Raw genomic sequence first — 68227 nt, forward strand, 5'->3', positions numbered from 1 at the left:
GAGTGGGTGTGTAGCCTAGTGCTTTGGGCCGCTGGTTAAGGCACCTGGCCCGCACCTGGGCTCCACAGCCACTCCAGCTCCAACTGCAGCTCAGGCAAGCAGCAGCGCCCACAACCCACAGGTGCGACCTGGGTTCAGGACCCCGCTCCCAGCACACGTGAGGAGTGGACCTGGGATGGGCATCTCTCTGTAACTCTTTCAAATACATCTTTTTTTTTTTTTTTCATACATAGATTTACCAAATCGGGCAAACTAAGAAGAAACTAGTTCAAAGGGTGTAGCAAAAACCTACGTGTCTGTTCACAGGCAGATAAGCCAAAACCAATTTCATAAATAATTTTAAGAAAGCCAAGCAGAGCGGTATTGTAGCAGAATGCAACTCTCTGGTTCATTTCCACTAAAGATGCGGGCGAGCTCGGACGCGCAGAGCCGGCAGCGCACGCGGGGAGGCACCCGCCCAGCTCCCCCAGTGCGCACGAAGGAAGTTGCAGGGACCCTGGGTGGGTGGGGGGGCGGTGGGAAAGGCGACTTGGCGCCCCCCCCCCCCGACGCAGGCTCCTTCTAGAAGGTTCGGCGCCGATCCTCCGGGCCGAGTGCCAGCGCGGGTCTCTGGGCCCTCGGGACCACCCCCCCGCATCCCGGCCATCGCCCCCTCGGCGCTCCCAGAAACCACACACGCGACACAGAGGTGCGGGCGGCCGGCGTGATGCGCGCTAGGCGGGCAGGAGCCCGCGCGCGCGCAGCTCGAGCAGCGGGGACAACGTGTAGCGCAGGCGGCGGAAGGCGGCGTCCGAGCCGAGGCGCGGGAGCCCCCGGCGGAGGGCGTCGGGGTTCAGCAGCGCCACGTAGAGCAGCGGCAGCGCCAGAAAGCCGAGCGGGAGCAGCAGGAGGGTCTGCAGCGCGCCCAGAGCCCACAGCCTACCGACGCCGGGCAGACGCGCGGTTGGCGGCGGAGGGCGCCCAGGGGGTGAACCGGGGCCACGCGCGCCCGCCGCCCGGCTCACCTGATCCCACCTGCGCCCGCGCCGCCGAACAGCCGCTTCTCCTGCGGGGATTCGAGAGCGGGGCGTCCAGCTCCACGCTGCGCCGAGCCAGAGCTCCCGCGGGACGCGCAGGGAGGCACGGGCTGCGGCGCCACGTGGGGGCGAGGGGGGCGGCTCCCCCGTGGGAGGCGGGCCCCGGCTGCAGCCCGCCCCAGCCCGCCCCAGCCCGCGCTCACACAGTCCGCCTTGGCCACCTCCTCCATGAGCGAGCCCGCGCAGTCCTGCACCCGGCGAGGCTGCGAGTCCCACCTGCGGCGAGGGGTGGGTGGGTGGACTGCCCCGTGCCCCCAACCGTCGCCCCGCCGCACTCAACAGCCCGAACTCCCTCTTACGGTTCTCGGCCTCCTCGAGAGGCGTCCAGCGCAGCTGCCGCCTCCATCACCTTTCCCTGCAGCTCCTGGAAGGGGTGCGAGTCAGGCCGTCCAGCGGCCTGACTGGGGAGAAGGGGGCTGGGGAGGAGGGGGCTGGAGGCCGTAGACCGTTCTGGCGGGGGAGGCCACCTGCAGGACTCCGCTCTGCTCCTGGAAGCTGGCCCAGGCCTCCTCCGTCCGCTGCGCGCCCTGGGGTGCGGGGAGCTCCAATTAGACTCGAGAGGACTCACCCCTCCCCCTCCCTACCCTCCTGCACCTGCCCAGGCTCCACCCACATGCAAAGCCCACCCTCTCCCCTCTCCCCGCCAGGACCCCAGCTCCGCACGCGCACCTGCCGCAGGCCCTGCGCCTGCATGGCGAACTTGGCCTCCAGCAGCTCCAGCTGTTTCTTGGGGGAGGGGGAGGATCGCAGGATGGTCAGGAACTTGGGGTACCGCGTTGGGCGTGGCCCCGGGCTTCAGAGGTCCCGCCCACGCCACGCCCCGGCCCTCAAGGCCCCGCCCAAGCACCTGCAGCGCCACCAGTTGGGTCCCGAGTTGCTGCTCCGCGCGCTGCTGACTCAGCTGTTCCCCTCCGTAGTAGAAGAGCTAGGAGGGGAGCCCGTGAGGAAGGGGGGCGCTGTCCAGGGGGCTGGGGACGGGGGCGGGGCCCAGGGCCATTCCTGCACGTACCTGACTGGACAGCTCCTCCCACTGCTCCTGCAGCTGCTGGTTGTGCTGCTCCTGAGGAGAGGGTCCAGAGGGCGGTCCCGGCACGCCAGAGGCCCCGCCCCCGGGGTCCCGCCCCCGGGGTCCCCCCGACACACACCAGGTCCCGTTTGTGCCGCTCCGCCGCCTCCAGCAGCCCACGCGCCCGCTCCGCACGCTCCCGCGCCGCCTCGCGCGCCTCGCCTCTTAGGGCCCGCGCCGCCTGGCTTCGCCTCCGCTGCAGGCTGCGGAGGAAACGGAGTCCAGTGCTGCGGAGGGTGCGGAGGGGAATCGGGATCTCCCAAACCCTCCCTCCCCAGGAGAGGCCAGACGCGGGCTGGGGGACGGTGGGCCCGGGGGTTGCGCCCTCTGCCTCCCAGGTCACCTGGAGGTATCGCCCCGGTCCCAACCGCCTAGAAGAGTGTGTGTGTGCGCGCGCGTGTGTGCAGGGCCCCGGGAGTCGGCCTGTCGCTCCGGGAGGTGCGCGCGCGCGCGCACCTGCGCTCGCGCTCGCGCAGGTCCTGCAGGCGCCCGGTGAGGCTCTCGCTCTCCGCCTCCAGCCCGCGCACCAGCTCCTCCAGCTCCTGCTTCCGCAGGCGGCCGTCGCGGTTGTCTTTCCGCAGCTGCAGCAGCTGCTCCTGCGGCTCGGCCATGGCTCCGGGGGCTCTGCCCGGCCCCCCAGCTCGCCCGAGACAGCCGGCCACCCCACCCCGCCCTGGCCGGCGTCACAATGCACGGCAGGAGGCGCCCGAGCGCAGAGCCGCCCCTCCGCGCCCTCCTGCCCCGCCCCCCGAGTGCGTCTGGCCAGAGCCAGCTTAGTTCATCATTTATAAAAATGTAAGCAAACGCCACGATCGGATCGATGAAAGACCAACAAGAGGCTAACGCCTGGGGCGGGCGCTTGGGGCCGCGGTGAAGACGGGGTGGGAGGCCGCGGTGGCGGGGCCCACGCGTGGTTTGCCCTGGCGTCCCACACGGGTTGACAGGGAGCGGGGGCGAGGGGCGGCCGCTGGCGGGGGGGGGGCGCCCCCAATGCGTCCTGCCCTGTGGACTCCCGCAATAGCCTGGCGCGTGGAGCCACCGTTCCCCACCCACTCCGCACACACACAGACACGACAACCGGAAATGTGTGCGCTCGGGACGCGTTTCAACACAGGAAAGCTGGCTTTTAACGCAAGCCCCCCCAGAGCCAAGCTCCACTGCCCACCTGCCGCCTCCACCTCTCGAGCCGCCCAAGCTTGGAGCCGGCTCGCCTGCTGTCTGTGCTGCTGAGCGCGCTTCTGATTCCTCCCTGGGTAGCCCTGCGGGCGGGTCCCAGCGGGAGGGGGGCAGGCTGAGAGAGACTCAGTAAAAGTCTGTGGGACAGGACGCGATTGTCAAAATAAAATACACGCCTGTATGGAAACCTCAGAGGACTTTGTCTTTGAAACTTTTTTTTTTCCCAACTGAAAGAAGATGGAAGTTTGAAATATCAAGATAATGGAAGAACTTGTACTCATGCGAGTGTTTAAGAGAATTGGGTGGCTCAAGGAATAACAAAATGCAAGCCTTTAAAGAATTAAATCCTCGGCCGGCGCCATGGCTCACTAGGCTAATCCTCCGTCTGCGGCGCCGGCACCATGGGTTCTAGTCCTGGTTGGGGTGCCGGTTCTGTCCCGGTTGCTCCTCTTCCAGTCCAGCTCTCTGCTGTGGCCCGGGAAGGTGTGGAGGATGGCCCAGGTCCTTGGGCCCTGCACCTGCATGGGAGACCAGGAGAAGCACCTGGCTCCTGGCTTCGGATCAGCGCAGCACCGGCTGTGGCAGCCATTTGGGGGGTAAACCAATGGAAAAAGGAAGACCTTTCTCTGTCTCTCTCTGTCTAACTCTGCCTGTCAAAAAAATAAATAAGTAAATCCTCAAGGTCTCTCGCACGAACATACAAAAGTCTTCAACAGATGGTACATGCCCCAAATGGCTGCAATGGCCAGAGCCGTGCCAATCAGGAGCCTGGAGCTTCTTCCTAGTCTCCCACGTGGGTATAAGGGGCCCAAGCACATGGGCCCCCTTTCCCAGGTGCATTAGCAGGGAGCTGGATCAGAAGTGGAGCAGCTGGGACTCGAACCAGTGCTCAGATAAGACGCTGGCATCACAAGCAGCAGCTTAACCCACTACATCACAACACCAGCCCCTCATAGCTTTCCTAGTAAGAGAACTATTTGTAATTGAAAAAAGAGATGCGTTCCAATGCCTAAGAAAAGTGGCAGTCACCCCACATGATAGCAATGCAGGCGTCACCATCTGACCTGTGCCACCAGGTCCCTCCCCCGGTGTGTGCGGGGTCCTGCTCCTGACCTGACCCTTTTGTAAACCCTGACCCTTTTGCAGTCCTCGGAGGATCTCAGGTGCAGCACGCTGAGACAGCAGCGGTCACGGTCAGTGGCACAGAGGGTGCTCCCTGCATAGACTTAACCTCTCCCTGCTGCCCTCTCGCCACCCCTAGCTTCATGGCTCTGGGCTGGACCATTCCACCACCTCCTAGAGTCTGCCTGCTCCACCCCCTCCCTACAGCAGCCAGGGAGGTGCCCCACAAGCCCTCCCCCACACTGGTGGCACCCCCAACTCATGGAACACGGGTCCAAATCCTCTCACAACTCCAAAGGTCCGACATCACCCAGAAGCCTACTCCTGGGGAAGGAACACAGGGCGAGGGAACTGGCCTCCTGCTGTCTGCCCCAGGGCCCTAGCACCTGCTTCTCCTTTGCCTGTCCCCTCCCTCAGTGCCTTCCCTTGACACCCCATCCAAATGACAGCTCCCTCCCCACTCACTCCCTCCCCACGCTAGGGCATCACGCATCCATCGTGCGTTTTTAGGGTCTTTATGCCTCCCCCTCCACCCTTGGCAGAGGAGCTAAACCAAGATGCTGCCCCATTGGTCCCCTCTCCCAGGGCTGAGCAACCTTCCCAGGAGTGCCTCCCCCCTCTAAGGAGTGGAGCTGCTCAGCGGCCACCTCTCACACCACCTGCTCTGTGACTGCTGGGCCTGTGTGAGTCACACCGGGGAAACACGGGCAGAGATGGGAGCGTGGGATTGCAGGTGCACACCTGCCCAAAGGTGTGGCTGCTGCGGGGGACCCGCCCAGTCTCTCTCCACCCCCACGATGGCAACAACTTTCTTGTCCCCCTTGCCGTGGCTACTAGAGATATGGTCTGTAAAGAGGTCATCAGGGCTGGCGTTGTGTTGCAGAGGGTCGAGCCTTGCTTGTAACACCGGCATCCCATATCGGAGTGCTGGGTTCGAGTCCTGGCTGCTCCACTTCCCATCCAGCTCCCTGCTAACACGTCTGGGAAGGCAGCAGAGGATGGCCCAAGTGCTTGGGTCCCTGCCCACCCACGTGGGAGACCAGGATGGAGTTCTAGACTCCTGGCTTTGGATCAGCCCAACTCTGGCTGTTGCAGCCATTTGGGGAGTGAACCAGTAGATGGAAGTTCTCACTCTCTTTCTCTCTCTTGCTTTGCCTTTCAAATAAATAAATACATCTATAAAACGTAGATAAACAAGATGCCCACGTCCCGTATCTGAGGACCTAAGTTCCAACCCTGGCTCCACTTCTAGCTCCAGCTTCCACATCCCAGGAGGCAGCAGTGATGGGTCCCTGCCACCCACGTGGGAGACTCAAACTGAGTTCCCAGCTCCAGGCTTTGGTCAGGAGCCATCAAGGGTCTTTGGGTAGTCAACCAGCAGATGGCGACTCTCAGCCTCTCTTCTCTCAATTAAATACATAAAAATAGGGAGGGGGAGGAACCCTCCTGACCCATACCTTCAAGCCCCCAGGGCGGTGAGAACGTACAGGTGCTTTATAAGCTGTGCAGCCTGAACCATCCACCCCCCCCCAGCACCCCCCCCCCCAGCACCACCCGCCGCAGCGCCGGGCCTCACAGCCTCAAGGTCAAGCCTCTGCTCCCTGATTTGCCTTTTCAAGGCCATTCAGGAGCCAACTGGTGCCAGGCCCCAAGCCCCTCACGCCTTTGGCCCACCTCCGGCCCCAGGCGAGTTTCTTACGGCAGCCACACCCTCTCTCCTCGCCCTACCCCTGAGCAGAGTCCTCTAACCCCGCCCCCCGGACACGCCCCTCGCCCCCTGCCCCGGGGGCCCCCCAGTGTGGGAGCCGCTGCCCGGGTCCCCTTCCCCCAGGCCGCGCTCTCTGACACGACCCGGGAGTTTAGGGAGCTTCAGGCGGTCTCGGCGGGTGCCCTTTCCTCCCAGGCCTCGGGCCGCGTGCTTGCGGGCTCCCGGTCAGCAAGCTGGGACCACTTTGCCAAGAGCCCGGCTCACCTGCGGCTGCGGCTGCGGGAGCATCTAGGGCAGGAGTGGCCGCGATCGCTCCCGCTGCTGCTCCTCCCACCTGCGACAGGAAGAGGGGCTGAGCCACAACATAGGCTGGTCCCTAAATCATTCGGGGCCAATGGCTTGATTTTTTGGATTCCGGCCAGGAGTCCGAGGCGCGGCCGAGGCCAGCCAGGCTCAGAGCGTGGAGCCGGAGAGGACTGCCTGCGCCTACCCAGCAGGGCCCAAGGGCTGACCAGGGAGCCTGATGCTGCTGCCTGCCCCGTGTGCCTCAGGGGCTCTGCCAGTCCTGACATGGATAGCAGAGGTGGGGGCGGGGACCCGCCAGAGCGGGATAGCCGCCTCCCATGGGTCCGCTGCCTTGCCCAAGAGCCAGACCCTCCCCCCCAACCCTGTCTGGCATCTCCAGCTCAGAACTAGCTCTTGCTGGGTAGACCAGCAGCCACACCCTGCAAGGAAGACTCACCCAGCCCCTGATCCCCAGGGACGGCCAGGCCAACAGGTCTCCCGCCCCGGAGAGCCTGCATCCTGCCTGCCCCTCAGCCCTGGGCCTGTCTCTGGCCCAGCTCCTCCGCGCAGGTGCCTGGTTTGTGGGAGCTCCCTGATCGCGCCTACCTTTCCTGGTGCCAAACAGTGAGAAAGCCCACACTGGCCAGGGCTGGGCAGGTCCACAGCGCAGCATCCAGTGCCCAAGCCCGTGGCCCAGGTCCCACACATGCCCCCATTCCCTGATTGCCTGTGAAGGTAGGGGCAGTGCGAGGCAGCCCACCCCTAAGACCTTTAAAGGTTGGGCTTGGGGCCAGGTCACATGGCAGGAGCCATTCAAAAGCTTCCTTCCAGGTTTGCAACTGTGTGTGCCTCCTGTATCTGTCAGCCTTTTGCTACTGTAACACCCAGGTGGCTTAACTTTGTAGAAGAAAGAGGTCCCGCTGCTCTCAGCCTGTGGTGAAGGTGAACCTGCTGGCAGAGCCCCAGGCGGCACCAGGGCACCACGTACTGAGAGGTAGGGCAGGGTCTACCTCCAGGTAGTCTTTCTCCCTTTTCTTGAAGAGCTGTCATGAGTCAATCATGGGCCCTCCCGTCCACCCGTCCACCCCCAACCAACTTCATCCAATCCAATCCCTTCTCTAAGCACCTGCTTTGCTTTTCTTTCTTTCTTTCTTTCTTTTTTTTTTTTTTTTTTTTTTTTTGATAGGCAGAGTAGACAGTGAGAGAGAGAGACAGAGAGAAAGATCTTCCTTTGCCGTTGGTTCACCCCCCAATTACCGCTGCAGCCGGCGTGCTGTGGCCAGCCCACTGCGCTGATCCGAAGCCAGGAGCTTCTCCTGGTCTCCTATGCGGGTGCAGGGCCCAAGCACTTGGGCCATCCTCCACTGTACTCCCTGGCCACAGCAGAGAGCTGGCCTGGAAGAGGGGCAACCGGGATAGAATCCGGTGCCCCGACCGGGACTAGAACCCGGGGTGCTGGCGCCGCAAGGCGGAGGATTAGCCTGTTGAGCCGTGGTGCCGGCCAGCACCTGCTTTTAAATACTGTGATTGAGGCCGGCGCCAAAAAAAAAAAAAAATATTGTGATTGAATTAATGTTCCAGGCCTCTTAGTATCATTAATCTAAGGCTTTGGGGACTAAACTCCTGAGTTCTCCTTTGGTGGGGGCACCAAGGCCGGCTGGACCACACAGCTGTCTTCCCCTGGCCCTGCTCTCTGTATGTCCCGTGCTCTTGCCACAGGGAGACCCTATACCAGCTTGGAAAGAGGCATTTATCTAGAAATTATCTAGGGTCCCAGCACCGTGTCCTAGTAGGTTAAGCCTCCACCTGCAGTGCCAGCATCCCATATGGGCGCCGGTTTGAGTCCTGGCTGTTCCACTGCTGATCCAGCTTTCTGCTATGGCCTGGGAAAGCAGTAGAAGATGGTCTGACTGCTTGGGCCTTTGCGTCTGGGTGGGAAATCTGGAGGAAGCTCCTGGCTCCTGGCTTCAGATCAGCTGGCTCTGGCTGTTGCAGCCATTTGGAGAGTGAACCAGCAGATGGAAGACCTTTCTCTCTGTCTCTCCCTTTCTCTGTCTGTAACTCTGCCCCTCAAATAGATAAAATAAACCTTAAAAAATTATCTATTGAGCTGGTTCCGTGGCTCAACAGGCTAATCCTCCACCTTGCGGTGCCGGCACACTGGGTTCTAGTCCCGGTCGGGGCGCCGGATTCTGTCCCGGTTGCTCCTCTTCCAGGCCAGCTCTCTGCTATGGCCCGGGAGGGCAGTGGAGGATGGCCCAAGTGCTTGGGCCCTGCACCCCATGGGAGACCAGGAGAAGCACCTGGCTCCTGCCATCGGATCAGCGCAGTGCGCCGGCTGCAGCGCGCCGGCCGCGGTGGCCATTGGAGGGTGAACCAACGGCAAAGGAAGACCTTTCTCTGTGTTTCTCTCTTTCACTGTCCACTCTGCCTGTAAAAAAAAATAAAAATAAAAAACAGAAAAAAAATTATTGATTTTCAATTAGTCTGAAAAGCAGAGAGAGAGAGAGGATCTTCTGTTTTCTGATTCTCTTCAAATGTCTACAATAGTCAGGGTTATACCAAGTTGAAACCAGGAGCCAGTAATTCAATCCAGATCTCCCATGTTGGGGACAAGGAATCGAGTACTTTGACCCATCATGGCTGATGCCTCCCAGGGTGTGCATTGGCAGGAAGCTGGGAGCAGAGTAGACACACTGTTATGGGCATTCCCAGCAACATATTTTTTTTAATTCAAGATTTATTTATTTATTTGAAAGTCAGAGTTACACAGAGAGAGGAGAGGCAGAGAGAGAGAAAAAATGGTCTTCCACCTGCTGGTTCACTCCCCAACTGGCCGCAATGGCTGGAGCTGAGCCAATCTGAAAGTAGGAGCCAGGAGCTTCCTCCAGGTCTCCCACACAGGTTCAGGGGCCCAAGCACTTGGGCCATCTTTCACTGCTTTCCCAGGTCACAGCAGAGAGCTGGATTGGAAGTGGAGCAGCTGGGACTTGAACCAGCGCCCATATGGGATTCCGGCACTGCAAGCGGCAGCTTTACCTGCTACACCACAGTGCTGGCCCCTCCAACTCATAGTTTTATACCCAGCTGGACTGCTCTCAGTTCTGCGCAACTGAAAAGCATTCAGTTCCAAAACACCTGCTTCCCATGTGCTGTTTCTCGGGATCGTATTGGAGGAGGAATTGAGCTACCCGAGCAAGCGTCTCATCTCCCGCGCTGCAGTAGAAAGGGCTTTTCGTTCAGGACAGAAGCTGGGAGAGTCCCGCCTCCTTCTGTGTAACACTGGCTGGCTCCAGGAAGGACGACTCTCAACAAATAAGTAAGTACCAGAACAGACGGGGGGGGGGGGGGGGGGGGGAGGAGAAAGAAAAAACTGTACTGGAAGCCTTTTGTGGGGATCAAAGGATAAAGGCAGACAAAGACTCACAGGCAGCCGGCCAAATGAACAAGTCAATTATTAACCTCAAGGAAAGACATTGCACCGAGGAGATAAAAGACCCAGTACAGCACCTGGCTCAGCCGTAAGTTGACAGATCCACCCGGTGTTAAGAATGCCTATGGACTGGCCAGTCACACGCTGCACCTGCTTTAATTGGCAGGTAATTAGCAAGTAATCCTTGTACATTTTTTTATGGGAGAGAGTGCGGTACTTCAAACACGTGATCCATGGAAACTGTTCGGTCTGCTAAGTAGTGTTTCTGTTTCCTTGGTCTTATGGGACCAAGAGTTGGGACCTCCCAACTCTTCATATGCTATACAACGCATTACTGGGAACTGCAGCTGCCACTCCGTGCTGTGTCACACTGTTTGCTATTTCTACCTGTGCTTTGGTGTCCACTGCCCAACCTCCATCTACCCTTCCCTTCCCCTATTCCAGCCTCTAGTAATCACTTCTGAGTTCAGATTGACTTCTTTTATATAGATATAAAGGCAGAGTGACAGACAGGGAGGGACAGAGATCTTCCACCTGCTGCCTCACTCCCCCAGATAGCCACGAAGAGCTGGGGCTGCCTGGATCAGGCTGAAGACTGGGGCTCAGCACTCCATCCAGGTCTCCCATGTGGGTGGCATGGGCCCAAGGGCTTTGGCCACCTTCCACTACTTTCCCAGATGCCATTAACAGGGAGTTGGACTGGAAGTGGAACAGCAGGGACTCGAACTGGGGCTCATATGGGATGCCAACATCATGGGTGGAAGCAATTGTAATTCAGTGAATTCAGGTCCTTATCAGTAAGTCCAGACTCTGAAAAGGTTGAATCAAAAGACAGCACTCTGGCCGGCACCGTGGCTCAACAGGCTAATCCTCCGCCTTGCGGTGCCGGCACACTGGGTTCTAGTCCCGGTCAGGGCGCCGGATTCTGTCCCGGTTGCCCCTCTTCCAGGCCAGCTCTCTGCTGTGGCCAGGGAGTGCAGTGGAAGATGGCCCAAGTGCTTGGGCCCTGCAACCCATGGGAGACCAGGAGAAGCACCTGGCTCCTGGCTTCGGATCAGCGCGGTGCGCCAGCCGCAGCGCGCCTACCGCGGCGGCCATTGGAGGGTGAACCAACGGCAAAAGGAAGACCTTTCTCTCTCTCTCTCTCTCTCTCTCTCTCTCTCTCTCTCTCTCTCTCTCTCTCTCCTTTCTCTCTCTCACTGTCCACTCTGCCTGTCAAAAAAAAAAAAAAAAAAAGAGAGAGAGAGAGACAGCCCTCTATTCAGGGCGAGTGCTGTGGCGCAGCAGGTTGAGCTGCGGCATCCCACGTCAGAGCGCTGGTTCAACTCCCAGCTGCTCTGCTTCCAATCAAGCTTCTTGCTAAAGTGCCTGGAAAGACAGCAGGTGATGGCCCAAGTACTGGGAGTCCTGCCACTCAGGTGGGAGGCCCGGATGGCGTTCCAGGCTCTTAGCTCCAGCCTGCTCCAGGCCTGTCTGTTGCAAGCTTTTGGGGAAGTGAACCAGTGATGGAAGCTCTCCTTCTCTGCCTTTCAAAGGAGTTTTTTGTTTTTTGTTGTTGTTGTTGTGTTTTTTTTTTAACAGTTTTTTTTTTAATTTTTTTTTTTTTTATTTTGACAGGCAGTGGACAGTGAGAGAGAGACAGAGAGAAAGGTCCTCCTTTTGCTGTTGGTTCACCCTCCAATGGCCGCCGTGGCAGGCGCGCTGCAGCCAGCGCACCGCGCTGTTCCGAAGCCAGGAGCCAGGTGCTTCTCCTGGTCTCCCATGGGGTGCAGGGCCCAAGGACCTGGGCCATCCTCCACTGCACTCCCTGGCCATAGCAGAGAGCTGGCCTGGAAGAGGGGCAACCGGGACAGGGTCGGTGCCCCGACCGGGACTAGAACCCGGTGTGCCGGCGCCGCAAGGCGGAGGATTAGCCTAGTGAGCCGCGGCGCCGGCTTGTTGTTGTTTTTTTTTAATCCATTATTTACCTATGTGGCGAGCCATGCACAGGACAAGCGCTTTAGAAATTAAAAGTGCTGGTGTATGAGAATTGGGTGGGTAAGTAATGGTCCTGCTAAAGACGTTTCAAGAGCTACTTATGGGCTGGTGCCATGGCTCACTTGGTTAATCCTCTGCCTGCAGCACCGGCATTCCATATGGGCACCGGGTTCTAGTCCCTGTTGCTCCTCTTCCAGGCCAGCTCTCTGCTGTGGCCCGGGAAGGCAGTGGAGGATGGCCCAAGTGCTTGGGCCCTGAACCGCATGGGAGACCAGGAGGAAGCACCTGGCTCCTGGCTTCGGATCGGCGCAGCATGGGCCGTTGCAGCCACTTGGGGAGTGAACCAACGGAAGGAAGACCTTTCTCTGTCTCTGTCAAAACTATTTACGCTATACTCAGGGATTACTTTGGTAACACGAAAAATTTGAAAACGGATCACACCTGACAAGATTTAGAGCAGGGAACAACTGTGTCCTTTGGGGGTGGGGGTGTTCCAAGACTCTTGAGGCTCATCTGCCACTGTCCTGGAGCTACGGGGCCAGGATCCCAATTCTGGCTCCTCCTCCTGGGTCATCATATACTCTGGGGACCAAGAAATTATTTTTCCTTACTCCCCCCTTTTCACCCTCAGGACCAAGCAGGAGGGAGCCATGGGCGGGAGACCACCCACCGCCCTTGCCCCTTCACCAGCCCCAAAGGGGGGTCCTGGACACCGATTTCTGCACCCACCCTTTCACAGCCGTGACTTCCCGGGCTCAGGCCCCAACCCAATGCAGAAAGTGGCAGGCAGACCCCAGTGCCCACCCTCCTAGATCCTAAGTTGCTTTCCCCAGGGATGACAGCCAGAGCAGACCAGAGGCCACACGCCATGAGGGTTTTCAGTCAAGCTTTTAATGAAAAGATCATAAAATAACAGTTTCTCATCGCTGTACATTAAGACTGCACGCTTCTGCACGGAGAGATCAGTTGTTGGTGATTTCGCTCTTCTGGGACATTGGAGGGCTGCGCACCTGCAGCTCTGACCTGACTTTATCCAAAAACGCTCAAGGGACGCTGAGGTCAGTGTGGTAAGTGACCGTGGTGTGGCCAGTACAGGAGTGCGATCCCGGGGGCCCTGCCCTTGGATGTGGCAGGACAAGATCCCTCTTCCAGTTGCAATGAAACTTAACAGGTCTAAACATACCCCTCCCCTCCCCTCCCCCTCGAGGTATTTGCGAATGGGCCAGAGCCCAACCTGGGCCCCCCAGGAGCAGGGGGGAGCAAGTGATGGGTGGGTGGGGGCAGAGAGACTCCCCTCAGCACCTGGCCCCGCGGGGCCCGCCAAGTGGAGGGTGGGAGCCCTGGAGACCCTCCCTGCCCCACTGAGGTCTGTTATGCAGCATTTTTGAGGTCAATAAATTACAGCAATAAATAGCAAGGTGAGGTAGGGGGAGGGGGGTTCCTGTAGAACATTATAAAGTGGGGGGCATCCTGGGAGGGGGGCCCTGGGCAGCCTGAAGTCCTACAGCTCACACCCACCCCAGGTTTGGAATGTCAGACTGAGGCTCCGCCCCCACTGCTGGCATCCGATTCACAGGTTCAGTAACACGGGCCCCAGGGTGAGTCTGGGGATGGCAGGACCTTGGTCCCTTCCGCGAAGGGGATGGGGGGGACGTGGCAGGGTCGAGGGTGCCCTCGGCTCTGGTTCCCCAAGCCTGGGGGCGGGACGGATGCCGCCGCCACCTGCTCCCTGAGCCCTGTCCCCAGCCCCCCACCCCTGCTCCCCCTGCAAGGCTGCCCAGGCCCTTTCCGACCCAGGACGGTGGCGGGCGGGCAGGGGTCTGCCTGCCCAGCCGCCCGGATCGCACTCCTGCACGAGGCAGGGCCTGAGGTTCAGTGAATACTGACGGGGTGGGGATTGGGGGGCCCGACCCGGCGCCCCCCAGCGGCGAGGACGGGAAACACACACGATGGCGCGGACGGGGCAGTCAGTCTGGGTCCGGATTGTTCGGTTCACAGGCTGAGGTGTATGGCTATGCTGCGAGTCTCTGAGATTCTTATTTGCTTAAAGGTTCGTCTTTTTTTTTTTTTTTTTCCTTTTTAAAAAAAAAAATTTTTTTTTTTGCAATCCTGGAAGGAGCCCTTGCTTGTGGCTCTGCTCCAGCGGGAGCCGGCGGTGGCGCAGCCGGCCTGCTGCTCACACGCTCGCGCCCAGTCTGAGAAATAAATACATTCATCACTGCACAAACATATTGATACAAAAACAACACTGGTCAGAGTGTTTGCACCGTCTGTGTAGGTAAGGACCAGCCCCGGGGCAGCCCCTTCCCGCTGCCTGGGCTGGGTGCCACTGAGGTCCCCCCTTCCCGGGAGGGAGGGAGTCGACTGAGCTGGCTGCGAGGTCCACACTGTTTGGCCCGAGACCCTCGCATCAGCCCACCCCAAGGGACACAGGCAGGGCAGCCAACCTCACCCCGAGGCCCCAGCCCAGCCCCGGGTCCTGTGGCCAGAGCCTACCGGCAGCCCCTCGGGGTGCTGGCTGGGACCACCGCAGTCCCGCCCGCAGACCTCAGGGGCCGGGTCAGCTCGGGTCCGAGCTCTTTGGTGCCAGCTGGGCTCTGGGGAGGCCCCAGGAACGGGGGGGAGGGGATGAGGGCAGTGATTCCGGGGGGGCTCCCAGCCCCCTGCCCTGCCCCCAGGGCTTGCCTTTGCCCACCTGAGCCGGGAAAGAGGGCCGTCCTTGGGACTGGTCTTACAGCTGCTGAGGTCTGAGACTACACAAGTTTATGTAAACAATGAGATAAATATATTAGTATCTTTTTTTTTTCTGAGCCCACTGAGGTTCCATACTCATTCAAAATGTGCTTTGGTTTAAAAAATAGGTTTTGTGAATTTGGGTATGAGCTTTTTTTTTTTTTCCTTTTTTCTTTTGTTTTCCTTTTTTTTTTTTTTTTTTTTGTTTTTGTTTTTTGCTTTTCCTCTCTTCCTACGTGACATCTGCTATTTTTTCTGGTTCCTGTTTCTCCGAGAAACGTTCAGGAACTAAGTGGCTAAAGCAGAGAAGTGGCCACCGCCGTGGCCTCCGACGGCACCGATGTCCTGCTGAGGCCCTTCAGCATCACACACTCCCGCAAGCACGCACTCGACACGGAAGGGGGGGGCAAGGGAGGGAGAAAAACCAAGTGTTGTTACCCCCTCCCCACCCCCACAAACCCTTAAAATCTTAAATAGGAAACTAGTGTTTTCGCTTTCTCGTTAAAACACAGAAAAGGCTCCATACAATACTAGGCTGGGCACAATACTGGGTCGCGTGGCTGTCGCCGCGGGTGAGGGCTTTGGGCTCCCCAGTCCCTGAATCGCCTACTTCTTCCAGGAGTCACCTGCAGAGCTGCGGCAGCCACGGCTGGAGGCCGCCAAGCGCATGGCCCGGCCTGAATGATCCCTGTGCGGTACAGACTTTGCGTCGTGTGGCTTAAGTGCTGCCGGGGTGGGGAGAGCAGGGGCCCTGCTCCCTCGTGGGGTTGGGGTGTGTGGGGGTGGGGGCGCTCTGCTCAGGTCCCCAGGCCCACTTGCTGGAACTCCAGCCCCAGGTCCTCCATCCCCCACCCGGAAGAGGAGCCTGCTGTGGCTGGGCTGCCCTCACACCCCCAAACACCCAGTTCACCACCTGGGTCCCCGGTCTGAGGCTCTGTCTTCAGCAGGAGGTCCCTGGAGGGGTAGGAAACAACGCAGGTTTTTTGGTCTAAACTTAAAAACAAAAAAACCCAAGAGAAAAGTGTGAAGCCAAATGAAGATTAAGAGCCTGCTGGCCAGCCCAGCCCTGCAGCTCTGGGAGGTGCTGAGGGCTGTGAGCCAAGAGCAGTGCCCTTGGCCTGCCCTTGGCTAGGGGCCCACGGAGGTGGCTGAGAAAGCCCAAGGTGAGGGTGCCAGTGGGGAGCAGATGCCCACGTGGGGGGTGCCCATCCCCTCGCCTCCAGGGAGTCCACATTTTTGGTCAGCTCCTCCCACAGCTCACTCGCTCGCGCTCACTCACTCGCTAGCCTGGCAGGGGCTACTGCCCTCCCAAGCTCCACGTCTCACAGGCATTGGAGGGGGAGGTGGGGGGCTCACTTCCGCCTCACCCTGGCCCTGACAGAGCTGCTTCCTCCTCGCGGCTTCCCTTCCACTCAGGTGCGTGGTGCTCCCAGGCTTGGGATGCCAGAACCCCGCACGTGAGCAGCAGCTGCACCAGGAGGAGAGCGGCCCCAGCACCCAGCATCACTGCGTCATCAATGGATCCAAGAGGTAGCAAAAAGGTCAGAGGTCTCTCCACCTTGTTCAGTGGGGAAGGAAAGCGAAACTTCTGCCCACGTGCACGGCACACAGCACACACCACACCCACACCGGAAATGCAAACACAAAACACCAACGGCCCTGGCCTCACTTCCAGCCGCTGGGAACCCCAGGCCTTCCAGTTCCAACAGTCTCATAATGTTACACTGGTTTTTCCTCTTAATTAATTAAAAAAAATAAAAACAAAAACAAAACCCACAAGTACCTCTAAACAAAGAATATTCCTTGGAAACTAGGAAAAAGCACTCTCTCCTGAGGCGAGGCTCTTGGGGACCAGGGAGCCTTTGGGGAAGACAGGCTCCCGGGGGGCCTAGAGGAGGGGGCTCCCCAGTGCAGCCCCGCAGCCAGCCGCCCCGATTACATTCAGTCTGCAGACCCAGGCTCGGCCCCAAAGTGGGCCGGGAAGAAAACAAACTCTTGTTGGTTTTGGTTTTAAAAAACACAATTAAAAAAAAAAAAAAAAAAGGAACAGATCAGTAGGAAATCAACAGCAACACAGGCCCCGAGGGCTCTTAAGTTGGAGAGGTAGGCGGGTGAGTTCACCCTGACTGTCCCAGCATCAGCGAGCGGGGTCTGTCCTGGCTCATGGAGGGAGGCTCTACCCTGCACCCCACCCCACCCCCACCTCCCCAGCACCTGCTCCCTGCAGAGCCAGGGCCACCCGCACGCCCCGCACAGAAACACAAGCACACGTGCACGCACACAGACACGGCCCCTGCCGGGCACACAGCACCCCTGGCCTCTGCTAGCACAGAGCAGGACTCACGCACCTGGCCGGCAGCAAAGGGACCAGGTTCCCCCAGGCAACACCCACGTGAGCCACTCCCCGGAGGGGCAGCTGGCAGCCCGGGCTGGGGGGGGAGGTAGACTGGACACCAGCACCATGCCCGGCTAGGGCCGCCGGCGGCTTTTCTCTTCTCGGCTTCCCTTGGTACAGACTGTCGATTAAAGCTCTCTCTGGGTGTGTGGAGGCGGGCCGGGGCGGGCCGGGGCCGCCGGGAGCCCCCTCCCGCTCCGCCGCCGCCTGCTCGCTTCTCCAGCCACAGAGGGCGCCCGCGGGTCTTTGGCTTCTAGGACGGGGAGGTGTGCATGCGCAGGTGGCTGATGAGGTTGCGCTGCTGCGTGAACTTGCCCCCGCACAGCTGGCACTCGTAGGGCTTCTCGCCGGAGTGCACGCGCATGTGCTCCGTGAGGCGGTACTGGCGCGTGAAGCGCATGCCGCACTCGTCGCAGGCGAAGGGCTTCAGGCCCAGGTGGCTCCGCATGTGGCGCGTCATGGTGCCGCGCTGCGTGAACATCTTGCCGCAGATGTTGCAGGGGAAGGGCCGCGTGAGCCAGTGGGTCTTCTCGTGCTGCCGCAGGGTGGCCGGGTCCTTGTAGGTCTTCTCGCAGACCGAGCACTTGAAGGGCCGGGGCTCGGCCGCGTAGGACGCGCTGGGCGCCGACAGGTCCTCAGCCTCCTCTTCGGCGCCCCCGCTGCCCGTCTCGTAGGCCCCCTCCTCCTTGATGAACAGCTCCTCCTCCGTGTGCGTCTCCACGTGCGCGTTGAGCTGCTCCGAGCTGGGGAAGCCCTTGGCGCAGGGGATGCACACGTACAGGTTGTCCCCGTAGGGCACGCTGTCGTAGCCCTCCGGCCGGTACACATAATGCGCGCCGCTGGCGTGGGCCCCGCCCCCCTCGCTCCCGCTCTGCCCGCTGTCATCACTCCCATCCTTGCCGTTCTCCTCCTCCTCCTTGCAGGGGTACGGGGGCTCCCCATAAGGCCCACCCTGGCTGCCCCCGCCAACGCCGCTGGCCAGGACGCCATTGGGAACCCTGTCCCCGAGCCCCTCGCTCTCCTCCCCGGGGCCGGGGCCCTTGGGCCCTGCCTCTCTCCGCTCGAAAGGGGAGCCGGCCACGGGCTCCTTCTTGCTCCACTCCTTCTTGCGGGCCGAGTGCCGGAGGCTCTTGCGGGGCTGCCCGCTGGGCCCCTCCAGCAGGCCCAGGTGGTTGTCCTCGGTCCCCTCCAGATCCATGGGCTCATCAGGGGTGCCGCCCAGCTCGGAGTAAGAGGCACTGTTGGCAACGGGTGGGGCGGAGGCAGAGGGGGGCGAGCCATGCTGGCTGTCACTCAGCTGCGCAGGGTCATCGGGGGTGAGGTGGGGGCCGGGCGTGGCAGGGGGCAGGGGCGGGCTCTTCTTGGACAGGTCCAGGCCCAGCTCCTGCTCGCAGCCCCCGCTGCTCCCATTGGTGCTGCCGCCACAGCCACCCAGGCCAACCTCGCCGCTCACTGGACAGACGGCGCCGCCCAGGCCGTGGACGCCCTCCTGGGCTGAGCCGGCCAGGAAGAGCTCCTCTTCGTCTGAGCCTTTGGCCTGGGGCAGCTCCTGGGGGATGTGGGGCCCCTTGCGCCCGTCCACGAGCCCCGGATACCGGGCCTGGATGACTGAGGCTGTGGACAGCCGCTGGCTGCGGGGGGGCCGGCCCACGCCCGCGGCCCCCACCCGGCCCGCGCCGAAGGGCTTGCCGGCTCGCTTGAGCTTGCGGCGACAAAGGGCTGCCAACTCGGGCAGCTGGAGGTAGCTGGCGGCGGTGAGGAGGGTGTTGAAGTTGGGCTCGGCTGGCTGGTCGCTGGGCAGCAGCTTGCCCGTGTAGATGAAGTCCAGGATCTGCTGGAACACCGTGGAGCTGACCATGTCGGTGTCCAGGTTGATGAGGTTGTCGTGCAGGACCAGGGACTTGAAGTAGATGCTGCTGGCGGCCAGCACGTTCTTGTGGGCCCGGAAGATGGAGTTCTCCACCATGATGATCACATCACACAGGAAGCCCTTGGTCCTCTGCTGGTTCAGCTGCAGCAGGAGTTGCTTCGAGTGGCTGGGCAGCTCCATGTCCGGCCCCATGTCCCCACGCCCGGCCCACGCGCACCACCTGCGGGCAAGCACATAGCCGTTAGCTCACAGGGACACACTCCAGCCAGGGCCCCGGGGCAGGATTTGGGGTGGGGGTGGCTCTGCACTGACCCCGGCAGGACGCTCACTACGCCCAGCCCACGGAGGCCTCCGTCCCATTCACATGAATGACAAAATGGAGGCCGAGGGCCACGAGAGGGTCAGGCAGCTTTGAATCTGGCTTCACAACCCAAGCTCCTGTCTCCTCACTAAAGGCAGCTGGTTGGGGCCCCGCATTGAAGTAGCAGAGGTTTCAGCTGCAGGCCGGCATCCCCTGTTGGAGCTCCAGTTCAAGTCCCAGCTGCTCTGCTTCTGATCCAGCTTCCTACTAACGCGCCTGGGAAGCACCTGCCCCCGCCCCACCCGGCCCCAGCCACCCACACAGGAGACTGATGGAATTCCAGGCTCTCCCGACTTCCGCCTGGCCCAGCCCCGGCCACCGCGGCCATTTGGGGAGTGAACCAGCAGATGGCAGATCTGTCTCTATCTGCCTTTCAAAATAAATGAATCTTTAAAAAAATAAAAAGGTGGTCACAGACCCACAGGTGGACGGATGGACGGAGACAAGCACAGGACCCAAAAACGACAAGCAGGTGGCTATGGAATGCAGGAAGCAGAGGCCGGTGGGAGGGAGCGGCAGCGCTCAGTGAGCTGGCCATTCCTGCCTGGGAACACAGAGCCTCAGGGCTGCTCTTCCCAGCTTTCTAAACCAACTGGGAATCCGGATTTCCACGTGCCCCATCTCCCAGTGCCAAACACAAGTTGTTTTGGAAACCGGGCGGGTCCAAATGGCCTCAGCTTCTCAGGCCGCCCACAAGGGCGCCCGAGCTGAAGGTTTGTGGGGAGTTCACTCCCTGCCTCCCAGACCCCGCACCCTCTCTCCACCTGTGCATGAGAGCCTTGTGGGGCAGGCTCTGAGCACCGCCCCAGCACCAGGCACCTCGAGTCCTGTGTCCTTTCTAGGAAATGCCTCGGCCCGGCTTGGGCGTTGGATGGGCTGGCCTCTGCCAGGCGGGCTGGCACAGACACTAACTGAGGTCACACACCTCTGGTTTCCACAGTGAACACACAAGCCTGCTGGCACAGGGTGCTCCCAGCCAGGCTCCCCCACGCCACTGAGCGGCCCTTCCGCCAAGGACCGGGCCCCCCCCCCCCCCCCCGTGGTAGGGAGAGCAGGGGCGGAGCACAGGGGTGCGCAGCACAGCTGCCAGGGACTGGCCAGCAGATGGCACAAAGCCCAGGAATGGGAAGGTGTGAGTGTGGGTGTGTCCAGCCCAGGCCCTGCTTCTGCAGGTGGAGGTGGGACCCTTCGGACTCCCACAGGCAGCTCCGTGCTCCACCACCCTCCCGGCCTTGAGCCTCCCCCTTGGCCTACCGGAGTGCCAGGGGCCCAGAAACCATGTGAGCAGCAGCCAGCGGGGGGCGGCCTCCTCGAGTGCGTGGGCTTCCTGGGGGTGCATCAATGCCCGCCTCGGCACCTGGGGATGGGAAACAAGCAGTCACCCGGACAGTCGGTGTGGGGGGCGCCGACCAGAACAGGGAATGGCAGGGAAGACAGAGGAAGGTGTTCACACGCAGGTCTGGGAAGCGGGGTGGGTACCATACCCCAGCAACACACAGATACACAGGAGATCTACGATCCCCAGAGGCCATCCTGTCCTTGGGAGTGCTGGTGGCCCGCACACAGTTCCTGGCAGGCGGGTGGGCGTGGCGGCAGGAGGCCTGGGCAAGGCCCTCCTTGGGCTGGCCACATTTACATAACAAAAGGTCAAATTTGGAGCCACTTGTGCAAGGGCTATTTATAAGAACCAGTCTCAACCGCTTCAGGCTCCCCTGCCTCCTTCCCGTCCAGATCTCCTCCCTGCCCAGAGGGCCCAGCCCCCTCCTGCCCAGCCCTGCCCAGCCCAGCCCAGCCCAGCCCAGCCCAGGGCAACCACATGGCCTCTGCTCTCCCGAGGTTTCGCTGCTAAAGGCTAGCCCAGCTGCAGGGTGGGCCTTTCAATACCAGCCCGCCAAAGCCCCCCCCTGGGCAGCTGCGGCCACATGAGGGTGGGCTCCGTCTCCCCTACAGCTCAACTTTGGCTCCTGCAGGAGGGGACCCTGAGATTCTGGGTCCTTGCCTCTCTCACACACACACACAGGCCAGCCTGGGCTCCCTTGGAATGAAGCCAGGGATGGGGGAGGGAGCCCATTCCTTCCTGCCCTTCCCCCACCCCACCCCCAGGGCCAGGGAGGCTCAGCAGGTCCCTCAGGAATGTGACCAGACCCGGGGTGCCCGCCTGCGGCTGGGAGGCCTCTAGGCTGCAAGCTGCCAGCTGTCTCTCCAGCCCCTGGTGCAGCTCCCCCCTCCCGAAGGGGGAGGGGCATCCGGTTAGCCCCAGACCTCACCAAAGGCCCAGAGGGCAGCAGGCGAGGGCCGAGGACAGGCGAGGGCCAGGGTGGCTGCGCACAGGACAGAGCAAAGCCCATGCAAACACTCGGGCAAGCAGTGGGGGGCTGCACCGGAAGTCAAGCGCTGCATCAGGACCCACCAGATGCCCACAAGGCAGCCCCCCTAGCGCAGCATCCCCCCATCTGCTCCACGACCCATGCCTCAGTGCCTGCCACATGCTACCCCTAGGGACTCAGCTGGCCTTGGCAGAAGTCAGGCAGAGCATCAGAACATACCGGACACCCACCACGCACCCCCGAATCCTGGCAGCCCGCCCAGGCGGAGCAGCCCCCCCACATCTGCTCGGTGACCCACGCCTCAGTGCCTGCCAGAAGTCAGGTGAGCTATGAGATGCTGCGCAGAGAACGGGGGCAGAACGGGCTCCGGTATGCTGGGACAGCGCCCAGGCCAGGCAGAGTTAACTACCAAGTCTCCTAGCCAGGGAGGGACGGGACCCCAGGCGGGGTCAGTCACGAGCAATCAGGGCTGGGAACAGCCTGGGCCAGGGGGCAGCAGCGGAGACGGCTGGCCAGAGTTCACGGCAGCACAGCGCAGTCCGAGCCACCACCCACGCCCAGGCTTACCCACCCGTTCCTGCAGGCGACCATGCGCACGCACACCCCAGAGAGGGGGCCATACAGCGCCCTGCTGCAGGGCCCCTTCCCCCAGCAGGCACAGGAGTAGCTGGCACCTACCCCCCGGGGAGGCCACATCCTGGGGTAACTAGAGACATGGCTGCGGGCCAGCCCTGGAACCTGGGATGGGGGCTGGTGTCGGCCCGCCCCCGCCCACAGGCTGGGATGAGGACACTGCCTGGCACCCAGCCCCTGGCAGCGGCCCTGGCGCCTTTGTGAACTCAGGAGGCAGGGCAGAGATCCAAGCTCTGATAACGGAATGGCCACCCCCCCACACCTCTGCCACAGGAAAGCCAGAGGCTGGCACAGGCCAGCCTAGTGCCCAGCCAGGGCTGGAGCACACAGAGCAGTCCCAGCCAGTCTGGCTGACGAGCCTCAACCCCAGGACGCACCCTGTCACCTCCCCACAGGCAGGAAGTCCACATGGCCGCAGGGGCGCCGAGGGAGGCAGGGCCAGGCCACCCAAGGCCTCTCTTCCTAGCAGCCCCTGAGGCCAGGACGGTGTGCTTCTGCCAGGCATCTTCCAATGAGTGGAGAGAAGGAGGTGTAAAGATGAAACCGGAGTGGGGGGGCGGGGGGAGGGTGTACGTGTGGCACAACAGGTAAAGCCGCTGCCTGCAGTGCCAGCATCCCAAATGGGCACTGATTCGAGTCCTGGCTGCTCCACTTCCAATCCAGCTCTCTGCTGTGGCCTGAGAAAGCAGCAGAAGATGGCCCAAGTCAGTCCCTGGGCCCCTGCACCCACGTGGGAGACCCGGAAGAAGCTAACGGCTCCTGGTTTTAGCCTGGCTATTGTGGCCATCTCGGAAGTGAACCAATGGATGGCAGCTCTCTCCCTGTCTCCCCTTCTCTCTGTAACTCTTGCCAAAAGCAAACAATCCTTGCGCAGGCAGAAAGCTGAGGAGGGCAACTCCACACCCCGTGCCCCAGCTGGCCCCAGAACACCAGCTGCCCAAAGCGAGGGCGTCCAGGACTGCTGTGGTTATTGTAAGAGCCTCCACGGAGCTCCCTCGGAAAGATGGCAGCCCCCGCACACCCACCTCCAGTGGGCAACTACTCTAGGTGTGGTCTCAGGCCACAGGAGACCCAGGCCTGTCCCCAACCCCTCCCGGCTCACGCCCGGAAGGCGGCCTGGAGGGGAGGGTGGTGACCAGGGAAAGGGGCGGTCCCTGGCGAGCCTCTGGGAAACCTCCTCACCCGGAGGGAGTCAGGGCGAGCTCCCACCCAGGCAGCCGCTCCTTTCACCTCAACCACCTCGGGGCCAAAGCGGAAATGGTGAACCAGCACCCGCAGCCGCAGCCAGGGGAGAGGAGTGGGCAGGGCACAGCCACCAGGCACCTTCCACACCCCTGGAGCTTTAAGTACATCTGACCACAATCGGGGGTCCCAGACATGCTGGCGATGCCCCCAACCAGGATCATCTTATCCTCTGGGAGTGGGTGGTCCCGTGTGAGCGCTGGCCTCTGCCAAGGGGAAAGCCTGCCCGGAGGGGAGAAGCTGCAGCCCCCCAAGCTTAGCAGCAGACCCACCAACCAGCCCCATGCAGCCATAAGCCACCAGGCAGGCCTGGAGTTCTCCTGGGAAGCCTTGCTCCAGCACGGCCTCTTCCAGCTCCCATCGCCCCAGGGGAAGATGGAGCGATCTGGTCTCATGATCGTCCACCCCCAGTTTCCTCGAGAGGAGGAAGCTTCCAGGGGCTCAGCACCGTGTTGGAGGTCTCAGACCAGGCAGGTAGCAGAGCCAGGACTTCCGGGCTGCAGCCCACGCTCCCTGCCCCAACGCCCAGGCGCGCAGGGATGCCACTCACCAACGGGCCTGAGTCCCCTCCTGCAGCCGCTGGGCCAGACCCAGCCCAGGACCTCACAGCTGACCACAGCAGGGTCTCTCACCTGCGCTACATTTCCTTGGTCCACCAGAGGCAACCAAGGCAGGGGCCCAGCGCTGTCACCAGCCTCTGGGAACACCCCGGCCTCGAGACCTCCTGCCCTGTCCCTCCAGGCACGGGCTGGCAGTGGAGGTGGATGGGGCTCACTGCTCCGGGCAGGCCCAGCCATGTAATCAGGCGCAGACCTGGACGCCGGCCAGCAGCTCCTGGCTCCTCTCCCAGCTCATCCTCTTGGAAAGCAGCAGGCTCTGGGTGTGCCAGGAGCCCAGCCTGCCCTCTGACCGTGAGGCTCCTCGCAGCGTTGGTGGCCTGGTGACGGCGACCTGGGCTGTCCTCCTGCCTTCTCCACCTCACCGGCCAGCCCTGTTGCCCACCATGAGGGAGGCGGCCTCCACCTTGGCCCCCCACAGCTCCTCCACGGCAGTTCTGACACCCAAGCGTTGCCTGAAGCTGGTCCCCCAACAACCCACCTTGACAGGCCACTCCCTCCTGATGCGTGAGGAAGCTCGTGGCTATGTCGCCTCCAGAAAAGGCACCAGAGTGAGCACCCCGGACCCCAGAGCTGGCTTCTCCAGAAGGCAGAGCCTTGGGGCCCCTCTGCCTTCCCTCACTGCTGTCTTTGGAGCCAGTGGGAGGCAAGGCCAGGGCAATCCTGGGAACCTGCAGGTGGGATCCTGCTGGGGCAGGTGGGGCCAAGACGCCGTGACAAGTGGCAAGTGTGCCCTGGTGGTGGGGGCGCGGGGACAGGCAGGAGAGCACAGCTCATGGAAGTGGAACAGTTAACCGGCTGTTTCTGCACAGAGCTGTGGGCAGCAGGCAGAGCAGGCTGCTCGGTGAGCAGGGGAGGGCGGGAGTTAGGGAAAGGCACAGTGGTAAACAGCAGGACATTCCTAGGAGTTTTTACAAAGGGCACTGGGCTGCCTGGGCCAGCAGCTGAGGAACTATCAGGATCATCTGCTTGCCCCAGGACACCCTTCCATGAGATAGCGGAGCCCCAAAGGGAGGGGCCTGGCACAGCTGAGTCAGAGCTGCAACTGCCCGGCCCGGCTCCGGGAGAGCAAGCTCCAGCTTCGTCCACTCCAGGCAACCCCTGGCGGCTTACAATTTCCCCTGCTTAGTACAGAGGTGACACAGAAACCCTGCCACCTCTATCATCATCATCACTCCAGAAAAGAGAACACGCTGATGGCTGAAAAGCAGTAGAGGCACCGCTCCACGCACCTTCACCTGCCCTGGCTGGGACAGGAATGAGGGAAAACAGGAAAAAACAAAAGCACAAAAACTCAATGCCAGGGACCGGCACTGTGGCTTAGCAGGTAAAGCCACCACCTGCAGTGCCGGCATCCCATATGGGCACCGGTTCTAGTCCTGGCTGATCCACTTCTGATGCAGCTCTCTGCTGTGGCCTGGGAAAGCAGTGGAGCATGGCCCAAGTCCTTGGGCCCCTGCACCCACGTGGGAGACCCGGAAGAAGCTCCTGGCTTCAGATCAGCCCAGCTCCAGCCACTGCAGTCATTTGGGGAGTGAACCAGCAGATGGAAGACCTCTCTCTCTCTCTCTCTCTGCCTCTGCCTCTCTGCAACTGCCTTTCAAATAAATAAATAAATCTCAAAAAAAAAAAAAACCTCCATGCCAGACAGTAATTAGCCAAAGGAAACCTAAAAACAAATCTCCCAGGGATGAATGAGAGAGGAAGAAAGGGGATATTTAAAGACCAGGACAGTTCCAGAAAGACAGAAGGACAGGAACTTAAAATCCACCACGAAAAGCACAGATGAAACCAAACGTTGGCCAGACAGTGGCCAGAGGAAGGCCGCACACTCTAGACAACCCCTGGATGGCACTTTTTTTTTTTTTAAAGATTTATTTATTGGGGTCGGTGCTGTGGCATAGCAGGTAAAGCCACTGCCTGCAGTGTTGGCATCCCATATGGGTGCCAGTTCGAGTCCTGGCTGCTCCACTTCTTATTCAGCTCCCTGCTGATGCACCTAGGAGAGCAATTAAGGATGGCCCAAGTGCTTGGGCCCCTGCACCCACATGGGAGACTGGGAAGAAATTCCTGGCTCTGGCCTGGCCCAGCCCTAGCCATTTTTGCCATTTAGGGAGTGAACCAGCAGATGGAAGATGTCTATCTGTCTCTCTCAATCTCTTTCTCTAACTCTGCCTTTCAAATAAAATGAATAAATATTTAAAATAAAAATAGTTATTTTATTTAAAAGGCAGAATGAGAGTGGAAAAGACAGAGAAGGAGGGAGGGAGGGAGGGAGATCTTCCATCAGCTGGTCCACTCCCCAAATGGCTGCATCAGCCAGGGCAGGACCAGGCCAAAGGCAGCAGGCAGAAGCTTCACTTGGATCTCCCACATTGGTGCAGGGGCCCAGCACTTGGGCCATCTCCTGTTGCTTTCCCAGGTGCAGCAGCAGGGAGCTGGATAGAAATGGAGCAGCTGGGACTTGAACCAGAGCCCATATGGGATGCCACTAGCGATTTAATCTGCTGTACCACATCACAAGCCCAGGATAGGATCATTTAAAGCTGAAAACATGCAATCCTGAGCCCCAAGAACTCCAAGGCATGCACCAACAGGAGCCATCTGTGGTCGCTGCTCAATGCCAGAAACTACTCCCATGCCCCCCTACGGTCCCCTGAAGTTACAAGGGAGCTTCATTTGGGGCGAACCATAGGAATTTGCTGTTTACGGGCCGAGCCGCTTTGCCTTAAGACACAACACAGATCAACCTCTCAACCACACCACTAAGCAGAGAAGCCAGACCCAAACAGACAATGCAGTTTGGTCTCATTTCCAATTCCAGACATTCAAAAGCCGGTAACTTTAATCCAGCACGAGAAAGGGGTGTGTGTGGGTGTGTGGGTGTGTGTGCATGCGTGCACCTGCGGGCTTCCGGGGCTGCTTCTTGCTCTGGATGTCAGTTCAAAAAGCAGGCTCCCAGAGTGGGTGTTTGACTTAGCGGGGAAGACAGTCGTGTCCAGTCCCAGAATGCCTGGGCTCGGTCCCCAGCTGACTGTAGAAGGCAGTGGTGAGCACTCAAGTAACCAGGCTCCTGCCACCCACATCGGGGGCCTGGGTTGAGTCCCCAGCTCCTGGCTGTCCTGGGCATTTGGGGAGAGAACCAGAAGATGGGAACTCTTTCTGCTCTCTCACAATTTTTTTTTTTTTTTTTGACAGGCAGAGTGGACAGTGAGAGAGAGAGAGAGAGAAAAGTCTTCCTTTTTGCCGTTGGTTCACCCTCCAGTGGCCGACACAGCTGTCGCGCTGCGGCCTGCACACCGCGCTGATCCAAAGCCAGGAGCCAGGTGCTTCTCCTGGTCTCCCATGCGGGTGCAGGGCCCAAGCACTTGGGCCATCCTCCACTGCACTCCCTGGCCACAGCAGAGAGCTGGCCTGGAAGTGGGGCAACCGGGACAGGATCAGTGCCCCGACCGGGACTAGAACCCGGTGTGCCGGCGCCGCAAGGCGGAGGATTAGCCTATTGAGCCACGGCGCTGGCCAACAATTTTTTTTTTAAAAAAGATTTACTTATTTATTTGAAAAGCATAGTTATAGAGAGAGATTTTCCATCAGCTGGTTCACTTCCCAGATGGTGGCAACTGCCAGGGCTGGGCTAGGCTGGAGCCATGTCTCCCATATGGGTGGCAGGGGCCTAAGCACTTGGGCCATCCTCCGCTGCTTTCCCAGGTCATTAGCAGGAAGCTGGATAGGAAGTGGAGCAGCCGGGACGTGAACTGGCGCCCCTATGGGATGGCGGTGTCGCCACAAGGTCACGCCCCAGTGACAGATTCTGTGCACACTCTTCCAGACACTGAATAGAAACCTTCAAGAGGCGGAGACGCTGGACTGGGATCTGATCAGCTGGTAGACCTGGTCCAGCCAGGGACCTCCCCTGACACCCCGCAGCCAACAGGAACACCACCACACAGGACTGCTGGCCAAGTGACCAATCAGGACAGCATGTATGTCTTGGAAGAGGCGGCTGAGCCAATGGGCCGGTTGGGAACCCACAGGAAACCTAGTGACGACTTGAAAATCTCAGTATTAGGAGCAGCCTCCTGTCTGCCAGCTGCAGATACAAACACCCTGATAAGGCCTAAGGTCTGACAGCTTCCAAAGACGGCATAGGGGGTTTCTTCAAATCCTACATGGCAAGCCCCATGGAGAAAACAGGAAACTCAGAGCAGAACCCCGCGCTTCAAACAGGACACCGAAGAGCTCCCGGAGAGGGCCCTGAGCCGGTCCTGGTGGCAGCCGGCTGGGTCTATCAAAAGGAGGAAGCCAACAAGGACGTGGGTGAGGCCTTCAGGGACCCGGGCCGAAGGAAGCCACCGGAAAAGAGGGGAAACAGCCTACGTGCTCCTGCGGGGGCAGCCCCAAGCCGGAACTCTCAGTGTCTCCGGCAAACCAGCTCAGGAGCTGCGGACGAGCAGGTGCAGGGGACAAAATCCAGTCAGAGGTGGCAGCGTGGGCACGCACTGGGAGTTTCAGGATTTTTAAGGACAAAAAAAAAATTGGGCAACTGCTACAGAAAAGACTAGTCTGTGAGCCGGGCCAGAGAACCTCCAGGTGTGGCACTTCACAGAAGAGGGCTCACCTGTCCAGCAGGTAACTTGAAAGAGTGAGAGGGGAGGGGCCGAGCGCTCAGAAGGGATCTAGACAAGGATTCACTGGGCGGGGGGCGCCCGCACAACATTTCGCAAAGCTTCACTGTGCTTTTAAAATTTGAGCGTTGGTGGTGCTGGAAGGGCTCTCAGCATCACAGCGTAGAGATGAAATAAATGGCACTTCTCAGGCCAGGCGTGGAAACACGGACCACACGAAGCCCCTGAACCCGCCCAGCGCTCACTGCCTGTGTGGGGGCCGGCACCGCAGGGCCATGCAGAAGACAGCAAGCCGGGCCCAACAAGCTGCCGGCCCTCTAGGGGGTCTAGCCAAGAGTGGACAGAAAAGCCAGGGCATGGTTAACCCACACGACAGCAGAGTGGTGACTTCCACAGAAGGAGGGGGCTCCAGTGGGTGTTGAGGGGGCGTGCTGTACCTAGCGACGGGGAAGCCGAGGTGTCCAGCTCGTGGGATGCCTGCTACTGAGCAACGAGCTGGCCTTCCACTCCTCCTCCTCCTCCTCCAGATGTGTGTACGTGTGTGCACGCATGTGCCTTACACCCTCTGGCTAATACCTTTACAGCTCGATCTAAGTCTACTAAGGAAGCCGAGCCTGCTCCGTGCAGAAGTCCCAGAGAAAGGGGGGCGGGGCCTGGGGCCTGATCCCGATCCCGATCCGCAGAGGAGCCAAGAGGCTACAGGCCCAACCACAGCAACCACGCAGGAACCAAGACTGGCGGGCTCGGTTCCCACAGGTGACAACCCACACACCACCACCCTGTCCTCACACCCAAGCCAGGGCCCCAGAACCTGGGGGGCAGCCATGTAGCTCCCCTGGAGGGGCAGAGTTAGAGCCACTGTTGAGTGAAAACACGACCCACCTGTGCCGGCTTCCAGCCCCCTCCAATCAACCCGAGTTACTTTCTCAATTACTCATCTCACCAAGCCACTCCCTGCCTAAGGCCTGCCAGGGATTCTGATCACCTGGGAGGGAGGCCATGGCATGGCCTGGCCCGCTGCGTGCTTCCGAGAGGGGCGCCAAGTCCACCTCCCCACTTCCACAGCTGTGCCTCTCAGCACCCCAGGGAGGCTGTGCTGTCTGCAGGGAGGACCTGACCCACGTGGCCTCCCCTCCCCTCCTCGAAGCCGCCCCACCATTCTCCCTACCGCCTCCCTCCCCTCCCCTCCCCTCCTCGAAGCCAACCCCACCATTCTCCCTACCGCCTCTCAGCCGCTGCCTGGCGCCCTGCCCCGCCCCAACCCCCCCCCCCAAAGTCAGGGACCCCGCTGGCGCCCCAAGCGGCCGCAGACGCTAGCACCAGGCGTGCAGCGGGCACTCGCAGGCGTCTGTCAGCTGGGCAAGTGCCAGGAAGCCAGAAGCAATTCTGGGAGATAAGGAGAAATACTACACGCAAGATGATAAGGTGGCACGGTGCCCTGCCCCATCCCGGCTCCAAAAGCACGCGACTTAGATTCTTAAAATTAGTCAGGACTCCCAGAGAGCTCTGGCTCCTGCGCCTTCCACGCTGTCAGCATCAGGCCGGCGCTGTTCCGCTCCCCGTGCTGGAAAGACGCACCATTTTTTTATAAACCAGTTCAAAATCAGTAATAAATCTGCCCCATGGACATGTGAATACATTTTGATGGGGAAAACAAACACTTGCAAAGAAAAGAAAGAAAAACTTAGCAGTTAGAAGGGCGGCACCGCTCGCCTCTCAGTCCACCTCTTCAGCACCTGGCTCTTCAGAAGGGGCTGGAACCCCCCCACTGCTTCTGTCCTCAGCGTGGAGGACACCCGGTGTTGCCTGGCTCTACGATCCTGGCCTCCTTCCATAGCCCCACCCTGCCTCCGCTCCCTGCACCGGGCTCTAGGCCACGTGGAGTGACTAGTTCCCATCCGGGTGCCCCAGAGTCCCGTGGTCTACCTTGCACTGGGATTCAGAGAGGATTCTGTTAGCATCAAGCACTGGTCACTTGGAAAACGTTTCATTGTACAACACCGACCCATCCCAACAGCTAGCCTCACGGCTGATGTTGTCCAAGAAGACTTACGGGCCGGGGAAACCGCCCAGCTCATCGCCCTGGATGCAAGCTTTCCAACATCTTAACTTTCCCTGCAAATGCTTAGAATGGGCAGCATTGGCAACACAGTTTCCCCCCTCCACAGGCTCCCTTTGTTCGTTTTCAAGGATGTCTGCCGAACACCTCCACATCTGAACATGCACACTTTCCTCTGTTGAGCGTTTCTTTCAAGTGAAAAATACTGCTCCATGACAAAGAGCAGGCAGCTCTCATCCCAGCCGGGGTGAGGACACGCAGTCCCACAGGGGACCACCCGGATGGGAGCTCACTGGTCTACATTTACCCCTCAGCCACCTGGACGGGTCCAGGACGAGCAGGTCCCACCAGGGCTCTGCATACCACTGGCACAAGTGCTGACGTGGGGCAAAGGTGGCGATGTTGAAGTGTTGGGGAGAAGAGGCCTCGGGTGGCTGACATGCGAGGCCTCAAATGTTCACAACCCCTGGGGCCGGCACTACGGCATAGCAGGTGAAGCTGTAGCCTGCAGTGCCGGCATCCCATATGGGCACCAATTCAAGTCCCAGCTGCTCCAATTCCGATCCAGTTCTCTGCTATGGCCTGGGAAAGCAGGGGAGGATTGCCCAAGTGCCTGGGCCCCTGCACCCACACGGGAGACCTGGAAGAAGCTCCTGGCTCCGGATTGGCTCATCTCCGACCACTGTGGCCATCTAGAGAGTGAACCAGCGGATGGAAGACCTCTTTCTCTCTGCCTCTCAAATAAATAAATCTTAAAAAAAAAAAAAAATATTACAGGCAAGGAAAATGAAGCCCACAGAGGTGGAGGGGTGGGGACCATCCAAGCCAACCTCAGTCAGGACTCAAAATCCAATAAGTAAACCTACAGCAGGCTAAAGGACAAACCATGAATAAAAGGAAAGCACCATTTCAAACCGTATCCGTGTGCACTGGCGCAGGCCTCAGGGAGACCTCGGGCCTCAGGGCTAACTCACAGAGCCCGCCCTGGTGCTGCAGGCCATGCGCACCTGGAGGCAGAGGGGGCAGTGGGGGAGGGGCGCTACCAGGAAGCGGGAGGTGCAAGCTGCCTGCTGGGGGCATGAAGTCAAAGTCCCCCTCCTGCCAGAGCGGCCCAGCCAGCCCTGCTGCCCTTATCAGCTTCCCCACAGGCCCGGAATGTGGGACTTTGGAAAGAACGCTGTCCCCTCTGTCCCCTCGGCCTGCACAGGGCGCTCAGCGTCACCTGCCACAGCCGGGGATGACCCAAGGCCAGCGCCTCCCCACCTGGTGGACCCTCAGCAGGCTGCATGGCCTGGTGTCTCCCTTTCCTTACGAGGATGGCCAGACCCCACGAACCCATGTGTGCCCCCCCTACAGGCCTCTCTGGAGCTGGGTGGCGAAGGCACACATCTGCACGGGCCAGAAGAGGCCATTAGCCGGAAGGGAAGGAAGGGGCTGGGGATGGGAGGCGGAGGACGGCGCAGAGTCCACCTGTCCCCTGGGCCGTGGAGGGTCTGCTGGGGGGGGGGGGGGGCTCCTGAGGACCTGGGGGAGGGCTGCAGTGGAGACACAGCAGCAAGACAAGGGCCTCTTCCCTAAGACCAGGAGGAGGGCTGTGTCGCCAACTCCAAACAATCGCTGTTCTGCCTGGGACACCCGCCGCGGCCACCGCACACCCAGGGCCTCGCCAGTCCCCCCCGCCTCTCCACACACACACACAGTCAACCCCAGGAGAGCCCACAGCACTGCCCCAGCACAGGGAGCCCAGCCGAGTCTTCCCTGAAGCTCTGGCTCCCTGCCTCCAGGTGAGTGGCCTCACGCTGACCACACAACACAGCCAAGCAAACCAACCTCCGCAGGGAAGCTGAAGTCAAGGAGAACAAGAGGCGGCTGTGGTCCTGTCACACCTGTTTCAGCCACAGGAACCAAGCGTCACTGTCAGGCCCAGCCCAGCTACCCAGAAGCCAGGCCAGGGCAGACTCTGGAACCCCAGGCTATGAGGCCAGGAACCCCTAGGAGAGGCCCCTCTGTGACCACGACTCAGCCAGTCGATCTCAGCCTCAGATGGTGGGGCTCCCCCCACCCCCAGCTGCTGCTGCCACCACCCCCGGGCCTTGGAGGGTGGCGGTTCTGAGCGACCCAGGCAACAGCACTAAAGAACTCAGCCTCATTGCCTGCTGGATTCTGGTTACCGGCACCTGCTAGAGCAGCGGAAATGGCAGCCGCCTAAGTCCACCCAGACATGGGCCCAACCAAGGGGCGGGGCGCCAGCACAGACCACACGGGTCCTGGGCCCCACTCTCCCTCCCCACGTTGTGTGTGAACAATAGTCACGGAGGTGCAGAGGGAGCTGCAGGGCCCATGGGGCAGTCACCAACAGGGCCCAAGTGCAGCCACGGGGCGGGGGGGGGGGGGGCAGCCACGCCCTCACTGTGGCCAACAGCCCCTCCACCTCCATCCACAACCGGGCCAGCTCCCACCTGGAGGCACCCACCCCACCAGGCCCACTCCCACCTTTCCTTAGCCACCATGGAATTCCCATGGGATAAGTGAGGCGGCCGGGCCACCTGCGTTTCCCCACATCCTGCCTCCCGTGTGCTCCGACAGGAAATAAGCACAAGGACCTCTAAGCTCCAAGCCCAAGGCCACCCTCCTTCTCTCCCCTAACTCACCACACAGAAACTGAGCAGTCGGAAGGAGACTACCGGCCCCCCAAGCACCCCGCCCCCCAAGCCTGGCAGCCTCCCTGAGGGTCGCTCTCCCACTTAGTGCAGCCACACCCTCCCGTCCTGGACTGTGGCAGGGGCTGGGCCCTTCCTTATCACGCTCACTGGGGGCCCAAGGCAACCCCCATCCCCACCTGCTTTTCTTGCCTTGCCACTCCCAGCTAAAACTGGGCTCAAGGCGAGCCTGCAGCCCCTCCTCCCCCCACCGGCCCTCCCCCCCAGCCGGGTCCCTAACCCGAGGGCAAGGCCCCTCCCAGCAGGAAGCAAATGCTGGCTGTGCCAGGGAGAGTCAAACTGGAAGGGCTTGTTTGGAAGCCCCTAATCAGGAGCCGGGCCCTGTCCTGGGGAGGGGGGTCCCTGCCCCACCCCTCCCTGGGACGAGAGCTAGGGCTTACAGGGCCGGATCTCCCGCCGTCCTGAGCTCAGGCTGGGGAAGCGGGGAGCGCCTGCCCCACCGCAGGAGCCCCCACGGGCTCTGGCGTCCAAGGAAGGCACTTGGCCTGCGGGCCCAGCAGTGCAGAACTGGAAGGATTCCGAGAAAACCCGCTATCGCCCTGCCTGGAGGGCTGGTCGGTGAGCGCCGGAGGGCAGGGCCAGCCAGTGCGATTTCACCCATCTCACCTCGCCACGGGCTAGCTAGTCTGTGCCTGCACGGTGGCTGGCTGAAATGCAAAGCTCTCAAAAAGAGCCTCCCACATGCCCGTAGGCAGCGGTGCTCCCGAGCTGGCTTCGAGCTGGCTTCTCCTTTCCCGGTGTCTGCCTTCCCACACCCACCGCCCACCCCCCCCACCCCGGTTAAAACGGTCACCTACAGCCACAGCCAACCGGCTAGCCACCCAGGGCTCCCCTCCAGGCCCACGGCCGGCCCCCTCCCTCCCACACCACGGCCAGTGCCAGCCCTTTATCACCCTATCTCACAATCATTTGTTTGCCTGTCTTCCTCAGGATGAGCTCCAGAGGCCGGGCGATATGGGCACCCAGGTTTTCATTCCCATTTTACAAACGGGGACACTGTCCAGCAGGGACAGTCAAGAGTCCCCGGCAGAGCCAGCGAGGCACCCCAGACTTCCTGACAGCCTGCGCAAGCGCCCTGCTCAGTACCCCAAGGGGGTGGGGGTCTCTCAAGGAGCCAGGAGGGCAGGAACCCAACTTCTGGCTTTCCCAGGCAAAAGCTCCCGGCTGGGGCAGGGGTGGGGGAGGGGGCGCCCCAGTGGGCAAGAGGAGCTATGGGGTGGGGCTGACTGCCGGAGGCCAACTGGCCAAGCAAAGAAAGGGCAGAACCACAGGTCCCCTGGGTAAACTGAACTTTATTCCTTCCTCACTCCTGACTGCAGAACTGCCCAGCCAGCCCTTCCCTGGGGGCTAGCTGCTGATTACAAGGCACTGCCCCCCACCCCGTGGTCTGACCCTGGCAGACAATAAGGACTCTAGGAAGGCAGCGCGCCTGGCAGCTCAATAATGCAAAGCCCTGTTGCTCAGAGTCCACAACAGCTGACTTCAAGTGGATCGGAGGCTGCGCTTATTAGCAAAATGAGAAATCCGATCTGTGGAAAGAAAACACTACGTGAGGATTAATCCAGGGCTGCCGCTTGCGGACAGAGCCCGGGCTGCCGGCCAAGGCCAGGGAGCAGGAGGAGACCGTGCCTACCTGTCCCTAGGAGCAGGTACCGCACAGAGCAGGCCAGGCCACCGCTGCCCACGCTGCGGCGCCTCCCTCCAGCAAGTGCGGCAATCATTTCTGTTTCTGCTTTAATTAAAGGTCGGGCTCCCTCGGGCTGCTGCTTCCTCTGTGCAGAGCCAGCAACCAGAGGGAGATTTCTCTTTTCAGGAATAGCTCGTAAAAGCCCAGTGACTAATCTGCAAGTCCCAACAACTGGCCGGGACAAATTTTGGGCACACAGCAGCGCTTGGCCAAGCTGCGCTCCTGCCCACACCGGCCTGCGGGAAGCTGGGGAGACGCCCGAGGAAAAGCAGGCCCACCTGGGAGCTCTGCCCCCCTCCACTCCCCCAGAAAGGGAGGCAGGCGGGGAGCTTCCGCCCAACCTGCCCAGGGGGACCCAGGGGCTTCCCTAAGTCAGCCGCACAGGTTGGAAGGTTCACTCGAAGGCAGACCGACTCACTCCAGGAAGCAGTGCTGGTGGCCAACGGATTCCGCTCCGTCCCCAAGGATTGGCCTTCCAGCCAACCTCCTGGGTGTTAAGAGCCCAGTAAACCCACAATGTCACCAACACAGCTTTGTCTCCAGAGGCTGGCCTCGGCCTGGCCCATCTGCTGTCCCCTTCAGGCCACTAGGGCAGCCCTGCCCCACCAGGCACATTCTCTCTCTGGGAGCCAGGGCTCTAGACCGGCCACATGGCCTCCTCTCCTTGAAGGCCCAGGGAACCCAGGCACCGGCAGATGGGAATGGAGGGGCCTGGAGTCCAACCAGGAAGCAATAACGTGAGACAGAGAAAGGTTTTGAGTACCCCAGCTCCATCCCTCCTTCCCGGGGCAGGGGTGGGGGGGTCCTTGGAATACAGCCCCAACTTCAGCCTAGAAGCTGAGTCTCTCCCCTTACTACCTACCTGCCAGCTCTCGCCTTCCCCCAGGCCAAGAGGCACAGCAATCCCCCATATCAGTCAACAATCCACCGCCTTGCCTTGCCTCGGGATTCCTATGGGCAAGGCACTGCCCCTCCCCCCCACCACATATGTCAGAGAGGTGGCCTCCCTGGGCTACACCCCTCCTGCTGCTGGGGGCTGGGGGGCCGGGAGCATAGCTTTCCAGCCGTGCTTGGCAACTCCTACCAGGAAAGACACTGCGGGTGGAGGGGGAGGAGAAGGCATGGCCAAAGAACTTAAAGCGCACTCCAGCCTCCCGGGATCCGCAACGGGCTCCTTCCCCCAGCAGTCCCGGGCTGTTCTGGGTGGGGCCGCTGGGAGCATTATCTGGCTTCATCCCCCCCCACCCCCAGGGAGAAGCATTTCTGCCCCCCACCCACCACCACTCACGCACACACCCAAGCCTGCGTGAATACGAACCATCTTGGAAGATAAACAGAGTGACAAGCTGGGGCCCCCAGGCCCCCTCCCTGGGCCAGCTGACCCCCTCCCCCAAGCCCATCTCTCTTCCTGCCAAGCGGCTGCCTAGGGGAGCGGTCTGGGGGCAGGGCAGCTAGCCCACCAGGCGCAGGGCTGGCGCTCCGAGAGCGGCCCCTCCAGGCCCGACCCTGCCCCCTTTGCCCTGGCCGGTCCTCCTGCTGGGAAGGGGGGACCGCGCAGGGCGCGCAGGGCCGCAGCTCTGGAGATCACAAAATCCTCCAGCGAGGGGCGACGGCGGGCGCGGGGCCGTCTGCATAATGGGAGGCCGCCCGCCTGTCAGGCAGCGCAGCTCGCCCGACGCCGTTCGGATTAGATCGCTAATGAAAAGGCACAAAGAACCAGCGCCCGCTCGCCTGCCGTCCCCCGCTCTGCAGACCCGCGCCCCGGGCCCGGCGCGGCCCCGGGGGCTTTGTGCCCGGGGTCCACCCGGCCGCCCGCGCCCCCGCCGGGCACCGCGGAAGCCACAAAGCCCCGCCGGGGCCGGCCGGGGGTGGGGGTCCCGCCTGCGCCCCCCCGGCCAGGCCCGGCGGACGAGCACGCGCGCAGCCCCCACGTCGCCCGGGCGCGCGCGCGCCCACGCCCCTCTCCCCGGAGGCGCGCCCCGGCCCCCGCCCGCGCCCCCTCACCGCCCCCCGGCCACCCTCTCACCTCGTGTGCGGCGGCGGCGGCGCTCCGCCCGCCGGCCGGCCGGCCTCGCTCGCGACCCCTCGTCTTCGGCGCCCGGCCCGCGCCGCCCGCGCCCGCCCCGTCCGCCCGCCGCCGGCCCGGCTCGGCTCCCCGCCCAGCGCGCCCCGAGCGCCGCTCACAGCCGCCCGCCCGGCGCCATCTTGGAAGCTTGTGACGTCGGCGCCGCCCGCTCACCCCTAACCCACATCTGAATGGGCGAGCGGAGGGGCGGGGCCAGGGGCGGCGAGTGGGCGGGGCCGCGCCGGGGGCGGGGCGGAGGGGCGGGGCCGGCGAGCGGTCCGAGCGCTGGGCGGAGTGAGCGGCCGCGGCTACGCGCCGTGGGGGAGGGGCGCGCCGGAGGAGCCGGGGACCCCCGCCCGGGACCCCCAGAAGCCCGGCGGGACGCCAACCCGAGGCGCCAGGGCGAGACACCAGTTTCGCTCTTGCGGCATCAGGACCGCACGCTCCCCGGAACAGGCACCCTAGCCCACCCCCCAGTAGGCGGACTCCCTGCCCCCCGACTCAAGGCTGACCCCTTTGGAGCCTAACTTTGGCCCTTTGCAGCCCCCCCCCGCCATTGGGGCCCACCCAGTAGCCTGCGCCTCGCCTCCCGGACGCCTTCGCTCCCCGCTCCGCGTAGCCCCCGGCCGTGGTCCCAAAGCCGCAGCCCCTAGGGACTACTGCTCAGAGGGTCTGCGCTCCGCAGGACGCCCCCCGCGCCGTCGGGATCCCGAGCCCTGGGGAGCCCTGTGACCCTTGACCCCAGCGCCCCGCAAGAGCCCCGCTCCGAGCGCCGCGGGCCGGCCCTACCTGCTCCGAGGGCGCGGAGGTCCCGGGCGCGCTGCGCTCAGCCAGCCCCTTCCGGTGGCCGCGGCCCCTCCAGGCCGCGGGGGTCGTGGCCGGCGCTCGGTGGCTCGGAGGGGCCGGGACTGGCCGCGGGCCGGGGGAGGGGGCGCACGTGTCCGGGAGTTAGGGGAGTTCACGAGGCCGGTGCGCCCCGTTCACGCCCTACCCCGTGTGTAGGTTTGTTAGAGTCCTCTGCACAAAATTCTACACTTCAGCCGGAGGCATACACAGCCAAAACACAGCTGTCACTGCCCTCAACCTGGGGAGCGAAAACAAAAATAAAATAAACTCGCCAAAAGGTAGTCCAACATCGGGCAGGGCAGGGCAGAACAAGAGATACAAAAACCTAGAAACGGAAAGAACACAATAGATGCAAAAGGAAAAAAAACCAAACATCTGTGAAAAAGAAAAGAACTATTCCACGAACGGCGCCCTGGAGGACATCCTATTAAGGAAAAACGGGAAAAAAAACAACTGTTGGAGGAACCAGAAACGTACAAATAACAGCTACCAAGAGACCTGTTTTTGTTTTTGTTTTTTTAACCAAATTAAAAATCAAACTCAGATGGTAATTCTTCCATCACAGGCAAGAGTCTTGGGTGGGTAATCACCCTAATAGGCGGTTAGAGATGCTTTTTAAAAATGTTTGGCACCAAAATGAGCTGCTCTTTCTATTTTTTTTTTTTTTTCCTGCACACCTTGGCCTTGGGCTGTTGAAAGCACATTCGTTGTCTCAAAATTCCTGACTCTGAATTTGGAAGTAGGAACCGAAAAAAAAAAATCTTTGAAGACGATCATACTCCCTGGAATCAGCATTCTGGAATACCTGGGCTAGGGAAATTAACCTCAGGTGTCGATGCTGGAGGTGATTATCTGCCTCTACCCAGGCTGAAAGCTTGGACCTGGTGGCTAGGAGCACGTCTGACACTGAACAGTCATCCAACAGTCACTTGTTTCATTTGCATTTGGAAATTAATAGTTTCCAGGGATTGTTTAAAATAATGAAAAAAATACAAAGTAAATGTTTAACAATGGGGAATTGGCTAAGTAGCCTGTGTGGTGGAATCTTAGGCACCCATTACAAATGGTGTTTATGAGGAATGTTATGATTTAGTAAAGTGCAAATGATATGAGATTAAAAAAAAGAAAGCAAAATGCAACATTGTGTGAGACACACAGAGAAATAAGAGAATATATCAACCTACTTACGGAGGTTCTTCCTGGAAGTTGAGTCTTTTATTATGTATATTTTAGCATGTTCTTTCCTACAAAAGTAACATGTCTGATTGGAACAACTTAGCCCTACTGAAGTGTATTTTTAAAAGCATCTTTAAAAAATTAGTCATTGTCTTTCCTCTGCTGCCCCCTCTGTGTCTCTGAAATGATATTAAACAACTTGATGTCTGTACCACCTTCTCTGTTGTTGATACATGTCTGCTCACGTGTCTCCAATTTTATTATTTTGAAACTGTAAATTAATACCCTATATAAACTTACATAGTTGCCATAAAACTTAACAGTAATTTAGTATAAAACTTAGAGTACAGTTGCTTTCTGTCCCTAAGAATATATCACAGACATGTTTCTAGATCATTTCCGTAATTCACTTCTTAAAATTTTAATCTTTTTATTGGAAAGGCAGAGAGAGAGAGAGAGAGAGAGTTCCCATCCAATGGCTTGTTCCCAAATGCTATGCTTGCAACAGCCCACCAGCTCAAGAACTCAACCCAGGTCTCCTTCATGGGTAACAGGGACACAATTCCTTGACCCCTGGATGCTGCCTCCCAGAGTCTGCATTAGCAGGAAGTTGGAGACTGGAGACAGAGGTGGAGAGGGTGGAACCTGATACTCTAATACACTATGCTAATAGCCCACCCCAATGTCTCTCTCTTTTTTTTTTTTTTTTTTTTTTGACAGGCAGAGTGGACAGTGAGAGAGAGAGACAGAGAGAAAGGTCTTCCTTTTCCGTTGGTTCACCCCCCAATGGCCGCTGCGGCCAGCGCACTGCGGCACCACGCTGATCCGAAGCCAGGAGCCAGGTGCTTCTCCCGGTCTCCCATGCGGGTGCAGGGTCCAAGCACTTGGGCCATCCTCCACTGCACTCCTGGGCCACAGCAGAGAGCTGGACTGGAAGAGGAGCAAAGGGGACAGAATCCAGCGCCCTGAACGGGGACTAGAACCCAGGGTGCCGGCGCCACAGGCAGAGGATTAGCCTATTGAGCCCCAGCGCCGCCCCCAATGTCTCTTTAATAGCTGCCAAACTTTCTTGGGTATAGGGCTGTATATCTAGTCTGTATTCAACACTTGCCTTATTCGTAGCTCTTCAGGTGCCCCACAGTTTGGGGGGATTAAAAAGCTACTTATGAAATAGTCCCTGGGTATGTTATCTTCACATTGTCCTGCTTTTTCCCTTGTGCCAAGCAGTTTTTCAGAAGTTGAATCAATAGGTTAAATGATGTCTATGTTCCAATTGTAAGACTTTCCCCAAACTGTGTAGGAATTCCGAATCCTGCTCGTAACTTATTTTTTTTCCTTGCTTATTTAAACATTCTGGAATCTTCATTCTTGTACTATTCCTTTTAAAATCAGGGAGGGGGGGGCAAAGGAGAAAAACGGGTTTCTAAACCGGCAGTGAGCAAAGCTCTCAGCATCTCTGTCCTCTGTACTGATTTTTCTGCCTGCAGTCCTGGAGCCCTGAGCCATTTCCCAAGAAGCACTTTACACAATCCACGCGAGATTACTTCCTTGCTTCTAGTATGATCTTACTTAAGATCCGTGGAAGAATCAGGGGAACAAGCTCAAGAGACAATAGCAGAGATCAAAATTGTGTTCTCACCAACAGCAACCCAGAAGGGCAATATGGAAATACAAAAGCCAGACATTAGCAAGATGGAACCAGACAGGTACATCCCAAATCCCTCCAACACTCTGTGCACCTAGGACAGAACCTAAACCTCTCTCTGATCTGCAGGGGAAACTTGAGGCAGGTGAGGCTAAGCAGACAAGGCACCGGGCTCATAGCCACGATTGTCATGTCAGGTATGAAGTGTCAAGTGGGGACAGTGGCGCTGGTTTTGTTACTTTTATTTTTTTAAGATTTTATTTATTTATTTGAGAGGTAGAGTTACAGACAGTGAGAGGGAGAGGGAGAGGGAGAGGGAGAGGGAGAGGGAGAGGGAGAGAGAGAGAGAGAGAGAGAGAGAGAGAGGTGTCTTCTTTCTGCTGGTTCACTCCCCAAATGGCCACAACGGCCAGAGCTGCACCGATCCGAAACCAGGAGCCAGGTGCTTCCTCCTGATCTCCCATGCAGGTGCAGGGCCCAAGCACTTGGGCCATCCTCCACTGCCTTCCCAGACCACAGCAGAGAGCTGGACTGGGAGAGGAGCAGCCAGGACTTGAACCGGTGCCCACATGGGATGCTGGTGCTACATGCCGAGGATTAACCTACTGTGCCACGGCACCAGCTCCTGGTTTTGTTATGTTTGCCATCATCTGTTTTTAATGAAAGATCAACAGTAGTGGTTGTTTTTAGTGTATTTCCTATACAATATCCACTCTCACACTCTGACATCCCAAGCTCCAGCCATAGCAGAAAGCTGTCTATAACATATACTTGGTTTTCTGTTTTAGGATTTTATTTATGTATGTGAAAGGCAGAGATACAGAAGGAGAAAGGGAGAGGGAGACAGAGAGAAAGAGAGAATCTTCCACCCACTGGTTCACTCTCCAAATGGCCTCAACGGCCAGAGCTGGGCCAATCCGAAGCCAGGAGCTTCTTCCAGGTCTTCCTTGTGAGTGCAGGGGCCCAAACACTTGGGCCATCTTCTGCTGCTTTCCCAAGCGAATTAACAGGGAGCTGGATTGGAAGTGGAGCAGCCAGGACTCAAATTGGTGCCCATATGGGATGCTGACACTGCAAGTGGAGGCTTAACCTTCTTTGCCACAGCACCAGCCCCGTGTAGCCTATACTTGTATATGCCATGGTTTCTCCTCCCACTTCTGGCTCCAGGCTACCCTTCTCCCTCCTCCCTGGCTCTGCCTTATAAAACCCACGCAGCTCCAACACTGTGTCCTATCCCTCCATCCCAGGTCACTCACCCTGATACTGCTGATAATACTTGATAATACTGCTGGGAGGGCCCTAGAACAGGAAGACTCAGTGCCAAGCTCCTACCTGGCACCAAGCAGAGACTCAGTTAAAAGTCAGATGGGCGCGGGATATGTGGCTCAGTGGGTTAAACCTCCACTTCAGACACTCACATCTCTTAGGAGTGCCTGGTTCGAGTCCCAGCTATTCTAGACTTCCTATCCAGAATAGCTTCTTGCTAACGTGCCTGGGAAGCAGCTGAACATGGTCCAAGTCCATGGGTTCCTGCCGCTGAATGGAGTTCCCAGCTCCTGGTTTGGGGCTGACCCAGTCTGGGCTGTTGTGGGCATTTGGGGAGTGACCCAGCAGATGGACGCTCTCTCTCTGTTTCTCCCTCTCTGTAACTCTGCCTTTCAAAGAAACAAATACAGCTTAAAAAAAAAAAAAGTCAAAGGGCCAGCATTGTGGTGCAGCAGATAAGCTACCGCCTGCAATGCCAGCATCCCATATGAGCGCTGGCTCAAGCCATAGCTGCTCCACTTCCAATCCAGCTCCCTGCTGATGCTCCTGGGAAAGCAGCAGAAGATGGCCAGAGTCCTTGGGCACCTGCGTCCATGTGGGAGACCCAGATGGAGTTACAGGCTCCTAGCTTCAGCTTCACCTAGCCCCAGCCATTGTGACCATTTGGGGAGTGAACCAGTAGATGGAAGACTTCTCTCTGCCTCTCTTTAATGCTGCCTTTCAAATAAAATAAATCTTAAAAAGGAAAAAAAATATTTAATTCTTGTTTGAAAAGCTGAGAGACAGAGATTCTTCCACCTGCTGACTCACTCCCCAAATGCCCAAAACAGCTGAAGTCAGGAGAACTCAATCCGAGTTTTCCACACCAAAGGCAGTGACCCAAGCTCCTGAGATTACCACTGCTGCCTCCCTGGGTGCTCACTGGCAGGAAGCTGGGCTCCCCAGGGGAGCTGGGACTCCCACCCAGGCACTCCAATACAGGATGTTAATGTCCCAAGTAGCATCTTTTTTTTTTTTTAAGATTTATTTATTTGAAAGTCAGAGTTACACACAGAGAGAAGGAGAGACAGAGAGAGAGGTCTTCCATCCACTGGTTCACTCCCCAGATGGCCGCAATGGCTGGAGCTGCGCCGATCCAAAGCTAGGAACCAGGAGCTTCTTCTGGGTCTCCCACATGGGCGCAGGGGCCCAAGCACTTGGGCCATCTTCTACTGCTTTCCCAGGCCATAGCAGAGAGCTGGATCGGAAGTGGAGCAGCTGGGTCTTGAACCAGCGCCCATATGGGATGCCAGCGCTTCAGGCCAGGGCGTTAACCCGCTGTGCCACAGCACCGCCCCCCAAGTGGCATCTTAACCACAGCACAAACAGCTGCCCCTTCCCCTTCCCCGCCCCACCAATTTTACAGATAGGCAAACTGAGGCTCACTCAAGGGCCACAGCCCAGCTCAAACTCCAGCTCCCTCTGACTGCCGTGATGAGCCCAGCTTTCCCTTGTGAGTAGCCCACTAGAAGAAAGACCTCCAACCTATATATTCTTTACAGCAAACACCCTGTCTCGGCCCAGATGGACCCCTCTCTCGCCACCAACCTCCCTGTCACTGTGCCATCCCACAGCCCCAAACAAGCTCAAGGGAGGTCACACCTTGGCTGCACTCCAGTTGGATCATCATTCAATCCAGTGATGCTAACAATAAGGTGGGTGCTGGGTTAGTGAACAGCATAGGCGGGGTCCCCAGCCCTGGAAGTCCACAGCCAAGGAGGAAGATGACAGAACACTCACCAAAGGGCTGGGGAAGATGCAGGCTGCGGGGGCCAGGGGAGAGGCTCGGATCTCCCCCTGCCCTGTGCCTGGCACGCTGCCCCTCAGCAGTAGCTCCTGGCAATATCTTCTCTGCTGGCTGCTGCTAAAGCAACCGCCTTTCAGTTTTCATCCTTGCTTCTGGTTTCCACCTGGTCCTGACCCGGTTGGTCACGATCTTCCTGATGGATGGCAGAGCTTGAAAAAGTTTATGGAAAATGGAATTTGGAAAAAAAAAAAAAAAAACAGGCCTGGGCTGGGCTGGGTCATTGTGGTGCCAAGAGTGGAAGCTGCCACTTGCAAAATCCACATCACACCTTGGAGCACTGTTCCAGTCCCTGTGCCTCCACTTCTGATCCAGTTCCCTGCTGGTATCCTGGGAAGGCAACAGAAGATGGCCCAAGTACTTTCAAGATTTATTTATTTGAAAGGCAGAGTGGCAGAGAGGGAGAGCCAAGAGAAAGATCTTCTATCTCCTGGTCTACTCTCCAGATGGCTACAATGGCCGGGTCTGGGCCAGGCTGAAGCCAGGAGCCAGGAGCTTCATCCAGGTCTCCCGTGCAGGTGGCAGGGGGTCAAGTACTTGGGCCAACTTCCCCTGCTTTCCCAGGCTTATTAGCAGGGAGCTGGATCGGAAGTGGAGCAGTGGGGACATGAACCAGTCACCACATGGGATGCTGGCATTACAGGCAGTGGCTTTACACACTACTCCACAATACTGGCCCTTCAAATAAATCAATATATTTTTTAAAAAGTTTCAGGCAGGTGTTTGGCACAGTGATTAACACATATTTGGGACACCTGCATCCTACAACAGAGTTCCTGTATTCAAGTCCTGTCTCCACTTCTGATCCAGCTTCCTGCTAACGCACACCCTGGGAGGCAACAGATGCAGTCTCAACTATTTGAGCCCCTGTCACCAGCAGAAAGGTCCGGACTGGGTTCCCAGGCTCCTGGCTTCAGCCTGGCCCAGCTCTGGCTGCTGCAGGCATTTGGGGAGTGAACCAACAGATGGATGATCTCTGTCTGTCGCTATCTCTCTGACTTTTCAAATGAAATGAACATAAATAAAAACTCTAAAAAGAAGCAAGTTACAACTTTATTTTGGTGCAAAAATTTTGAAACTCATGCATCTGAGGGATCTTCCAAAAATTTATGGGAGACGTATTTTATGAAAATGCTGTGCCTTGAGCCGGCGCCGTGGCTTAATAGGTTAATCCTCCACCTTGCGGCGCCGGCACACCGGGTTCTAGTCCCGGTCAGGGCGCCGGATTCTATCCCGGTTGCCCCTCTTCCAGGCCAGCTCTCTGCTATGGCCCGGGAGTGCAGTGGAGGATGGCCCAAGTCCTTGGGCCCTGCACCTGCATGGGAGACCAGGAGAAGCACCTGGCTCCTGGCTTCGGATCAGCGCGATACGCCGGCCGCAGCGGCCATTGGAGGGTGAACCAACGGCAAAAAGGAAGACCTTCCTCTCTGTCTCTCTCTCTCTCTCACTATCCACTCTGCCTGTCAAAAAAAAAAAAAAAAGAAAAGAAAAGAAAATGCTGTGCCAGGGCCCAGCATTATGGCACAGCGGGTAAAGCCACCGCCTGTGATGCCAGCAACTCGTACGGGCACTGGTTTATGTCCCAGCTGCTCCACTTCCAATCCAGCTCCCTGCTAATGGCCTGGGAAAAGCAGCATAAGGTGGCCCAAGTGCTTGGGCCCCTGCACCCACATGGGAGACACAGATGAAGCTCCTGGCTTTGGCCTGGCCACCTGGGGATCCAACCAGCAGAAGGAAGATATTCTCTCTCTCTCTCTTCCTCTCTCTCTGTAGCTCTGATTTTCACATAAATACATAATCTTTAAAAATAAATAAAAAGACAATTATAAAATAAAGAAAAACAAAATCCCCGTGAGGTCCTCCTTTTCGGGAGGTTTTTGTCTGTCTGCTTTCAGCTTGGTCCCTCCAAGACTTCCTCCTCTGTGTGCACCAGCCCCTGGGTCGCCTGCCCCCAGTCTGAGACTGGCAAGATCTGTTCTGGGGTCTGCCCACAGATCACTGTGGCCTCTGTGCCTGGCCAGGAGAAGATGCAAGAGAGGACCCAGTTGTTGCTCCAAGCAGAAAGGGTGGAGACCAGGGCTGGCCAGTCTGTATTGCTGGGGAAAGCCCACGGGGAGGCAGTCAGACCCACAGCCCAGTTCCAGCCATGCTGCTGACCAGCCAGCTGCTCTAGAATTGAATTCTATGAGGCCTGCACTGTGGCACAGCAGATTAAGATTCCACTTGCAACGCCAGCATCCCAATTCGGAATGCCAATTTGAGTCCTAGCAGCTCCGCTTCCGATCCAGTTCCCTGCTAGTGTGCCTGGGAAAGCAGCAGAAGACGGCCCCCCCAGATACTTGGGGCCCTGCCACCTTTGTGGGAGAACAGGATGGAATTCCTGGCTCCTGGCTTCAGCCTGACCCAGCACAGCCCTGGCCATTGTAACATTTGGGGAGTGAACCAGCAGATGCAAGAATGAACTCTGGGGGCCAGCGCTGGTGCAGCGGGTTAAAGCCCTGGCCTGAAGCACTGGCATCCCATATGGGCGCCGGTTCTAGTCCTGGCTGCTCCTCTTCTGATCCAGCTCTCTGCTATGGCCTGGGAAAGCCGTGGAAGATGGCCCAGGTCCTTGGGCCCCTGCACCCACATAGGAGACCAGGAAGAAGCTCCTGGCTCCTGGCTTTGGATTGGTGCAGCTCCAGCCATTGCAGCCATTTGGGGAGTGAACCAGCAGATGGAAGACCTCTCTCTCTTTCTCTACCTCTCTCTGTAACTCTTTCAAATAAATAAAATAAATCTTAAAAAAAAAAAAAAAAAACTCTCTTAGGCCGGCGCCGTGGCTTAACAGGCTAATCCTCCGCCTAGCAGCGCCGGCACACCGGGTTCTAGTCCCGGTTGGGGCACCGGATTCTATCCCGGTTGCCCCTCTTCCAGGCCAGCTCTCTGCTATGGCCCGGGAAGGCAGTGGAGGATGGCCCAAGTGCTTGGGCCCTGCACCCCATGGGAGACCAGGAGAAGCACCTGGCTCCTGGCTTTGGATCAGCGCGGTGCGCCGGCCACAGCGGCCATTGGAGGGTGAACCAACGGCAAAAAGGAAGACCTTTCTCTCTGTCTCTCTCTCTCTCACTGTCTACTCTGCCTGTCAAAAAAAAAAAAAAAAAAAAACCACTGTTATTCTTTCAAACAAATGAATACTTCTTTGCCATTGGTTTCTGCTGGCCTCAGTTTTCCCACCTGTAAAATGGAATACAGAGCCATCTCTGCCTCGTTGGCTCATGTGAACCTGAGGTCATTACACAGACGGAGGCAGGCAGAAGCGCCCAAGAGGCCCAGCAGATGAAAAAGCCAGAGACCCCAGGGCAAAAGGTCACAGACAACATGAGGTTCCCCTCTAGCGATTGTGCGGAGAAGGGGGAGAGACGAGGATGGAGAAAACCCACCCCTCTTCAATCCCAGCTGGGGAGCCAGGAGTTCTGGAGGGAACCCCAAAACCACGTGGGGATTCTGGCTCCCAGAGGAGGACACTGAATTCCAGTCTTTTGAGGCCACCTCCCCCGGGGGGCCTCCTGTGCCAGTGAGGGGGGTAAAGGAGCCATTTGTGGAAGCCCCTGCGGCTGGGACGGCAGCCTCTGGTCACAGTCATGAGGAAGGCTGGGCCCAAAGCCCTTATCTGGCCTGACCTTGTGGCGGCTGACCACTCCCTGCCTCTGGAAAAACGTGCCCCCACCCCCACCCTGCCCTCTCTGAGGTCGCTTTCTCCTTAAATGTCCAGAGTTCTAAGAGGAGGCCTTTGGCGCCCAATGCTGACCCTTGGCCTTCCACCCTAGGGTGCTTTCGCCAGCCCCAGCACCCTGCCCCCCACATGCCCTCCTCTGCACCCACTCCGCCTGCACCGTCTCCCAGATGCCTCCGCGGGAGTCCCTGGGACCTGTGACTCAGCACGCATGCGTCCGCACTGCTGACCCCCTGGGCGCCCGATTGCCCAAGGCTGACTCCTAGGACCACTCCCCCGCGTCTCAGCCCTCCCCACCCTGCCGCCGCTGCCCCCCACCCCGCCACTTCAACCAACCCTACCAATTTGAATTCCTGGCTCTGCCTCCCTCTGGCCTCCTTCTCAGACCAAGCCCTGCCCCCCAGGGCAGGGGAGAAGGAATCTTCCAGATAAGAGCAGCAGGCAAAGGGTTCAGCACCCAGGCTCTGCCACCAGCCTGCTGAGTGACCTTGTCCAACGACCTCTTCACTCTCTCCTTTGCAAAAGCTGGATAAAATGATACCATCTGCATTGGGTTGCTCTGGGCCATGTAGAAGCCGAGGCTCCTGGGGAGGCCTGGGTGCAGGTCGTTGGCAAAGGCAACAGTGTTTCTTTCTTGGGGAGGTCCTGATCCCCAGTGAATTGGTTGCGCAACCCTGGGTGCCGGCTCCACACCAGGCCCTAGATACCTGCACGCAAGGATTGGACAAGGATAAGACACAGTCAGATGGGGCGGGGGAGGAGGTGACGAGTGAATGAGTAATTCCTGGGTGCAGGGCTTGTGCCTGGGGGCTGTCCAAGCACCTGGGAGGGGCAGAGAAGTCCAGGAAGGGAGGGGCCGGATAGGGACAGCTGCCCAAAAACAGTGATAAGAGGGCACTTATGAAGGGCACCTTAGCTGGCGTGGGGACAACGCCAAGCCCCAGGGACGGAGCAGTTAGAAAGGCTGATTTTAGGAAAACTTGAGACAGTCAGCTACAGAACTGCTCAGATCACTCACTTGGGCAATGAAAGCGCCAGGATTTCTCCCCATCCCGTTCCGGGGCTCGGCAGGTGCTTCCACCCAAAGCACCCTGAGATGACCATCGGGGGTCCCTAAGGCTGCCATCGGCGTCCCGCTGGCACAGGCAGTCAGGTGGTCAGCTACAAGAGCGTCTGTTGGGGTTCCAGGGCCTCCATGAGAGCAAAACAGGCCACATAGACCCGGGACAATTGCTGGGGCGGCAGGGGGGATGGTGCTCCAAACATGGGGCATTCCAGTCCTGGGCAAGAGGGGTCAGGGCAACAGGCCCACGACAGACCCATCTCCCCCGACCTGGGACAGCGACAGGTGGAGGTGAGCTGGGGCTCCTGCTGAACCTGTCTAGGCTGCCTGGGGACACAGCAGTGCCACCACAGCCCCAGGAGCCCTCCGTGTTCTCGGTCCCTGGAACCGGCTCCACCTGATTTCACAAGACTGGAGTTGGCCCAGCGTGTTCTTACCTTCGCTGGAACACCTGACTAGACCACCTACAAGACCCGCCCAGCCTCTGATTCTACATCTAGGGGGTGGGGCAGGGGGGAGGGGAGACAGCCAAAGGGGGGTGTGACCCAAAAGTAGAAAGAGCCTAAAATGAACCGTGGAGGCATCTCTGAGGGTTCTCCTATTGTAACCTTGGGAATTCCTTCCCAGATTTTGTACTGTGAGCCTGAAATTGGATCAGTTAATCACATTTTAAGAAATACACAGCAGGGGGCCAGCACTGCCGGGTCCTGCAGTGCCAGGATCTCATATGGGTGCTGGTTCGAGTCCCAGCTGCTCCACTTCCAATTCAGCTCTCTGCTGTGGCCTGGGAAGGCAGTAGAAGATGGTCCAGGTTCTTGGGCCCCTGTATCCACATGGGAGACCCAGAGGAAGCTCCTGGCTCCTGGCTTCGGATCAGTGCAGCCCCAGCCATTGCAGCCACTTGGGGAGTGAACCAGCGGATGGAAGACATCTCTCTCTCTCTCTCTCTCTCTCTCTCTCTCTCTGCCTCTCCTTCTCTCCTTGTGTAACTCTGCCTTTCAAATAAATAAATAAATCTTTAAAAAGGAAATGCATAGCAACACTGGGCCAGAAAAGGCAGATCTGGGAGAGGTCACGGGGGGGGGGGGGGAGTATGTCACGGAGTCCCCTGGGCAGAAGGGACCCTTGTATCAGAACTCCTTGGACACTGCCCCTTTGCTCACTGGATACCTGCTCTGTCCTCTGGCCAGCCATGCTTCCTTTTTTCCCGCTCGGTACCCTCCTGGGCAGGTTCTGACCTGACCTGTAGGTTGTGTGGTCACTCAGTCGGGGAGGGAGGGGACCAGTTGTCTAAGTTGTGGCCTGCCAGCTCTTGAGGCCACTCTCTGAAAGAACCTGCTGCTCTTCTTGTCACATGGGCTGAGAGTCACCGCCTGTTTTGTACAAGGAAGTGGCATCGTTTTGGAAATTAGGCCTGGGGCCGGCATTTGGTGGCTCCATGGGTTGGGCCACTGCCTGGGAGGTCGACATCTCATGTGAGTGCCAGTTGGAGTCCCGGCTGCTCTGCTTCCAATCCAGCTCCCTGGTCATGTGCCTGGGAGGGCAGTGGATGGTGGTCCAGGTGCTTGGGCCCCTGCATCCTCGTGGGAGACCAGGAGGAAGCTCCTGGCTCCTGGCTTCAGCCTGGCGCCGACCCCAGCTGTGGTAGTCATTTGGGAAGTGAACCAGTGAAAGACACCTCTCTCTCTCTCTCTCTCTCTCTCTCTCTCTGTGTGTGTGTGTGTGTCTGTCTGTCTCTTTCTCTCGTTTGCTCTGCCTTTCAAATAAATAAATCTTGAAAAAAGAAATCGGGCCGCAGCTGGGCACCTACCTTCTCCTTGGCTTCTGTCCACCCTCCAGCAGCCTGCCCTCCATGTCATACCTGGGTGGCCTTCTCTTGCTCCTGTTCAGAGTCTCCCGGTTCTCAGGGCCCAGGAGACACCAAGAAGGACCCAGAATTGTGTCCCCGCCCCTGATCTGTGGCCTCACCAGCTTTCTGGGTCTTCCTGTGGATTCTGATGCCACCAATGAGGACCCCAAGCTGTCCATTGGCAGATGGCATTTGGATCCAAGCTCTAAGATTCAGCAGTCCTGACTCTTCTACTCCCTCCCTCCTCTTCCTCCTCCTCCTCTTCCTCCTCCTCCTTCTTCTTTTTAAGATTGATTTATTTATTTGAAAGTCAGAATTACAGAGAGAGAGAGAGAGAGAGAGAGAGAGAGAGTCTTCCACCTGCTGGTTCACTCCCCAAATGGCCGCAACAGCCAGAACTGGCCCGATCTGAAGTTTAGGAGCCAGGAGCTTCTTCTAGGTCTCCCGCATGGGTGCAGGGGCCCAAGAGCTTGGGCCATCTTCCATTGCCTTCTCAGGCACAGCAGCATGGAGCTGGACAGGAAGATCAAGATAGCTCAGCCTGGACCAAGGCAGTCCTATGAAGGAAGGATGCAGGTATCCCAAGCAGCGGCTCAAGTTGCAGTGCCCACCCAGTCTTCAGCTTCTGTTTCCTGGGACCCCTGGGATTTAGGATTTAGGGAGGGTGAAGAGAGGGTCTTTCTATGGGTGGGCATCAGGTTGGCCAGGCCTGGAAGGACAGCCCCTTGTGGGGATGTGGGGCAATCCCTGGAGTGAGCTGAGAAGAGCAGGGCTGGGTGGGGCCTGGACTCCAGGCCTGCAGGCTCAGAGAGATCTTTCCTGCTCAACCTGATGATCCTTGTGAGCAGGCAGCTGGGGCCCAGGCTGCTCTGCTCAGGTTGGGTGATGGAATACAGAGCGTAGACAGCCTGGTTCTTCTGTTATCCTATATGGAAGTTCCAGTTCCAGACCCAGCTGCTCCACTTCTGATCCAGCTCTCTGCTGTGGCCTGGGAAAGCAGTGCAGGATGGCCCAAGTCCTTGGGACCCTGCACCCACGTGGGAGACCAGGAAGAAGCTCCTGGCTCCTGGCTTTGGATCAGCTCAGCTCTGGCTGTTGCAGCCATTTGGGGAGTGAACCAGCATGTGGAAAAAATTCTCTCTCTTTCTCTCTCTCTCTCTCTCTCTCTAACTTTGCCTCCCAAATAAATTAATAAAATCTTTTTAAAAAATGGGAGACACAACTCTTTTGTTTTAAATAACTACTTAGCCATAATTCGGGTCTCACAAGTGTCTGGGCTACAGGGCAGGGTAGTGAGGCAGCCTCACCCAGGGACACAATGATGTCATGGTTCCCCCTCACCCACCCCAGCAATCAACACATGGAAGCAGGGAGCCAATGGTCACACACGAGCCCGGTAAGTCCCTTTTCTAGAGCCTCTGAGCCCTCCACAGGTGGAATCTGGTCAGGACAAAGATGCCTGGAATTTCTCGAAGGCCAATGATCCTTAAGAGTTAAATATTCTTGCACTTGGGCCTCATTCCTTTGTAATCATAACCTCTACTCTACCACCAATGGCTCTACTCCCAACATGTGTGTACTGATGGTCCTCTTCCCCACTTAATGCTGTATAATTGTTCAAACCTGGTAAATGCCACTCTTAGGATCATTGGTTACTATCCTCACTCTGTCTTTTATGACCTTGTCTAAATATGATCAGAGTCGGTGAACTTGGAAGGCTTCCATAGCCTTGGCAACTCATGACGACAGCCTAGGATGGTTACTGGCGCCATAAACTAGAGTGTCAATTTGTTGGGTCAACAACAGGAGCCACTGTGCACTTGCTCCTCATGTGGGATCTCTGTCCTTAATGTGCTGTACATTGTGATTTAATGCTATAACTAGTACTCAAACAGTATGTTTCACTTTGTGTTTCTATGTGGGTGCAAACTGTTGAAATCTTTATACTAAATTGATCTTCTGTATATAAAGAGAATTGAAAATGAATCTTGATGCAAATGGAAGGGGAGAGGGAGCGGGAGGGGGGAGGGTTGTGGGTGGGAGGGAAGTTATTGGGGGGGGGAAGCCATTGTAATCCATAAGCTGTACACTGGAAATTTATATTCATTAAATAAAAGTTAAAAAAAAAAAGAGTTAAATATTCTACCTGATCCTCTTATCAGATTTTTAAAAATATATTTTTATTTTATTCATTTGAAAGGCAGAGTTACAGAGAGAGGGGGAGAGGAGGAGAGGGGGAGAGGGGGAGAGGGGGAGAGGGAGAGAGAGAGAGAGAGAGAGAGAGAATCTTCCATTGCCTGGGTTCATTGTCCAAGTGGCCACAATGCTCAGGGCTGGGCCAACTGAAGCCAGGATCCAGGATCCAGGAACTTCTTCTCCTGGTCTCCCATGTGGGTGCAGGAGCCCAAGGACTTGGGCCATCTTCTACTGCCTTCCCAGGTTCATCAGCAGAGAGCTGGATTGGAAGAGGAGCAGCCGGGACTCCGATGGGCACCCATATGGGATGCTGACATTGCAAGCAGTAGCTTAACCCGCTACACCTCAGTGCTGGCCTGGGTTCTCAGAATTTGCGGTCCTTATGGAATGAGAGCCCTTGTCCTTAATTCTGAGGGGGTGTGAACTGAAGTCTCTGTCCTCTGGTTAAACTGTCACTGCTGCTCCAGCGTGTGTAAATCCTACTTAACCCCACCCCTTCATGCATCTGCGACCTAGCACCCACGAGCCACAAGGGGCTGGGCTTTCCCTTCCTGCTGAAGCAGATTTGCTGGGGAGCCATGGTGGATTATGGGCTCACCAGGGAGCTGGTGGTCTGAAAAACGATGGAGAGGGCCTGGCATTGTGTGGCTCAGCTGGTTAAGCCACTGCCTGCAACACTGACATGCCAAGTGAGCACCAGTTCGAGTCCCAGCATCTCCACTTCTGATCCAGCTCCCTGCTAATGCGCCTGAGAAAGCAGAAGATGGCCCAAGTGCTTAGACCCCTGCACCTACATGGGAGACCTAGATGGTGTTCCAGGCTCCTGGCTTTGATCTGGCCCAACCTTAGCCATTGTGGCAATTTGGGGAGTGAACCAGCTGATAGAAGATCTCTTTCTCTGTCTCTCCTTCTTTTTCTTTCTCACACTTTCAAATAGATAAAATAGATATTTTTTCTAAAAGTTCATGGAAAATGGAACCAAAAGATGCTCGTTTTCTTTTTTGTTTTGTTTTGTTTTTTGTTTTTTAATTTTTTAATTTTTATTTTTTATTTTTTTGACAGGCAGAGTGGATAGTCAGAGAGAGAGACAGAGAGAAAGGTCTTCCTTTGCCATTGGTTCACCCTCCAATGGCCACTGCGGCCGGCGAACCACGCTGATCTGAAGCCAGGAGCCAGGTGCTTCTCCTGGTCTCCCATGGGGTGCAGGGCCCAAGGACCTGGACCATCCTCCACTGCACTCCCGGCCACAGCAGAGAACTGGACTGGAAGAGGGGCAACTGGGACAGAATCTGGCACCCTAACCGGGACTAGAATCCGGTGTGCAGGAGCCGAAGGCGGAGGATTAGCCTATTGAGCCAAGGCGCCGACCAAAGATGCTCATTTTCATGCAAAAATCCATGCAGACTTTTTTCCTGATATGTTTTCGATGGACTTTTTGAAGATCTTTCATATTTTATTTTTTCGAAAAGCAGAATTACAGAGAAGATCTTCCAAAAAAAAAAAAAAAAAAAAAAGGCCGGCACCGTGGCTTAACAGGCTAATCCTCCGCCTTGCGGCGCCGGCACACCGGGTTCTAGTCCTGGTTGGGGCGCTGGATTCTATCCCGGTTGCCCCTCTTCCAGGCCAGCTCTCTGCTATGGCCCGGGAAGGCAGTGGAGGATGGCCCAAGTGCTTGGGCCCTGCACCCGCATGGGAGACCAGGAAGAAGCACCTGGCTCCTGCCTTCGGATCAGCGAGATGCGCCGGCCGCAGCGGCCATTGGAGGGTGAACCAACGGCAAAAAGGAAGACCTTTCTCTGTCTCTCTCTCTCACTATCCACTCTGCCTGTCAGAAAAAAAAAAAAAAATCTTCCATCTGTAGATGTCTGCAAATTTCAGGGTCAGGCCAGATCAGGCGAAAGCTGAGAGTTTGGAGCTCCATCCAAGGACTCCAAGCACTTGGGCCATCTTCTGCTGCTTTCCCAGGTGCATTAGCAGGGAGCTGAATCAGAATCAGAGCAGTGGGACTCGAACTGGTGTTCCTATATGGGACGCTAGCTTTGCAGGCAGCACCTTAGCCTACTATGCCACAACACCAGGCCCCAGGTTTATGTCACTTAGCATAATGTCATTAAAATTCATCCAGTTGTAGCAGGTGCTAGAATTTCCTTCCTTCCTTTCTTTTGAAAGCTGGAATTGAGAGAGAGAGAGAATCTTCCATCTGCCAGTTCACTCTCCAGATGGCTGTAGGGACAGACCAGGAACTAGGAGCTTCATCTGGGTCTCCTGTGTGGGTGCAGAGGCCCAAACACTTGAACCATCTTCTGCTGCTTTATCCAGGTGCATTAGCAGGAAGCTGGATCAGAAGTGGAGCAGCCGGGACTCAAACAGGCGCCCATACAGGATGCTGGCACTGCAGGTAGCAGCCTAACCCTCTATTGCAGTGCTGGCCCTGAGAGTTTCCTTCTTTTCCAAGACTGGCCAATAATGTTCTGTTATATGGTTAGACCACATTTTGTTTATCTGTGTGTCTGTCAATGGACACTGGAGTTCTTTCCCCATTTTGGCTATTGTAAATAATGCTATGAATAGGGTATGCAAATACATCGCCATCCTTTTTTTTATATATATATTTCTACTTTTTTAAAGGATTTATTTATTTGTTTGAAAGTCAGGGTTACACAGAGAAAAGAGGAGAGGCAGAGAGAGAGAGAGAAAGAGGTCTTCCATCTGCTGGTTTACTCCCCAATTGGCCACAACGGCCAGAGCTGTGCCAATCTGAAGCCAGGAGCCAGGAACTTCTTCCGGGTCTCCCACATAGGTGCAGGGGCCCAAGGACTTGGGCCATCTTCTACTGCTTTCCCAGGCTACAGCAGAGAGCTGGATCAGAAGTGGAGCAGCCGGGATTCGAACCAGCACCCATATGGGATGCCGGCACTGCAGGCAGCAGCTTTATCCACTACACCACAGTGCCAGCCCCTCTACTTTATAAAAAGCAATTATTTGAAAGGCAGCATCACAGAGGGAGAGGGAGAGACAGAGAGATGGATCTTCCTTCTGCTGGTTCACTCCCCACATGGCCGCAATGGCCTGGGGTTGGGCCAGGCTAAAGCCAGGTCTCTCACCACAAACACTGGAGTACCTGTGTGCTCTGTGATCTCCTCACCATGAAGCACCTGGAGGAGTCACCTCTGCAGGGACACAAATACAACGGTTGCTCCTAGGGGCTGGAGGAGAGGCAGTCAGTGTTCAATGGGGCCAGAGTTTCAGTTGTTTTCTTTTCTTTTTTTTTTTTTAAGGCTTTTTTTTTTTAATTTATTTGAAAGAGTTACAGAGAGAGAGAGAGAGAGGGAGAGAGAGAAAGAGTCTTCCATCCGCTGGTTCACTCCCCAAATGGCCACAATGGCCAGAGCTGGACCGATCCAAAGGAACCTGGAGTTCTTCTGGGTCTCCCACGTGGGTGTAGGGGCCCAAGCACTTGAACCATCTTCAACGGCTTTCCCAGGCCATAGCAGAGAGCTGGATCAGAAGTGGAGCAGCCAGGACTTGAACCACTGCCCAAGCCGACATGGCAGGCTGGGGCTCTAACCTGCTGTGCCATAGCACCAGCTCCAGTTTCAGTTTTGCAAGATGAAAGGTGGCGGCGCTCTGTTGCACAGCACTGGGAATGCTCTTACACATCACTGAACTCTACACTTAAAAATGATCGCCACGGGGCAGGCTTTGGCCTGGAGGCTGAGATGTCTGCGGTCCAGATCACAGCGCTTCGGTCTGAGTCTCAGCTCCGCCCCTGGGTTCAGCTTCCTACTGTTGCAGACCCTGGGAGGCAGCAGGAAAGGGCTCAGGTAGCTGTGTCCCCGTCACCCATGCAAGAGACCTGGGCTGAGTTCCCAGCTTGCTGCTTCAGCTCAGCTTCAACTGTCCCGGGCATCGGGGGGAGCGAATCAGCAGACGGGAGCGCTCTCTCTCTCTCTCTCTGCCTATCCATTAAAAAAAATTATCCATTTATTATCTGAAAGGCAGAGTTACAGAGAAGAAGAGAGAGAGAGAGAGGTCTCCCATCCTCTGGTTCACTCCCCAGATGGCCCCAACGGCTGGAGCTGCGCCATTCCGAAGAGCCAGGAGCCAGGAGATTCCTCGAGGTCTCCCACGTGGGTGCAGGGACCCAAGGACTTGGACCATCTTTTGCTGCTTTCCCAGGCCAGGGAAGCAGGGAGCTGGATTGGAAGTAGAGCAGCCAGGTCTCCAACTGGCGCCCATATAGGACGCTGGTACTGTAGGCAGTGTCTCTACCCGCTATGCCACAGTGCCAGCCCCGCCTATTCGTTTTTTAAGAGATTTATTCACTGAAAGGCAGAGCATCAGCCAGAGAAAGAGGAGGGAGAGAATCTTTCATCTGCTGGTTCCCTCCCAAAACAGCCACAATGACTGGAGCTGAGCCAGGCAGAAGCCAGGAGCCAGGAGCTCCACCTGGGTCTCCCATACGGGTGGCAGAGGCCCAAGCACCTGGGCCAGCATCCACTGCCTTCCTAGGCACATTAGCAGGAAGCCGGATCAGAAGCGGAGCAACCAGGACTCGAACCAGCCCTGTGAAATGGGATGCCAGCATCGCAAGTGGCGCCTTTGCCCACTGTGCCACAACACCTGCCTCCACAAAAAACGTTTTAAAAACGGTTATGATAGTAAGTTTCAACTTTGGTGGGGATGTTAGGAGACCACAATCTCAGCTGAGATCAATGCTGGCCTGAGTGTCTTGGGGGCCCACACCGGGCGAGGTGGTGGCTGCTCTGCATGGGTTGAGGATTTCAGTCTGGTAAGGGTAGCTGGTCTGGGCTTCCCTCCCCGCACCCGCGGCGGAGCCTGTAAAAAGGTGTCATTGTGAATGCCGGCCTTCAACCCAACAGAAACCAGGTGGATTCCCACCCCGCCCCCCGTTAGGGTGTAACACAGGCATGGGTGCACGCCTCTGCTGCCGCTGCCCCTAGCACTTCCTCTGTACCTCGAGGAGAGGGAAGCCATAGACATGTCAGGCTGAGACAGCCCCCTGTTCCCACCTCAGCCTAGTGGCCATCTTGTGGAATCCCTTCTCCTCCATTCAACCAATTTGCTATGGATCCAGCTGCTGGCTCTGTGATCTGTCTCCTCCCCGGAAGCTTCCAGAGCCTTCTGTGTCTACTAGGGAAGACAGTGTTGTTCAGGGGAAAGGGGTCATAAAGGAGCAGCAAATGGAAGCAGAGAAAAATGAAGACCACCCACTCATTCCCATGGGGCCTCCTGGCGGCACAGCCTGGGAAGATCACAGGAGGAGGTGGCTTTGGTTTCAGGGACGTTAGGCAAGCAGGGTCCTCTGAGCTACTTTTGTAACTGAGGACATGCTCGCCCAAGGGGGATCCCTCTCAAGGTACATTGGGGAAGGGGGCTGCCACTGGAGTGGGGCCCCCAGCTGGGGACAAAGGCTCACCAGTGACACAGCCCCAGCACAGCGGCACCCATGGGTGAAGTTCTCACCAGGCAGACTTTTGTTAGTGTTCTATAGGGGGAGACAGAGAGAAAGCTTCCATCTGCTGGGTCACTCTCCAAGTGCCTGCCATGATTGGGGCCGGGCTGGGCCAGGCCAAAGCCAGGAGCCGGAACCCAATCCAGGTCTTCCAACGTGGGCGGCAGGAACCAAAGGACTTGAGCCACCGTGGTGTCCTCCCAGGATCTGCACTAGCAGGACACTGGAGATGGGTATGAAGCCCAGATGCTCCGGTATAGGGTGTGGGTATGTTAACTGCTAGGTCAAACCCCAGGGCAGAGCTGGCTCTTGGCTGCGCCCTCTGGAGTCCAACCCACAAGGTCCTGGGTGGGGCCCACCCTAAGGGGGTAAGGGTGCAGCCCAGAGAATGACTCTGCAGCTGGGCAAACCGAGAGGACACAAGATGAGGGAAAGGTTAGCTTGTGTGTCTCCTTTGGCTGTGCTTTAACTTCTAAAATCTTTTTTTTTTTTCTATGAACATTTTAATGAGGGGTTGAACAGAAAATAGAAAAATAACATTCTGATTCCTTTTTTCTTTTCCTTTTTTAAGAGGCAGATTTTTCTTGAGACTTTCACACAAGGCAATAGAGGAACAGTGTTAAACTCCTAAAGAAACAAAAACCCACACGCCAAGCAGGGGACAAAGGCACTGACCGCTCAGCCACATACCCGTTGCGGTCATGGTCAAGGTCACAGACACTGACAACTTCCAGGTAGCCTGTCCGGCTCTCGGAGGTTCTTATGTTGCTTTCTGCTGGACTTGACTCAGCTGGGACTTAACAAAACCCTGCTGCTTTCACAGGCTAAGAGGACATGGCGGGGTGGGGGTGGGGAGCTGCTGTCACCAGTTCAACACTGCTGCCCTTGGTGACAATGCTGCTTAAGGTGTGTGTCGCGGGGTGGGGGAGGAGGGGGGTGCTGATGTGAGGGTCCATGTGCTTGCTTTCTCTCTGGCAGGGTGTGGGCAGCCAGAGGCCTCCCTCCCCAGCAAGCAGCCTATTCATTCTCCATGGAGCGATATGTGGTCAAGCAGGTGTGCCGGGACCAGGCCCCGGTGGCCACCGGACTCGCCATAGTAGAATCCCTTGTCATCCATGGGTCCATAGACTGTGACCACGTCCCCTGCCCTCAGCGCCAGCTTGCCCTTCGCCCGGCCCCCTGCCCGCCCATCCTTGGGGTCATAATCCAGAGCTGCCATCATAGTCTTTGGGGCCCACAGTGGGGTTCTCCTGGAGTCCCCTTGGAGCATGGACAAGGTGCCCTGGGCGCTGGCGAGCCCCTCGAAATCCTCAAGGTGGGCCAAAGAAGGCACAGACCCCGAGGACAGCAAGTGCCAGCTGCCATCAGTCCACTCTGTGCCCATGGCCGCCTCAGCCACCACGTGCCCAGGGATGTCGCCCACTCGCCCGTCGCACTCGCCACGGTAGAAGCCGTGGGCGTCCTGGGGACCCCACACTCTCAGCAGCTGCCCCTTCTGGAAGCTCAGCTCCTTCTCAGCAGCCTCCGGGTTGGAAGACATCGCCAGGGGGCTATAATCGAAGAGGGCCACGAAGACTCTGGCCGTGGTGTGGGCCCCGGCCCCAACCCGGCCACCTCTGGACATCTCGATGGCATTGCTAGATGGAGCTAGACAGTCTCTCTTGCCCCCCGGAGCCTGTCCTCGCTTTGTCTGGAGTCTGAGTTCCTTTCTCTGCTCTTGCCTCTCTGTGTCCCAAAGATCCATGTACACTGCCTCCTCCTCCTCCTCCTCCTCCTCTTCCTCTTCCTCCGCCTCCTTCAAAATGTCCTGGAAGTCAGTTGGGAAGCAGGGGCTGGGGCCCAGCTGGGGAGGTGTGAACCCTTGGGCGTCTTGCTTTTGCCCAAGCGCCTTCTGCAGGGAAGACTTTTCCTGCCCTGGTTCTTTCCTGCCCTCGTCCTCGGGGAACAGGTGGATGACTCCTGGAGCTGGGCATTTGCCAGGGCCCCTGTGCCGGTACTGATTCTCTTCCCTCCCAGGCTGGCCACTGGGCAGGGGCGACCTGTGCTCCCGGGGATGTTTCTGAAACAGCAGGTGTTGTCTGCAGCCCTCCCGAGCCTTGGCAAATCCGTGGCTTCGGCGGCTGGCCCTTGAACTCAAACGTTCTCCTTCCGAGCTCAAGTTGCACATAGGGGATGGCCTCTTGGGAGGTTCTTCAGAGAATGCTTCTAGGAACTTGGCCTGGGGCTCCCCACAGCTTCCAGGGGTGTAGGAGTTGGCCTTGGCATTGAGAGGCTTTTGAGAGCAGACGGGGAAGGTGACTCTGCAGGTGGATGGGTCGCCACAGGTGTAGCTAAAGGGAGGGGTCTCGGGCAATTGGTGACAGGCGAAGTGGTCCTCGGGGATCTGAGCTGGCACCGAGTCCGAGGACTCACCAAAGAGGGACGTGGTCCTCACCGACACTTTCTGGCACGTCGGTGGCACCTGCAGCTGGGGAAACTCCACCAGGGTGCTCCCAGCAGTGGCGTCAGGCACCTCTGCAACCTTGAGCCCGTCAGCATACACTGCGTAGCCGGTGACCTGGACTCCGTTGGAGGACCCGGCTGAGTCGATGGTCACGGGCAGCCAACTGACCACCAGGCAGCCTGGCGAGCCGTGGTGGTGTTCCACGAGCACGTCCAGTGGCGGATCGGGGGGTCCCGCCAGGGGCGTGTCAAAGGTGATGGTGGAGGACATGGTCTCCCAGAGCACCTGCAGCAGGTCCCACGGCAGCCGAACCTCAACCCAGGCCTGGTATTGCGTGCCCGGATGTAGGCTCTGGAAGGTGTAGCCACTTACACCTGCTGGGGTCAAGGCGTGCTCCTGGCCATCAAGGTACACCACGTGGGGGTGGTTGCTGCTGCTGCAGATCCAGGCGATCTCGGCCGACGTGGCCGTGACACTCTGCAGGCGAAGCTGCTTGGGGGCCACACAGAGCACACCCTTTGCCCCCGGGAGGGGTCTGGAGAAGCCCTGCTCCCCCAGGCTCTGTGGCAAGCCCGGTTGGCAGGTTTCTGCTGCTACTTTCGTCTTGGAGCCTGTATTTCTTGTCTTTCGTGGCCCTGGACCCGCTGCTCCCAGCGCTTCTGCAGGCACTAAGCTGTCGGCTTTCGGAGCAGCTTTGCCCAGGGCAGATGGGATTTGGATGGGACCAAGGTCAGGGGACTTCGGGGATAGACAGCCCAGGATGTCGCTGTGTGGAATCTGCTCCACTAAGTTGGAGGGCACCAGCCCTCGCCGGCCATCTCCAAGCTCTCCCTCGTAAAAGCCATCCTCATCCATGTCCCCCAAAATATACACATAGTCCCCAGCTGTGAGGGGCAGCTCGCCTTCGGGGTGCTCATTGGGGCCCTCAAAGGGGTTGTAGCTATACCGGGCCAAGAAGATCTTGAAGTTGGGTGTGGCAGGTGCCTCGGCACCCCCCACTTCCAGGGCTGGGGACACAGTGTCGGGTTCTAGATCATCCACCTCGCTGGCTGTGTCCATGTCCAGAGTGGGGCAGGAGGGCACGGTGGCCCACATGGACTCCACTTCAGAGGAGGAGTTGGACTGGGAGCTGGTTTTCTTGGCCTGGGGTTTGGAGCCCAGAGTTGGGCTGGCAGGGGCCGTGGCTAGCTCTTGGGGAGCCCTGGCTGTCTCCCCAACGGCAACTGGGCTCTCCTGCACAGAGGTTTGCCTCTTCTGATTGTCCCCCCTGGGCTGTGATGGTGTGTAGTCCTCGGAGCCCGGCTGGAACGTGAGCCTTCCGCCGCTACCCGCGGCTTGAGATCCGGGGCCTTGGGTGGCCTCCGAGGGCTGCTTGGAAGGGTGGCCGGGCTGACACTGCAGGTCCTGCATCTCCACCCAGGCAGCCTGGGGGTCACTCGGAGCCTTCTGCAGGTCGTGCCGCAGCTGCTGCTGCCGGCCCTGCCCGCGTGCCGCCGGTTGCAGCAGCTGCTCCGCCAGCAGCCCGGCGGCGTCGCTGCTGTCGGCCGCCACCTTCCGCACCCAGTCGGCCTGGGCCTGCAGCCGAGCGTTCTCCTCCGCCAGCCAGGCGCCCTCACGCAGCGCCGCCTGCAGCTGCGCCTCGGCTTCCTCGCTGCGCCGCCGCGCCGCCGCCGCCTGCGCGCCCAGCTCCTGGCACTCGCGCTCCAGCGCGCGCACTTGGTGTCGCGCCTCCTCCTCGCGGGGGCCGCTCTGGCCGCCGCCTTCGGCCCGGGCGCCACTCTGGCCCCGCTGCAGCGTCAGCAGCCTCTGCAGACGCAGCACTTCTCGCTGGGACTCGCGCTGCAGCCGGTCCAAGTCGCTGATGCCCAGCCACTGGGCGCAGGGAGCGCCCCCGGCGGGATGGGTGGCGCCGCCGAGGTCTGAGGCGACGCGCGCCTGCAGCAGGTGGCACTCCCGCCGCAGCTCCTCGATCTGCTTGTCCTTGGCCAGGAGCGCGCTCGCCTGCTCCGACAGATCCTGGAGGCGCTGGCGGGCAAAGGCCTGGCACAGCTCCAGGTCCGCGTGGCTCTGGCCCGGCACGGGCGCGCTCATCGCCCGCAGGTTCGTCTCCTGCAGCTTGCGGGCGCGGTCCTCCAGACGCCGGGCCAGGCCCGTCAGCTCCGCGCGCTTCACCTGGAGTCGTCTCACTTTCTCCGCCGCCTGGACGGGGAAGCCCGCGCGCCGCAGCTGCGTGTTCTCCTCCTGCAGCCCCGAGCAGCGGCGCGCCAACACCCGCAGCGCCTCGGTCAGCTCCGAGTTCTGCTTCACCAGCTCGTGGTAGCCCAGGTCCGGCGACGGCGGCGGCGCGGAGGTCGGAGCTTCGCAGGGCTGGCCCCTGGGGCTTTCTCCGCGCGGGTCGCTGGCGCTCCTGTGCGCTAACGCTGGCGGGGGTGGCAAGGGTGAGCCCAGGATGGAGTCGTCTGTTGAGGAGGAGGCCCGAGCCTCGGATTCGGAGGCTTTGGGGCCACTCGGGGTGCTGCTGTCGTGCGACCGCGACCGCGCTGGCGCCAGGGAATCCAGCGAGCTGGCGCGCGTCGGAAACAGGTCGTCTGGGGAGCTGCTGCCTGCGGCCGGCACCAGATCGAGAGAGCGCGAGCGGGCGCGGGCGCCAGAGCTCAGGCTATCGAGGGATCCCAATCGGCAGGCGAGCTTCGGGGTGCGGCGAGCGCCGTTGGCGGGCCCGGGGAGCCGCTCCTGGAGGGGACGCACGTTCTGGGAGGAGTCCGAGGCTTCGGACACCACGGGCTGCCAGCGGAAGTGCTCCAAGATGTACTTGAGGAAGAGCTGGCGCTCCACGTCGAGCGCCGTCTGCAGGTGGCGGATGCGCGCCGCCTGCTCGCCGTCCGTCTCCCAGCGCAGCTGCGCCAACACTTGCTGCAGGCGACAGCGGCACTGCGCCGCGGAGACCTCGGGCGCCGCCGCGCGGCCGCAGTAGCCGCGGCTCACCAGCTCCTCGGCCAGCTGGCGCTGCAGCTCCCGGGCCTGGCGCACCACGCCGTCGCGCTCGCGTTGCAGCAGCTGCCGCAGCTGCCGCATCTCGGCCTCTTTCCAGCGGAGCAGCTGGCGGATCTCGGCCTCGCGCTCCCGCTGCGTCTCCTCCTGCAGCTGCCGCAGCTCCCGGAAGCGCTGGGCCTCCCACTTGGAGCGCAGATGGTCAGCCAGCTGCTGCCGCTCCCGCTCGGCCGCCTCCCGCAGCTGGCGCGCCTGGGTCGCCGAGCGCCGCCGTTCTGCCCGCCCGCGCGCCCGTTCCGCCTCCAGCTCGGCCCGCAGCTTCTCCACTTCCCGCCTCTGCTCCTCCAGCGCCGCTGCCGACGGGCCGGGGCTGCCCGGCTTCTTGGGCGACCCGCGGCCGCCGCCCGAGGGACTGGGCGAGTCCTTGGTCATCGTGGCTGTGGCCCAGGCTAACGCCCGGCCCCGCCCGGCAGGCGGCAGCTCGCCAACGGCCGCCGCCCGGGCCGCGGCCAACCGCTCCGCGCGCCCCTTCCGGCGGCCCCTCCCGGGGGTCTCCACGCGCCTCTTCCGCCTCTCCGCCATCCCCCCGCCCGGGGTGTCCCGACAGCTCATTTCTCCCGGCTGCACGGGCCAGGGCCGGGCTCCTTGACAGCTTTGCTCAAACTGACCGGTGCCCCTCCTGGGATTCAGGGATGGGCGTCTTTCTGGCCCCTGCCCCTCCTGCTCCTTGGCACCACGTCTCTTGTGACCCACCCCGGGCACTGAAGTCCCTTCAAGCCCAAGGTATGCCTGTCCCCATGTATTATCCATTTAAACAGAAGAGAAAGTCCCAAGTTCTGGGCTTGGGATGATACCAGCCACCAGCGAGGACCTGGTTCATCTTTTTATTTATTTATTTATTTGAAAGGCAGAGTTACAGAGAGAGAAGAGAGAGAGAGAGATCCTCCATCAGCTAGTTCATTCCCCCAAATGGCCACAACCAGGCCAAAGCCAGGAGCTTCTTCTGGGTCTCCCACATGGGTGCAGGGTCCAAGGACTTGGGCCATCTTCTACTGCTTTCCCAGGCCATAGCAGGGAGCTGGATGGGAAGTGGAGCAACTGGGACTCGAACCAGTGCTCTTCAGGCAGAGGCTTAACCCGCTACACCACAGCGCCGGCCCCTCATTACCTCTTTCAACCACCTGTGCCAGTTTTGCAGCTCAGACACCTCAAACCCACACCACATCAACAGTTCTGCACAAGAGGCTGGTGTCGTGACACAGCGTGGTAAGCTGCTGCCTGCAGTGCCAGCACCATATGGGCACTGGTTTGAGTCCCAGCTGCTCCACTTCTGATCCAGGTCCCTGTTAATATGCATGGGAAAGCAGCAGAGGATGGTCCAAGGGCTTGGGCCCCTGCACCCACGTGGGAGACCGGGATGGAGTTTCAGGCTCCTGGCTTAAGTCCGGTATAGCCCCAGCTGCCGCTGAGATTGCTTGGGAAGTGAATCTGTGGATAGAAGCTCTCTCGCTCTCGCTCTCTCTCACTCTCTTTCCCCTTCTTCCTCTCCCTGTTACTGTGCCCTTATGGGCATCACAGGCAGCTCCTTAACCAGCCACACCATGATGCCAGCCCCTGTTTGTTTTGTTTTTATTAACAATTTTATTTGAGGGGCTGGCATTGTGGCACAGCTGCCTTGCCATGCTGGCATCCATATTGGAGTTTCACGATGTACAGCAGAGGATGGGCCAAGTGCTTGGGTCCCTGCCACCCACATGGATGGGCAACCTGGTGGGTTTCCAGGCTCTTGGCTTTGGCCTGGGGCCCAGCCCTATGCTCATGCAACCATTTGGAGAGTAAACCAGCAGATGGAAGATCTCTCTGTCACTCTGCCTGTCAACTAAAGAAATGAATGCTTTTAAAAAGGGTTATTTTAAAAAATTAGAAAGTTTTTGAAAGGCAGAGAAAGAAAGAAAGAGAGAGAGAGAGAGAGAGATTAGTGTAGATGGAGATATCTTCCATCTACTCCAAATGCCTGCAACAGCCTGGCCTGAGCCAGGCCAGTGCCAGGAGTCAATGTGGTTCTCTCACGTGGACAGCAGCAACCCAAGTCCTTGAACCATCACCTGCTGTCTCCCAGGGTGTGCATTAGCAGGGAGCTGGAACGGAAGCAGGCACTCTAATCTGGAATGAGGATATCCTGGTGTCAGCCCAGCTGCACCCAGTGCCCGCCCCCACAGCAGACCTGAGGCTTGGCGGGGATTCATGGTTTAGCAGGGCACACAGGCAGTGGGGACACAGCTGGGCTGTCACTGCAGGGTCGAGGACTGGGCACCACAGTCAGACTGTCAGATCAGGAGAGCAGGCTGGCTGCTGTGAGGAGGAGGCAGACGGCGCTGGGGTGCGCCTCCGGCAACCCTACATTCACCGTCCGTCAGCGGCCTGCAGGTGTCAAAGGTGCTCCCAAATGCAGCTTTGTGAACAAGCTAAGTGGGGCTTCCCCAGTGCTGGGCTTTGGCTATCCCTGGGATCACCACGTTGTGCTGTGATTGTCCAGGGACCTACCTGTCCCCTCTCCCCACCCCCACAGTCTCTGAGTCTGGGAGAGCAGGACTGTGTCTTCCTTCCTGATTCCTACTGTGGTGTGCTGCCAGTGCCCAACACACGAGAAAGAGTTGCAGGCCCCGAGGGAGGGGACCTCACATTATTCGCTCACCGGATGACGCCTTCCTGATTTTTCTGATCTGTAAAATGAGCCACAGGGGCCGACACCGTGGCTCAGTGGGCTAAGCCACTGTTTGCAGCACCGGCATCCCATATGGGCACCGGTTTGAGTCCCCAGCTGTCCACTTCCGATCCAGCTCCCTGCTAATGTGCCTGGGAAGGCAGTGGAAGTTGGTCCACATGCTTGGTCCCCTGCCACCCATGTGGGAGACCTGGGAGAAGCTCCTGGCTCCTGGCTTCTGGCTTTGGCCTGGCCCAGTGAACTAGCAGAAGGAAGATCTCTCTCTCTCTCTCTCTCTCTGTATCTTTTGCACTCTTTGCAACTTTGCCTTTCAAATAAATAAATAAAATATAAAGGGAGCAGGAGGGATTGCACAAGGGGTTCTCCAACTGGGTTCCGTAAGGCTCCAGGGTTCCTTGCCTGGCTCTGCCTGCTTCAGTGGATGGGGGACACTCATGAGTGTCACCAGCTTGGAAGGGAGGACCTTCTTTCCTCTCTCTCTCTTTCTCTCTCTCTTTCTTTCTTTCTCTCAGATTAATATGAAAGAGTTAGAGAGGGGGAGATCTTCCACGTGCCAGTTCACTCCCCAGGCGGCTGCTGTTACAACCAGAGCTGAAGCCAGGAACCAGGAGCTTCTTCCAGGTCTGCTACTTGGGTAGCAGGGGCCGAACACTTGGGCCATCTTTCGCTGATTTTCCCAGGCCATTGGCAGGGAGCTGGATCGGAAATAGAGCAGCCAGGACTTGAACCAGCATCCATATAGGATGCTAGCATTGCAGGCAGTGGCTTTACTGGCTATGCCACAATACCAGCCCATATTTTTTTGAAAAAATTTTAAAAGATTTATGCATTTAGTTAAAAGGCAGGGTGGCAGTGAGACAGGGAGACACACACAGGGACGCAAGAGATTTTCTATCTGTTGGTTCACTCCCCAAATGGCCACAAAAGCCAGGGTTAGATCAGGCCAAAGCAAGGAGCCTGAAATTCCATCCAGGACTCTCATGCGGGTGCAGGGGCCCAAGCACTTGCACCATCATCCTCTGCTTTCCCAGGCCATTAGCAGGGAGCTGGATCAGAAGTGAAACAGGCAGGACTCAAACCAGTGCTCAAAAGGGAAGCAGGCACTGGTGGCTTTACCCACTGCACTACAATGCCGGCCCCAAAGCAACTTTTTTTTTTTTTTAAATTTTTGACAGGCAGAGTGGACAGTGAGAGAGAGAGAGACAGAGAGAAAGGTCTTTCTTTTGCCGTTGGTTCACCCTCCAATGGCCGCCTCGGCTGGCACGCTGCAGCCGGCATACCGCGCTGATCCGAAGACAGGAGCCAGGTGCTTCTCCTGGTCTCCCATGGGGTGCAGGGCCCAAGCACTTGAGCCATCCTCCACTGCACTCCGGGCCATAGCAGAGAGCTGGCCTGGAAGAGGGGCAACCGGGATAGAATCCGGAGCCCCGACCAGGACTAGAACCTGGTGTGCCAGCACCGCAGGCAGAGGATTAGCCTGTTGAGCCGCGGCGCCGGCCCCCAAAGCAACATTTTTTTAAAAAGATTTTTTATTTTATTTATTTGAAAGACAGAGTGAGAGAGAGAGAGAGAGAGATACACACACACACACACACACAGGTCTTGCATCTGCTGGTTCACTCCCCAAATGGCCACAAAGGCAAGAGCTAAGCCGATCCGAAGCCAGGAGCCAAGAACTTATTCCGGGTCTCCCACGCGGATGCAGGAGCTCAAGGACTTGGGCCATCTTCTACTGCTTTCCCAGGCCATAGCAGAGAGCTGGATTAGAACTGGAGCAGTCGGGACTGGAACCAGTGCCCATATGGGATGCCGGCAC

The 68227-nt window shown here is 58.6% G+C and overlaps 4 protein-coding genes across 4 annotated transcripts; 1 reads left to right on the forward strand and 3 right to left on the reverse strand.

Moving 5' to 3' along the window:
- Nucleotides 1–713: 713 nt before the first annotated feature.
- Nucleotides 714–2753, reverse strand: TMEM191C (transmembrane protein 191C). Its single transcript, XM_062182659.1, has 10 exons — nt 2599–2753; nt 2222–2345; nt 2086–2136; nt 1924–2001; nt 1746–1802; nt 1544–1603; nt 1376–1440; nt 1220–1292; nt 1005–1045; nt 714–918 (listed from the first exon to the last, which is right to left on the reverse strand). Exons 1-10 carry the CDS (start codon nt 2751–2753, stop codon nt 714–716), a joined length of 909 nt encoding a protein of 302 aa, XP_062038643.1.
- Nucleotides 2754–16816: 14063 nt separating this feature from the next.
- HIC2 (HIC ZBTB transcriptional repressor 2) lies at nt 16817–20551 on the reverse strand. The gene is made up of 2 exons (XM_062182278.1): nt 20457–20551; nt 16817–19061 (listed from the first exon to the last, which is right to left on the reverse strand). Exons 1-2 carry the CDS (start codon nt 20480–20482, stop codon nt 17225–17227), a joined length of 1863 nt encoding a protein of 620 aa, XP_062038262.1. The 5' UTR covers nt 20483–20551; the 3' UTR covers nt 16817–17224.
- A 7639-nt stretch (nt 20552–28190) lies between these two features.
- Nucleotides 28191–37331, forward strand: LOC133752054 (basic proline-rich protein-like). Its single transcript, XM_062182329.1, has 2 exons — nt 28191–28338; nt 36865–37331. Exons 1-2 carry the CDS (start codon nt 28191–28193, stop codon nt 37329–37331), a joined length of 615 nt encoding a protein of 204 aa, XP_062038313.1.
- Nucleotides 37332–59273: 21942 nt separating this feature from the next.
- LOC133751939 (RIMS-binding protein 3A-like) lies at nt 59274–64118 on the reverse strand. Its single transcript, XM_062182177.1, has one exon. The coding sequence runs from the start codon at nt 64116–64118 to the stop codon at nt 59274–59276; it is 4845 nt and encodes a 1614-aa protein (XP_062038161.1).
- Between the last annotated feature and the right edge of the window lie 4109 nt (nt 64119–68227).

The sequence above is a fragment of the Lepus europaeus genome, chromosome 23 (assembly GCF_033115175.1).
Source record: "Lepus europaeus isolate LE1 chromosome 23, mLepTim1.pri, whole genome shotgun sequence".
Taxonomy (NCBI): Eukaryota; Metazoa; Chordata; class Mammalia; order Lagomorpha; family Leporidae; genus Lepus; species Lepus europaeus.

Coding starts and splice junctions, on each gene's coding strand:
- TMEM191C (XM_062182659.1), bottom strand. CDS start 2,753: ATGGCCGAGCCGCAGGAGCAGCTGCTGCAGCTGCGGAAAGACAACCGC. Junction 2,137..2,221: donor AGCGGCACAAACGGGACCTG/GTGTGTGTCGGG, acceptor CCCTCTCCTCAG/GAGCAGCACAACCAGCAGCT. Junction 919..1,004: donor GCGGGCGCAGGTGGGATCAG/GTGAGCCGGGCG, acceptor CGGCGTCGGTAG/GCTGTGGGCTCTGGGCGCGC.
- HIC2 (XM_062182278.1), bottom strand. CDS start 20,482: ATGGTTTCTGGGCCCCTGGCACTCCG. Junction 19,062..20,456: donor TCTGGGCCCCTGGCACTCCG/GTAGGCCAAGGG, acceptor GCTTGCCCGCAG/GTGGTGCGCGTGGGCCGGGC.
- LOC133752054 (XM_062182329.1), top strand. CDS start 28,191: ATGGCAAGCCCCATGGAGAAAACAGGAAACTCAGAGCAGAACCCCGCG. Junction 28,339..36,864: donor GGAAGCCAACAAGGACGTGG/GTGAGGCCTTCA, acceptor CCCGCTCTGCAG/ACCCGCGCCCCGGGCCCGGC.
- LOC133751939 (XM_062182177.1), bottom strand. CDS start 64,118: ATGACCAAGGACTCGCCCAGTCCCTCGGGCGGCGGCCGCGGGTCGCCC.